The sequence below is a fragment of the Candoia aspera genome, chromosome 2 (genome assembly GCF_035149785.1).
Source record: "Candoia aspera isolate rCanAsp1 chromosome 2, rCanAsp1.hap2, whole genome shotgun sequence".
NCBI lineage: Eukaryota > Metazoa > Chordata > Lepidosauria > Squamata > Boidae > Candoia > Candoia aspera.
In genome coordinates this window covers 127,702,385-127,774,473 of record NC_086154.1, presented here as the reverse complement: position 1 = coordinate 127,774,473, position 72,089 = coordinate 127,702,385, and positions in this window count along the sequence as shown.

Genomic DNA, 72,089 nt, shown 5'->3' with positions numbered 1-72,089 from the left:
ATCCTTCCTATACAGGTCTTCTGTATATTCTTGCCACCTTTTCTTGATCTCTTCTTCTTCTGTTAGGTCCTTGCCATCTTTGTTTTTGATCATACCCATTTTGGCCTGGAATTTACCTCCAATGTTTCTAATTTTCTGGAAGAGGTCTCTTGTCCTTCCTATTCTATTGTCTTCTTCCACTTCCGCGCATTGCTTGTTTAAAAATAATTCCTTATCTCTTCTGGCTAACCTCTGGAATTTTGCATTTAATTGGGCATATCTCCCCCTATCACTGTTGCCTTTTGCTTTCCTTCTTTCTTGGGCTACTTCTAGTGTCTCAGCAGACAGCCATTTTGCCTTCTTGGTTTTCTCTTTCTTTGGGATGTATTCTGTTGCTGCCTCCTGAACAATGCTGCCAACTTCTGTCCAGAGTTCTTCCGGGACCCTATCTACTAAGTCCAGTCCCTTAAATCGATTCTTCACCTCCACTGCATATTCCTTAGGAATATTAGTGAGCTCATATCTAGCTGATCTGTGGGTCTTCCCTAATCTCTTTAGTCTGATCCTAAATTGTGCAAGAAGAAGTTCGTGATCTGAACTACAGTCAGCTCCAGGCCTTGTTTTTACCGACTGTACAGATGTCCGCCACCTTTGGCTGCAAAGGATGTAATCAATCTGATTTCGGTGTTGTCCATCTGGTGAAGTCCATGTATAAAGCCGTCTCTTAGGTTGTTGGAAGAGAGTGTTTGTTATGCAGAGTGAATTGTCTTGGCAAAATTCTATCAGCCTGTGTCCTGCTTCGTTTTGTTCTCCCAGGCCATACTTACCTGTAATTCGAGGTGTCATTTGACTGCCCACCTTAGCATTCCAGTCTCCTGTGATGAAAATAACATCTCTTTTAGGCGTGTTGTCCAGTAGTTTCAGTGTTGTCCATCTGGTGAAGTCCACGTATAAAGCCATCTCTTAGGTTGTTGGAAGAGAGTGTTTGCTATGCAGAATGAATTGTCTTAGCAAAATTCTATCAGCCTATGTCCTGCTTTGTTTTGTTCTCCCAGGCCATGCTTACCTGTAATTCCAGGTGTCATTTGACTGCCCACCTTAGCGTTCCAGTCTCCTGTGAGAATAGGACAGTAGTCCCTTTTTATTTTTTATTGATCATTTCACACCTTTCATCTGTGAATTCAAGGCATGCGAGGTTCTACCAGCAACCTGTGAGCTAGTCTACATTAAGCTAGGATGAGAGATTGGCTTAAAATTACTCAATAAACTCTTTAGTTGAGAATGGGCTCAAACCTGGATCTCCAACTAAGTCAGTATCTATGAAAAGAAGTCTGGTTTCTTGAGACCCTAATGATTGATTATGTGCCATCAAACTGTTGTTGACTCTTAGCGACCATATAGATGGATTTTCTCCATGGTGATCTATCCCCAACCTGGTCCTTCAGGTCTTCCAAAAGTGTACCCATCACCATGGTAATTGAGTCCATTCAGTATGCTGCAGGTCCTTCTCTTCGATATACTGATAATTTGTTCTGTATGAACCTTTCTGAGAATTTGAATGGTTTTATATAAATTGGTATTATATAAATCCTGTGGTGGTGGTGGTGGTGGTGGTGAGAATAAGGATGTCTTGCTGAGCTTCACCAAGATTGGCAACCGTGAAGCTGTTTTTCCTATCAGTGAGATTTCACCAGAAAGGCCCACTGTCCACAAGTGTAGAGAAGCACAGAAATGAACTTGGGGAAGATACGCAGAAACCACTAGCAGAACATGAGCTCAATCCAGGAAAAAAGGAAGGTGTGAGAAAAAAGTCAAGATTACTCCACCTGGACTCTCTTTGGTATAAGGGGGTGGCGAGGAGGAGAAATGCTGTCAGGCTGTCAAGGTTTTCTTATTATATCAAATCAAATCAAATCAAATCTTAATTAAGGTCATGGGTGGGGGCCTTTGAGTCAGTCTTGACTCTTGGCAACTACCTGGACTAGTCCCTGCCATTTTCTTGGAAAGATTTTTGGAAGTGGTTTGCCATTGCCTCCTTCCTAGGGCTGAGAGAATGATCAACCCAAGGCCACCCAGCTGGCTTTGTGCCTAAGGCAGGACTAGAACTCACAGTCTCCTGGTTTCTAGCCTGGTGCCTTAATCACTACACCAAACTGGCTCTGTTGCAATCATAGACCAGCATATTTGTTATTATAGCCTATACCAATAAAATACAGTAGATTTCTAGTATTTCTTATGGTGTCTGTTTCCTGACCTGGCCTTTCTCAAAGGGCTGACATGAAGGATAACATTGTAATGGCTGAACATTAGAATCCATAAGCTTCCAAATTTCTAGCAGTAGTTCTGTAGTTGTGAGGAAACTGACTGCAGACAACCATTTGCATTTTTATAAAGGCCTTCAAAATTTTTCTCTTTCATTCGTTTTTAAGCTTATCAGTTGAAGTAATTAAATAAGTGGAATAGAGGGACAATAAAATGATCTTGATCCTCAAAGTTGCAGTTGGTTTATATGATGTGGTCTTTGACTAGCGTGGCTCCCTTTTGGAGATAAGTTTATCTGTTCATTAATTTTGCTCTCAAAGGCTCATTGTTTTTAAAGGTGTTCATGGTCATTTGAATCATATACCAATGACTTGAAAACTAGGAAAACAGAAATGGGTATTATATACATTGCAAAAACTCTGAAAGTGTGAGGATGGAAAGACTCCTACTTTCTACTGATTATAACAGCCCAAACAGCTTACCTCTCTCTCTCTATTTGAACATGAAATTTATGGTGGGAATCCTAATTGGAGGATCCTTTAGAAATCTGGACTGCATATATCAAGTGAATGAGATACAATTTGTGCAGAGGGGAAAAGAGATTCCTTTTTCTTTCATTGATCAGAGCTATAAGTGATTCATACATCTGCTCATTATGAGCTACAGTTACCCTGTTTCCTCCAAAAAGAATCTACTTCTCTTTTTCTTGACCTAAAAGAGGTTTGAAAGAAGCATGACAAATATATCAATTTCAGACAATAATGGCACATTGCCTTTTAAAAGCTGCTCTCACTATACAAGTTATTTTCTCAACAACAACAACAACAAAAGGTAAGAGATTGTGCATTTTACATGGTGGGTGGGCAGCATGGGGTAGGCTGTAATATGCTGTTGCCACCTAGTGCTCACTGAGTCTAAAAATCTGAGAAAATCAATTTAGGTACTGAAAGAAAGATAACTATGAATTTAAATGAAACATGTGTTGTTCTCCACCACTGGCGCCTGGCCCAGTATCAAGCAGGGGGAAAAACCCTCATCTATCTCCTTCTTCTCAGCAAATCTAATCTCCCATTTTAAAACTTTAATTATTTGGAGAAAAGGTTTTCAAGAAAATATACTGAATCAGTTGGCACCATTGGTAACCTTTCCCAGCTTGTCGTTCCCCAAGGGTGCTGAGACTTTCTCCTGCACCGGGGTATGTTTTTTTATATCCACACAAAAATTAATCAAATGCGTTTAATTAGAAGAAAAATTAGCTACCCAGGTAAAAAAGATATCCTCTTGAATGGCCTCAAGTAGATTTTAAAAGGTAGGGGAGCCCTGCAGGACACCCTGCAGAAGGGCTGCTGCCATGCTGACCTCTCCTCCCTGCGCCCCCTTATCCTCTCACAGGTTGCCAGGCAAGGGTCTTTCCCAAGATGCACCCCCGTTTTCAGGCCATGATGGGGTGACTCCTCTCAGCTAAATACAAGGGTCCCCCATTGGGGGAGATGGGCGGTGATATAAATCAAATAAATAAATAAATAAATAAAACGGGTCCCGTGTACATAAGGTTTTTAGAGCCTTTCCTGCTGCATTTGGCCCATCTTCCCTTGACTTGAAGGAGCCTGAGTAAGGGAGAGGGTTTTCTACTTTCCCTTCTGCCATTAGCTATGATGGGCAGCGGGGAAGGAGGATTCAGTGGGCTCTCGGGGCAGAGCTGCATTATCTGCTTGGACCACTGCCAACATGGTCCACTCAGAAGACACTGGGCACCTCCCATTCCCAGCCTGCAAATGGACCCATGCCTGTGTTTTTCAGCTTTGATTCAAAACTGCTCTTTCCCCACCCAAACTGTCTTACGCCTTTCAGAGAGGGTGGTCTCCGTCACATTGTTCCATTTAGTAACGGCCCAACTCTGGTTGGCTGAAATGGCAAATACGCCCCCTCCCCTCCCTTGGCTGATCCTGCCCTGGACAGCTGTTTTCCCCTGAGCTGCTGGGCAGCTACCCTACGTGCTCTGCTAGTATTTGTAATTTCTTTAATAATCTTGCAGTTGATCCAGTAATGGGCTGCTATTGTCCTCAACACTGGAAGCCCACGTTCGTTTCAACTCTTACGTCTCCCAGCGGACACCTTTCGGTTCCTGCCAAAGCTGGGGGCAGCGTGCTCCCCTTGCTTCCCCAGCCCCCCTCCGCACAGCACTGCAAAACTTCCTTTCCGTTTGTCTTTTTAACATCTTTAACTGGCAAGGTAGGAACTGCTTTGTTTCTGTGAAGCTGAACTATCAGTTTTTCCTTGCTACAAAGTATTCATGGCCCTGCAGAGGAAGGTAGGAATGAAAGAACAAAATGTTCCCTTGACTTTAGTTGCTGAAGCATCAAAGCAACGACGGAACCAGAAAGGGGGAAAAGAAGATCCGCATTAGTGTCAGAGGAGATAACTGTGGGATTAATGAGGGAATAATCCTTAAAAGGAAAAGGCAGGGGCTGGTACAGAGGTCAGCCCAAGAGCCAGCCAGCAAGGTTTGCCTTCCCTGCAGGGGTGGAGGGGACAAGCTCATCAGGTGGTAGTGGCTGCAGTCCGGACAAAGCACCTTCCGGGCCCCATGGTCAGCCCTCCGTAGTCCAGCATAGAATTCCTGAAGCTGGCTTAAACAGCCAGGAACAGCCTGGGAGGGAAGCAGCTCAGGCTGCAGTGCAGAATGGCCCCCTGAATCTGTTTCCATCACTGGATCTGATCAATAAACATACACAGGTTTGCATTGCTCAGACATTTATTGCCAAGAACATCAGCAACGTTGATCCTTTTTCATGGCAAGCTGCTTTTTCCCCCTTTCCGTTGTTCTTTCTAACAGGAAAAAGATGCCCTCTCGGCACCTTTTGGTTGAGGTATCAAGGCTGCTGAAGGGAGGGCTTTTTTTAAAGGGCGTCATATGCCATCACAGCAGGATGGACACCCTTCGTAGCAGGACTCCCTCCTCGCACCCAGAGCCAACCCTGATCTGGTGGATGATGGAGCTTTTTAAGTATTAAGTATCGTGCCTTTTTAAAATACAGCCTGGAAGTTGAAAGATGAAGGGAGGTAACGATTTTAGGTCTTACATTTTTAGCTTCTTTTGTTTGTGCTTGCTTACAGTACCGGTACATCTTGTGGATGGAGAGGCAAGGAAGCAGGCTTCTGGAAACATCCTTTAATGCCGCTTCCCTTGGAAACAAGCACCAGAGAGATCAAGTGGAGCATCCTCATTCAGCAGTGTCGGGGGGCGGGGGTGTGTGTGTCACTTTTTTTTTTTTTAAAGGCAGTTGTAGCAGCACAATCACAGTCTCCACCTTGTTGTACATGCATTCAATATTGACCAAAAGGGTAAGGCTTCAATTGCACAGCTATAGTCACCATTTTTTGACCCAGCCACACAAACATCACTGAACTGAGGGCATTTCTGGGTGCAAGGTGCTTATGGTTACAGCTTCCCTTCTTTAATAGATCTGTTTTTGATCAGGAAAAAAACTGAAGAAATTGTGACTACAGATAGTTCTCACTTAATGACCACAATTGGGACTGGAATTTTGGTTGCTAAGTGAAATGGTCATCAAGTGAATCTGACCCAATTTTATGACCTTTTTTGTGGCAGTCATTAGGCAAATCACTGTGGGCATTAAGCAAACCATGTGGTTGTTGAGTGAATCACGCGGTTCACACAGCTGGCCAGGAAGGTCAAAAATGGCGATCACAGGATGCTGCGACAGTCATAAATGCGAACTGGTTGCCAACTGCCCAAATTGTGATCATGTAACCACAGGGATGCTGTGATGGTTGTACATGTGAGGTCATAAGCCAGCATTTTCAGCACCATTGTAAGTCTGAACCATCACTAAACAAATGGTTGTTAAGTGAGGACTACCTGTAAATGCTAGAAGGTTACAAGAGGTGGATGGTGTTGTCTGGAATCCCATTCCTCCCCATAATTGTGGTCAAGGAGGCAAGGTGACTACTTGATCGGGGATTCCAAGAGGAAGTACCTAGTGGTGCCGACTAGCCCTCAAGGCCACAAGAGAGCACTTAGAAAGGGAATTAACTTTTTCACTCTGCTTTTCCAGTTTCCTGGCTTTTAAGGGAACACAGATGGCCAGTCTGTGCTGCCCAGCATTTTATCCAACTTACTTAGATCTAAATCTAGATCTGAAATAAATCTCATAGAACTTAGAGTCACTCTGTGATTGAGGTGGCATACTAGTTAAAACAATCAAACAAACAAATATGGAGCCTTGAGGAGGAACAGAACATCCGCAAAGTGTCCAAGACATTTTAATATTAGAGGAAAAGAATAAAAAGATGCAGCCCCCAATCCTCTTGCAAGAACAGGCAGCATTGGCAGCCGGCTTGCTTTCTTCGGCCCTGGTGATGGCAGAGAATTCTCCACTCTGCTCAAAGGTGACCTGGTGGCTAGCCAGTGATATGCACTGGCAGCAAGGCCCACCGCTCTCTTCCCCAGCATCGTGCTGCCTCCCTGCAAGATAGCAGGTCTAGATGCGTATGGAGCCAGAGCAGTTCTACTCTGGTAGTGGTTAGCCCTGCAGTGTTTCATCCTCATGCAAGCCTCTGGCTACGCTCTGCATTCAAGAGAAGGATTTTACTGTGTCACGTGTTGGAGGCCATGTGTTTGGGAACCCAGTGGGGGAGCCAGAGAATCATCCTATGCACATCAGTAGATAACCTAATGGTAGCAAGGCTATAGTCAGAACAAGTAGCTATTGCTGGCTCTGCCATAGATAAATACAACTTGTTGCAGTCTCTTCAAAACTCCTTAAATATTTAGAGATTTTCTTGAGTTAGTCTTGTAAAGAACCCCCTGAGTAGGTGATGGCTTTGTAAGTAACTGTAAGCCAGCAAAGGTGCTTTTATGCTCAGTACGTCTTCTCGTCCTATTTGCTTCCACATCCATCTCATCTGTCCCTTGTGCCCTCTGTCTCAGATTTTGGATTGTAAACTCCTCAGAGTGATGCCTTGCGCTCTTACCTGACAGTTCCAAGTTCACTTTTAAAGGTAACGAGTTTTATGGTGACAGTACATGCAGAGACACATGAGTTTACCTAGTCACAGTCCAATGATGGTGTGATATATTTCTGTTTCAATGATTAGGTTTATTTCTAAATAGGCACATGAAGATTTTTGAAGGGAATGATGTATTTCCTCCTTTTTTGGTAATGTTTAAGTTGCTTTATTGGTCTGTTAAATATGCTGTGATGACTGGAGATCTTTCTCTACTGATACCTACATTCATATTAAACAAACAAAAAGCCACCGTATTTTGCAATATGTTTCTTGTTCATTTGGTCTCCAATCCATAGTCCATGGTTCTCCTGGCATTAACAGTACCTCTGGAAATGTTTTGTTAGCTGATTGTGTCAATGTAATGCTTTTAAAAAGAACATAGAAACAGGAATTGAAGCTTCCTTGGAAAGCTGACACACTTCTAACCCACACTTCTAAATTACTAATCACTAATAAGGTTTAGAAATGTGTCAGCTTTAATTAGTTATTGGTAAACTAACCTTATTAGTTATTCTAATAAAAGAGATAAGTCTAGTCTTAAATGTGTTTCACTGAAGTCCATTGTCCAGATGTCCTCAGGTTCAGGATGCTTTTACTAGATGGATCATGTCACAGCAATTACTTTCTAACAGAGTAAGGGGGGACAAAATATATTAAAACATTTTTCCCATAAATATTATCGACACCAGAGGGCAGTACAATAATATTTCTAAAGCTGGATTCTTTAGATTTGTATAAAGTAGAATATTTATGAGGCTGCAAAACAATTTTTTCATCAGAGCTGGTGAAAATGAAACTTGGGATGGAGAGGAGAAATGTATGTCAGAAGAAAAATCTTTTAGGAGCCTTCTTCAGCATATTTTTGTTTAACGTAAAAGGTGTGGCAGTAGAAAAAATAGGGCTTTAATTTTTTTAATCTACAAATGCCTCTTCTTCCTCCTCCTCCAATTTTTGTCACCACCCATCTCCCCCCACAAGAAGGACTCATTTGACCTCCTGTTTGGCAAAACAGATGAGAGAGGAAAAGGCAATAATTTCTTATCCTTTCCAAATAAGGGTTAGGGTTAGGGTTATTACCCTGACCCTAACACTTTCCAAATAAGGGCACTTCCACACCAGCACTGTTTCCCCAACCAATAGTCCCTAAAGCAGTCTGAAGTCTGAACACTCTGCGTTCGTCTTCATTTCGGCTGACCTCAAAACACAGAGTGCGAGAACATCTACCATAAGCTGGTAGAGTGGCTAGAGTCAGTGGGGTGAACAAGGCATGAAAAAGCTGAATCGGGGCAGGTTGAGGCAAATATTCCCAGCCTAGGAAAATGAACCATCCAGAGGTTTTGCAGACCTGCAGCATTGCAAAAGAGAAAAAAAGCGTTGTTTCCGTTTCAAATAAGCCTGCATTGAACCAGCGGGAAAAAAGTGCTCCATTTTCTAATATCAATAATGTCATGGGTAGGTGGATTTAGAGCTGATTCTGAACAGGCCGAAAAAGCCCACGTGGAAGTGCCCTACTTTTATTTGTGATAAAAATGCTCTTTTGCTGAAGACACAGCAAGCGTTGAACATTCTGGAGTCAATCCTAGTATTTCTTCTGATTCTAGATAAGGCAGCTTGAGTTTCCTAACGTTTTCTGCTACACTGAGAGCAGAAATGTTATAACTGGACAACGGGACTTCCGCTTCAATCCGCAGTTAGTGGGTTGGGGTGCTGTAGTTTATAGAGGGTTATAGGGTTTCTTTTCCTTTTTCTCTTTTTCAGAGGGTGCGGGGTTCTTGACAGGTCTGTGAGGGCACCTCGTCAACAAACAGATGGAGCCCTCTCTGACACTTTGAGCATATCAGTTGTCCTGGAATGTGCTCTTTGTTTGCACAGCTGATAGTGAGGATGATGATTTGCCCTTATATCCGGCTCTCCTGAGAGTTCAAGGCGGCTTACATGGGGGTCTTCCTTTATTTTATCCCCACAACCACCATCCTGTTGTTGTTGGCCAAGAAGGCCCGTGACTTGGCACGAGTTGTCACCCAATAAACCACACCAAGGCAGGAAGGTCCTTTGTTCTCCCTTATTTCTGTGCACAGCAACAAGAGGAGTCTCCTGCCCAACTGCAAGAGCCCCAAACACCTCACCTGGCTTCCTTTTTATACATTTTCTAGCAAGGAAATAGAGACAGCAAAATCTCTTTATTGGCTGATTCTTTTAGCACTTGTGCAGTCATCTTACATACTACATACTATCCCATCATATCCCTTGGCATGTTCAATGTTTTCTAAAAACCCCACCTTAGGGGTGTGCATTCTCCTATGCTAATTAGCCTTTGGGTTACAGCCAAGCCAGCTGTCATGAGCACTGATGGCAAGCAGGAGGGGGCCTCTATCCAGGGGGGAAAACGCATGCGTAGTACTGAGGAGTTAAGCAGCCATTCAAAGAGACACAGATCAGACCCGCCTTAACGTTTGGGGTTTATCTGTCTGGGTTTTCTCACGCTTCTTCAGTTTGTTAGGATTTTCGGTCTTATGTAGCAGCAATAAACACCAGAGACCTCGTCTCAGCGTGATTCCTGACTGTTAGGACACCAGCAGTGGTCCCATAACAAGGTCACTCTGTGGGTTTTGAATACCCTGCAACCAGTCTTCTTCCCCTTTTTCCCAAGTACAGCAGACTTTCCTCCTACCGTCAGATACTTGCTGTTTAACCCACATCCTCTTGAAACTTAACCTCAAGCGTCTAATATTATCTGCTAGCAGGCAAGCATTAAACAATAGTTTTTCTTATGACTACCTGGGCCCTCACTGTGAGGTAGGCCTAGCTGAGAGAAACTTCCTAAACCAAAGGCACAGAGTGGATTTTCATGATTGAGTACATATCTGTACAGATATTCCTGTGTGTTTTACAGCCTCTCCTCAAATCTTCAGCCTCCTGCAGAGTATCTGCAGCAGTTGCGCAGACACTCTTTAAGGGGCGCGTTGCTGTGGCAAGAAAAACTTTCTTTAAGACAGGAAGCCTGAAAACCAAGCCAAGAATGGGAAGAGCCAAGATTAGAAAGATTATGGCTCTCAAGGGAAAAGTGGGGGAAAGCAGGGGTGCCCTCATTGCATGCCAAAGGAGGGGGTAGAAATTAATGTTCTGCTTTTGTGCAGGAGTGTTGCTTGGGAATGGCAGAAACTCTGGACAACTCATCAGTATTTTGTGCAAATCAGACATTAAATAGAGAAAGGCTAATGGGCAGAAGATTGTTTGGAACTGTTAACACAAAATAGGAGGTAGAGCTAACACAGCACATTTTCACCCATCAGACTGTTCCAAATAGATTTCTATAGCCATATGTTACTTAACAGAGTCCTAAAAACATCTATTCCAGCCTGTGAAATAAAAGAAAAACTTTAAAATAATGAAGCAACACACAGCCTGTTATATGAACCATTTGCTCTGCTTTTTCTTTTAGAAAAGAAGTCTGTAACTATGGAAAGAGAGGAGATGTCGGCTCCCCCTATATTTCTCTACTCCAGAAACATTTTAAATTATCTTAAAGAGAGGCCAATAAGGTTCTCCTCCTTATTTTAGAGTGCCTGCTCCTGAAGGTTTGGGTTTGTTACAGGGTTGGTTTGCGCGCATCTCCCCAGGACTAATAAAGTAGTTGGTGCAACTTAATGAAACTTCCGATGCCCTGTGAGATTTCTTCTTTCAAGCCTAGAGGGATTATCCTTCCTTCCTCTTTTTTTTCCTTCTTCAGTGTGAGAAAAATACTTGCTCACAGGATTTTACCTTAGAAGCAGCCACCATTTTTGAAGACTGAATGTCTTCATAAATAACCTTTTGGGGGCCACAAGGTGAGAAGCTCTGAAGTAGGAGCATCAGGGTGGAGGGTAATCAAGATGGTGGCCACAAACCATGCGATTGAAGCCCCACCACTTTTTTTACAAGCATCACGGGCACGGCACATGTAAAAAAGGGTAGAGCTTCGATCATGTACTTTTTTCTCCGATCTGTAAAGTGCAGCAGGCTCCAAGCTTCTCTGTTTTTCAGGTGAAAGACTTAGCTTTCCCTTGTCTCTTATTATGATGATGGGCTAATCTGATTACAAGCTGTTACTTCCAACCTTGTTCTAGGACTAGTTCTCATATTAAGCAGGGCTGATCTCAGATCAATGTGCCCCTTGCATTTTAACATCCGGCTTGGGGGAGAAAGGTATACTATCTATTTATTCTGTTTGATGGATATTTTTTCCTTCCACCCTTTCTATTTACACTGCCCTTAATAATGCCTGAAGTTTCTTAATGTTTATATCTTATACTAAGGGTTGCTTATTGTTCTGTGATCAATCATGACACAGTGCAGTCTAAAGGCAACTTTTGTTCTCTTCGATTGGTACATCTAGTGAATATCAGAAAATAAAAGCACTGCCATTCCAACTTTACAGACATGGATATAGGAATAGACACTTGGAGATGGAATAATAACTCAAGATAAGTAGCCCTGGGAGCAGAGCCCAAGTATTTTGAATTCTAATCCAGTGTTTTCACCACAATTATTTTACTGGAAGAAGTGGAACTTGAAACTCACCACCAGGCAGGGAATTAAAACATTCTCTTCCCAGCCCACTCCTCATGCCAACTTCAAAAGTATTATTCCTATTTTAAAAATGTACAGTTTATATTCTGCTTAGGCTGTTCCAATTACTGGATGCCAGAAACATTTGTCCCAAGTATTTGTTGTGAAAATATAGCCAGCAGCAAATCAGAGGTGACTGATAAAGAGATCAGAAAAATTGCTTAGCTAGACAGATTTCACCTGCCCCCTTATATTGGTCCCTGGAACCCAGCAATGAGCACGATGCGTGATTATGGAGGCCACAGTAGGGGTCTTGTGTGCAGATGAATTGAGGAGAAGGCAGTATGATCATAATGGAAGAAATTAATGAAATGCACATTGCCAGCCGTTGCAAGTTTGACGGCAGAGGGCCATGCATTTTCTTCAAGACGTCAGAAACTTCCCTAAGATTTCAGAAGCAAACAGAAAGAGTCTTGCTACACATGCTGACCTAATTTGCTGGAGTTTAATTACTTGAAGCAGAGAGAAGGATATTGAAGGAGGACCAATGTATAAGCCCTGTGTCATATGGGTGACACCTGAACTGGCCTTTTTTCAAGGATCTCACACTAGTTTGGGATTGTTATACTTATTTGAACTGCTAAAATTCCACTGAGCCGTATTATTATTTGGAGGAATGAATTGGACTACATCTGGCATTGCACCCCACCAAAGGAAGGGGCTTGTTCCTAATTCGCTGTATCTGGTTTGGGGGATTTAGTTTAATACCATTAATGAGTGTCACCAAATACAAGTTTTAGAAGAGGAACTTGTTGTCTGCTTTTCTGTGCTATTCAAGCTGAATTGCTGAATTCCAGCAACAGATATACAGATATGCAGATATACAGGGATACAGGTATAGATAACTCCTAGGAAGGAAGATTAGGGCCTTCAGCTAAATTCTATTTTTATTTTTATTTTTATTGAGATAGATAGATAGATAGATAGATAGATAGATAGATAGATAGATAGATAGATAGATAGATATAAAGAATTTAGCTCAAGGCCCTGATCTTCCTTCCTAGGAGTTTCTTTAATGCACAGATACATTCTTTGCTTGTTATGTTCTTCCCTCTGTGCATCAGGAGCTCATATCTTTCAATAGTATCTCTACTATTCAACTCTCTGTACAGAGAGTTATATCAGTTAGCTGATAGATTTGGTCCAGATCAGAGACAAGAAGCTTGTCGTGGGATCAGCTCTCCCAGAGCAATTCATAGCCCATTAGCTTTATCCACAAATGCTTAATTACAACTCCCTGTCCCAACCAACCCAGCCAAGGGCCATGTTGGCTGCTGGAGATTGGGGCTGGAGTCTAGGGTAGGGAGCATCAGATTGGGGCTGTGATCTAGTTTGGTCACATAATATTCCTTTTACATTCTTGTACCTCTAGGGCAGTCTTCTCCAAGTAGAACCTTCCCTCCTTATACAGTATAACAGGGAAAGAATGCTCTGGGTATGTAAAGGAATGTAGAGCTTATTTTGGGGAAGTTATGAGAGAGCCATTAAGGGGACATTCCCAGAACAGATTACAGTCCTGAGATAGAGGGAAGAGCGAGAAAGAAACCCAAATTAACCCACCCTTGGTTTTGTTTAGTATAAGATGGGACAAAGAGGAACCTGGACAAGCTTTTAAGATTCTGTTATTCTACCTTACTACAATAAAGAACATCCCTAGAATCCCTGCCCTGCCTGTTTCTTGACCTGGCCTGCCTGAAAGGGCTGACAGGGTACCCACTCTGAGATACATTGATTGTGGGTTTGGGACTTAGAGAAAAAATATTCTCAGGGCAGTCCCCTTTCCCTGGAAGAACATGACCCCTGAACCCCCTGAGGTTAGGTGTGCCCTTTATATCCTTCAGACCTCCTGTGGATGGCATTTGGGCAAGAAGGTCTTACTGGCAGCAACAGTTTTTATTTAATAGTTCTATTTCTAGTGAATTGTTTATATGGATATTTTAGCTTTAAATATTGCAGGCCACCTAGAGTTACCTGAGTAGGCACAATGCAAAGGTAAATAAATACATCCGTCTTGAACTTCCAACTTCGATGTTGCATCTTTTTGCGGCTCTCATTCATGAGATTAGCATTTTTTAAATGAAAAGTTGACAGCCGTAGAATACTGTACCTGTTTTCATCATATTATTACAATTAATCTACATAGGTAGAACTTGCCAAGTGTTTTATTTAGCCAATTACTGGCTGGTGGCTCAAAATGGGTAGGACAGTATCTCTTCATGGAAACTAATCACTAGGAAAGTTGGAGATTTCTCTTGAATACGCTGAACAGACAGAAAGATTGGTTTGGAAAAGATGACATGACACTCCTTCCTTCAGATGAAGGGAGGTGGAAGGTACATGTGTATGCAACTCAAGTAATTGCCAATGCACCTTTGAAACAGAGAGCTGGAAGGGAAGATGATAGGGCAACCCAAGGCATTTTGCTACCATAAACAGAACAGCAAATGATCCAACCCCTTCCCCTAAAACACCAGTGGCATTATATCTATGGCTGGTCAAATTCTAGCACCTAAGAAGGAAATCCCATAAATACAGTAAATTACAAATACAGTAAATTACATGTTTGTTAGGGGGCACAAAATTGAATAAAATAAATAAATAAATGAGGCGACTGCTTTTATCTTCCTAATGGTGGAGTTAAGCTGTTGCTAGAAGATTAAGAGAGTCTTTTGGGGTCGCCAAGACAATTATGCTGAATGATCTTTGCAGAGACTCCTGGGGTGGGTCCTTAGCTCTGCTCCAAGGCTCTGCCTGTTAAGCCAGGAAAGAGTCTACAGTTTGATTTAAAGGCCAATATTCTCTGCTGCTACTAGTTCCCTCAGGAAAACAGACTAACGTTTATCTTTTCAAATTGCATAATAGTAGCCTTATCAGAGAAAATTTTAAAAACTCAGTAAAATAAAAATTGATTTGAAACAAAATAAAACACTGAAAGACATCAAATCACATTCTTGCTTAGTTACAAAAACTATACCTGGATCAATAGAACTGGGCTATTTGGTAGAGTGCCACTCCATAACTAAAGCATAGAACCAAATTTCCCTTTTCTGTGGAATTTTCACCAAATTTTTCCCTAAAGGTATGTAAATTGTTGCCTTCTAATCTATTTTCCTTTCCTTCCCCACTATACTTTCCAACTGCAGGTGAGGAGCATCCATGCAACCTCTGGTAGAACAGGGGTAGGAGGCATGCCATGTCTCTTCCTAGGATCTCCCCTCCCCACTTGAATTTCAGGTGTCTGGGGTCACTGTTTCCCAGATGAAAGATTTCCATGGGGCGGCAGGTAATTTAGGGGATATCACCTGTTCTTGAATTAGGATGCTATTTCATGGTCATCTGAACATTGTAGCCCAGATACGATTGACCCACAGCAGGTACAAGATGATGGATGCAAGAGATTTAGCCCACAAGAGTCCGCTGTGTTATCTCCTAGAGCTTTGAACCCTTTGCTATGATAGGACCTGACTTTTCCTCAAATTGCACTGATTCCCACATCCACAGTTAAGCTGCTTTCCGCCCTCTACTCCACCCCCTATTTTTTTTTTCCTCTGGAGTCAGTGGATTCCCCCTCTTTCTTCTTCTGCTGCTCTTTTTGTAGGACTCGTCCTCATGTTCCCTTAACTGTCACACATATGTGCCTCACCAACCACCAACTCATGATCTTGTTTTTGTTTCATCCCCAGCCCTAGCTGAGGTAGCTAAAATCACTATTGTTTTACAGTAGTGTTTCTCCTTTCCTTCCGAAATAGTATTTTCTGTGGGTACAATCTAGTATGCTTCATTTATGGTGTAGGATGAGAGAGCACCCCAATGCACCTCATAATCCCTTACCCATGCTTGGGTCCTGTCAAGCTTTTTCTAAACATGGGCTTATCACTCTTTCAAAAGACTACTAGACCCATGTTTAGAAATGAACATAAAGGAATGTGACCTTGGGGTAGGTATGAGAGAGCCATTAAGGAGACACTATAGAAGAGATTACAGAGTCCAGAGACAGAGACAGAGACAAGCATGAGAAATTAAAAAAAAAAAAAAACCCTGTGTCAGGAAACATACTATAAGAAATACCAGAACTCTACTTTATTGATATAGTTTATAATAACAGAATCTTGAAAGCCTGACAGTGTTTCTCCATCACTCCTTTTATGCCAAAGAGAGTCAAGGTGGTGCAGTATTCAGTTTCTTTCTCATGCTTTCCTGTTTTCCTAGGCTAAGCTTGTGTTTTACGAAATGTTGCTGCATATTTTCTTCAAGGCTATCTTCATACTCCTCTATACCCTGCCTTGATTTCAATTTGTAAACACCAGGACAAAGACAAGTTTGGACAGGCTTTCAGGACTCTGCTTTTCTACCTTACCACAATAAAAAGTATTTCTGGAATCCCTGCTATACCTGTTCCTTGATCTGGCCCACAACTAAGGTCTGAAATAGCCCAACTGGCAGTCAGAGGCATGGAGTACCTTTTCCCCTGACCTGGGTAACTTGACAGGTGGCTGAACCTGCCATTTGCAGACCTAACCACGACATACACCATCTTACCCCACCACAAGTTAAGGTAAGTGATTGATGGAGCAGTTTGCCACCAGCAAGTGACACTCATTGAGAGGGGAAACAAAGCCAGAGGAATCTATCTTTTGCTTTCCTTAACTTGTCCTCTATGAAAACTGTAAGCACAGCACCACTTGCAGGCCTTGCTACTGAAACAGAATAGGGCCTGGCCACCAAGGCAGCAAATTTAACACCAGCACACTTGTCTGCTGACTCAAGGGCTGACAGATTACAACTGAATGCAGCCATCTGGCTGGGTTCTTATATGTTACTCTCCATCCAAACCCTAAGCTGAACGTTGGGACTTTTGTAATAAGCAGTTGTTACCTATAAACCAGCCCTTTCACTGGCTTGTTATATTCATGAAGATTCCAGTGCCCATTCAGACATTACTTTTTTGGAACATTGTTTCATTGGATAAAATATTTTTGGATTCTATACAATTAGAAATGTTTGCCAAAGACAACAGCTAGCACATTCTGCCTAGAGCATCATCTCTTCCTCAGATGGTTAACACTTGGATAATTGTCAACAGAAGCTGTACCTCTCCTACAGCTTGAGTTCAAAAAACCATTGATCTTACAAATGCTGGTCAAAACAAAATACCCCTAGCTTTCATGTTCTATCTTATAATGCACAAAGTCCTCATTTATTTTCCTTTCAAAAGTAAGGTAAACTGAGATTAGTTCTATCCCTCATCACTTGAAACATAATGGTATCCTGGTGCTGGTTTCTATGTTCACAGTTTACAGTGAGACATACTCTGCCAGATTATTTTATGACACAACTCTGCACAGTCGCCTGTCCTGTTCCAAAGCTACCACAGTCAGGATGTGAGAAATTTCACCTCCATTCTGCTCAGTTGAAATATGGCATTCAGTGTCCAAAAGCTCAAGGAAATTTTCAAAGCCAGGAATTCAATGTGCTGAAATAACAGAGTTGAGCTGAAGCCCAAGAATGTAGCCAGACTCAGACCAGTGTTCCAAAAGCCAAAACAAATCAGGATTTCAGGAGACAAACATATGTAGATATTCTGAACTGTGAGGGTTTATAATTCCAAAACTTTCAGAGTCACTCCCATGCTTCATCTGTTCATCCTTAATGCCTGACCTCTTACAGTACTTCTAAGTACACCTTGTTTGAATCTGAAGATTGTGGTGCTGGACTCGTGCCCATACCAATCGAAGCGAATATTTGTAGCTCAGGGTTGAACTGTTGAACCGGCAAACAGCACAATACACCCTAATCAAGGAACTATCAACTCAGGCAATCAACGGAGCAGCAAACAACAGCCCAATCAAAGAACTCCCAGGGAGAGAACAACACCTCCACCAACACAAGCAGGGCAAGCCACTGTATATAAACAGAGAGCAAGGCCCACTCCATCTTCTCAGTGAAGATGTTGCCTAGTCTGGCAATGAAACCTCTGCAAGAAAACAAGAAGGCTCAGAGAGCACCAAGGGCTCCACTTGTGCCCATAATCAATTACATTTCTAGGGCTGTGATGGCTCAGGCACAGTACACAGCAGGACCCCCATTTCTTGACTATATAGTTCTAAGTTCCTGTTTCATCCTCCAACTCTGATGAGGGTTTCCAGATAAATCATGACATTTTTTACTTTGATCTTCAAGGGCTAGCATAGAATTGCTCTTGGAAAGACGCTTCTTAGAGCTTCCCTTGCAATGACACAATTTCTAGAAAGGCACTGGATTTTCACTTCAGTGGAAAATCTTAATAGTTCAGAAGCTCGGAGCCACATTTTTGGTAATAACGGATATAAATTTGATTGTAAAAGAGTAATTAAAATCAGGCATTTTGCAATTATACTGAACAATGGAGTTTTTTATTCCAAGCTGTAGAGCAAAAATGGCTTACTTAGAAAAAAGTGGGGGTGGGAAGAAGAGAAAGAGGCAGGCAGCTGGGTCTGTACAACTTGGCTGCTCCTCCTAGCGCTTTGGGAATCTGCAGGCTCACCTCCAGACTCATCATCACAAAGCATCCCTGCAGAGTTCCTCTGGTATGAATTGCCAGGCATTTCCCTACGGGGGCTGTGCACGTTGCACAGACAAGTTCTGCACAAGGTTGACAATACTTTGATCAGCCAAAATTATGAACAGTGTTGTGAGGATCTCATATGAAGACATTGATTTAGAGGGATGACATGCACCTGTGATGGCTTCTCAGTCATAAACTCAGAGGAGGCATTCTATACGCCTCTGGCAGATACAGCACAGCGCATACCACAGCACAGAGGCTGTGAGGAGGGAATTAATTATGTGTGTTACTTGAAGCAATGAATTTGCTCATATGCAAGATTCTGAAATGCCCTTCTTTCGGGGAGACATCTGGGCATTAGAAATCCTCTCTTAACTTGCTTGTAGGAAAATAAAAGCAAGTCTGTCACACATCTCCTTCTGATGCTACTTGGATGGTATGAACTTACCCTCCAAAGCAGCTGTGAGAAACTGATGCTGTTTTTTTAAAAAATTCTTGTTCTTAGCAGAATGCAGCTAAACCAGAATTCAAGGACAAATTCACATGCTGCTTATTTTTTCATACGACAACTGTAGATCTAGTTGGACCATCTGACTGAACACGAGAGCTATCCAAAGCCTCGTTAGTCCTGCATTCCGTAGCTTGTCAGATGTTTGTAGCCAACAAGAGAATGCAAGTGCTTCAGTATTATGTATGTATATATCTATTTATAATGTTTATATCCCGCCTTTCATTTAGCAGTTCAAAGTGGCATCTATAATGCTCCCTGCTCCTATTTTCCTCACAATAACACACTGTGAGGTAGGCTGGGCTGAGAGAATGTGAGTGGCTCAAAGTCATCTTTTGGCTTCAGTGGCTGAGGGTGGACTAGAACCTGTGGCCAGTACCTCAGCTACTGCACCACACTGACTCATGAGTAGATATTCTTAGTCAAGCTCATCTCTTGAGCTCATGGACATATTTATTTAGTTTTCTTGAAAACAACAGTGGTTCGCCACTGCTTTCTTTGATTTCTCAGTTTAGCCCTGGAATTCCTTGGTCTTCCATCGAAGTACCACTCAGGTCCAATCTTGCCCAAATTCTGAGGCCATGAAAGAACAGAGGAGACTGAAGTACCTCCTCCTCCTCATTTTGCACCAGCAACTGGCATCAAGATGCCTGTTATTGGGGATGCTGGCCATAAGCATCTGGCCATAAGCATCTGGAAGAAGGTATGATGTGAATCATGGCATCATATTGTAAATGAGGTGATTTATGTAATCTGCATCCCTCATGTGAAACAAATGGCATGTCTGGCGTCATGTGTGGCATCATGTGTGCTGGTATCATGACACATGTGTCAGCACTTGCCCCCTTTTTCCCCTGCCTATACCCTGGAAACACCTTGTCACCCTGATTAGTAGCCATTAATAGTCTTATTATTATTCTTATTTGTCAAATTCTTATTATTATGAATTTGTCTACTCCATGGTAAGTGATCATTAGTACATCTTGTGTTGAGACAGCCCACAATTACCACTGCTTTGTGTGAATTTCCCACTCTCAGCTTCACGAGGTTAATCTGGTTGTGGTACTGTGTGAGAGACAAATCATGGGAAATTTTATATACTCGTATCATACCTCTCCTTCCTCACCTTTCTTTTCTTTAGCAACCCCTGCCTCATACATGGCAGTTTTTCCTTACCTGAAAAATTCATCAGACTCTTTATCATGCTAGTTGCCTTTTAACAAAATTAAAATGGTGAAAAACAAATACTATCATTGGCCATTATATAATAAGCTATCATAGATCACTACATTCACTTTTGATCTCATTCCCGCATTCCACAAAGCATCTTTGGAGAGCAGCTAAGCTGTAAATTCTGTGACAATTCCAGCAGTGGATGTGTTGTAATTAAGTGTAGTTCACACAACTGAGAGTATACAGCAAACCAGTGACTGGATTTGTTTCTAACCTGGAAACTGCTTTTGGACGATTTGCTTGTAACTGAAAGAAAATGAGCTTTTGATTTGGGGATTTGATGATTAATTGGCTTGTTTTATAGAAATAATGTTAATTAAAATTTAATTAAGAGGAAAGATAATTTAATAAGTACTTATATGTGTTGGAGAAGCCCCAAAGTCTTCTTCTTAATTTTCTTGCTATTCTTGCAGTTTATGTCTTTTTTCTTTAATTCTGTATTCTAACTTTTCTGTATTTTGTATTTTAACTTTTCTTTGAAACTTTAATAAAGTTCTTATAAAAAAAACAGAGAGTATACAGCAAACAAGTTAACAGCATGCCATATTCAATGTCTCCAGCTCCCAAGAGAGAATTTAATTGCTGTTTGCAGGGTATGCATGGCAAATTATATTGTTATTTTTCTCTTTCACTAGACCTGAAGTAGCATTCTACTGACTTGTACTGAGTATGGATTCCTCAGTCTATCTGCTATCCTTTCTGTGCTGGTGGAACCTGACAGGCATCTTGAAAGGAAGGTCATTGTGTGAATGGCACAGTTACAGATCGCTGCTAGAGGATACTTTACTTGCTGTTTTGATATCTGTGTCTCTCCTTGACAATTACTTAATCCTTTCAGGAAAATATCAACAGAAAACAATTGCTTATGTTGCTGCAGTTCAAATCACACCTCCATGAGTGAAAGTTATTTCTGGTTCAATGTGCAATCGTTCCTTCCCCAAGTAAATATATACTTAAATAAACAGCAAGGCCAAAATTAGAGATAGCCAACCCTCCAGGTCAAATTAATGTTTCTAAGAAAATGGGAAAGCAGCTAATTAAATTCAAACATAGTTCAGCTAAATTGGAATTAAACTGGGGAGAATGAAGTTTCCAAATAGCTGCAGAATACATGGCTGAGCTGTGTTTGCCTTGGTAGGTCATAAGTGGCAAAGATGCTACTAGCCTCTTGGCAAAACTCCCATTCATTTGAGTAGGAAGGTAGATCAGCCCAAGGATTGCTAGCAGATTTATGGTCAATGCTGGAGTGAAGGTCAATTCTGACCAAGTGGGGCATTTCAGATTAGACTTTCACTCATCCAGGTCAGGGCAAATGGTCCTGTTTCAAAAACCTGTGCAAAACGTCAGGCACAGTTGATTGTTCTAGAGATCTGCTGTGTGGCACTCCCATTTTTTCTAGTTGTGATTAACATTGGACTTGGGAGCACAAGCAGAGTTTCTGCTATGTTCAACTCTTCATGTCCCCAGTCAGCTGATCATTGGAGTAAGCCCTCTGCCTTGAAACCATAAGCAAACTGGACAGGATCCTGTCTAAAGGACAGCCTCCGCAGGAAGAGATCAAGCCACATGGCATCCCAATGGAAGAGAATATCTGTAGCTCAGGGTTGAACTGTGGAGTCGTTGGTGCTCTCTGAGCCTGGTTGTTTGCTTGCAGACACTTCATTACCTGACTAGGCTGGGCACTGATGATGTTACCTAGTCAGGTAGTGAAATGTCTGCAAGCAAACAACCAAGCTCAGAGAGCACCAAGGACTCTGCACAACATTGCTGATACTGTAATGAAGGTAACTTGTGCAATCCACCAGCTTGTACTGAAGGAACAAAGTCAAATACTATAGGGAAGTACAAAGATTTTCCTATAAGAACACATTTCTCAATAGCTGAATGGATAGATCAAATTTTTTATATTGTTAGATCAATTTAAAAAAAAGGATCTCTGCTCTACTTGTCTGGCCCCTCCCTTACTTACTGATGTTGCATCTATCATGGCCTATTTCTTTTGCACAGCCCAGTAACCACAGAGTTCCTTCCACACAGAATTCACAGTGCCATCGATGTTGGACAAACCTTATTGTTATTGGGCCTTACAAGGATCGGAGTCTTTTCAGGAACCAGCCTTTCCCTGTAAGACCCAATGACCATAAAGCCGACTCAGTAGGTGTTATGGTCTGATACTCTGGCTTCTGCACCAAGAGGACTCATTTGCTAGGTGTTGCAGAAACAGGGCCCTGTATAAAAACAGCAGTGGTTGCAGCTTCTGTAAGTCACATGGAGAGAGGCAGGAGTGAAGGAGAAAGGGGAAGTTAATTCACTTTTCAGGGCTGCCCTCTTGCCCATGACTTCGGGCAGCACACAAGGAATAAAACAGAGAAACAATACCTTACTTCCTCCGCAGTTCAACAGTTTGAAGGTAGAGGGGTGGGGGAAGAAGCGTTGGGTCTATGGAGAGCAATCGCCCCTAAAGAGCTGAGGCAGACTGTTTTGTGAGTGCGCTTGCACATGCAGAAGGCCAGTGAAGACCAGAGATTCAACATAGCCCAGCAGCTCTGATGTGGTTCTTACAAGCCTTGATCAAAGCAAGGGTCCCTTCCAGGTTTCTCAGAGCCTGGGGCATGAGAGTCAAAGACCAAGTGCTCCCTCGTATTTTACAACCAGTTACCAGATTCTTTGCATCTGTTGCGTAAATAATACCAATGTCAACCTTGCCCTGGCAACATTCAGAGCTATGCATCTGTTCTTCTTGTGCAGAATTGTCAGCTCAGAAGTGAATTTTCCAGCAGGTTTTAGACTGAGAGCTGGAAAAACAAAAGTTCCATAATGTAATTGGCCACAGAATGTCTCTTGCCTTTGCAATCCGAGGACCAGGTTGCATTCACTGCGATGTGTCACTCTTAAATGGGTGAGCTCCAGGGGGTTTTGTGATCACAAAGGATGATTCAGATGGCATCCTTATGCAGCAGTGTGTGATCGGAAGGCCTGAAATATTGGAACTGATGAAAACTGGCTCCCTGCTCATTATAGCAAAGTATTTTTTTCAAAGTGGTGTATACGCAGCTTGCAGAAGCTTGGTATTTGACCTCCCTTTTAAATGAAGCAATTAATTAATCAATCCAGAAGACATTTATAGTCCATTTAATAGGTTGATCTAATATCCACCCAGATCCTCCAGAATATTCTGCAGTTTAGTTACAGGTTGTATTCAACTTTTCTTTTTAATTTGGCAGTCATACATTCCATAGCATATCATCAGCTGCTAATCCTTTTTTAATAAGAAGTGCATATTCTCAGAGATCTTCTGAACCTTTCCTTGAAATGCATCTTTCCAAGATGTTTGAGTCTAACTGAGGTTAGTTGGGTGTGAATTTAACAACGGGTAAAATTGAAAGAGGACCATTAAATATTTCAGTGAAATAAAATATCAGCTATTCCAGATATATACTTCACAAGCAAAATTGGAGTGAAAATTGGAAGAGAGGCAAATGATTTCAATAAATAAAACAAAACAAAATAAAATAAAAACCTTGTGTCTCTATGAATAATTTAGTCAATCTCTCTTGTAGAAATTATTTTTGCATTTAACTGAAAGCGATGACCATGAGATCAACTGCTGCTTTATTATTTTTTTTCCCTTGGCATACTTCTTTGTTCAAGGAATTTTTACTTTTAAAAAGGCAATAAAACGAGAGGTGTTGGTGGACCAGACTAAACGTCTTGTGTTTCAGTGCCCTTGTTTTACATGGCAAGTCAATAGCGCTTAATTGCTTTGGCATGGAATGTCTGTTATTTCCCAATCTTAAAAACAGATCCATTATCCAGAACAGCATTAATTTCACAGTGGCTGAAGAGTCAGCTGCAGACAGCCAGTTTTGGATTATGACAGGTTCCTGTGATGCAGCAGATCCTTATTTGTTTCAGCTCCTCAATTAACAGCCATTTACAGCAGGTCCCAAGACAACATTTAAGCAACAGAATTGTTCATTTGCACTGTGGAAAGTGAAGTTGAAAGTGCCCATGGGGAAAAATAAATGACTACTGAAAGAGCCATTGTGAAGCCTGCTAGTTGGCAGCCATAGGCCTGTAAGAGTTAATTCCAATAAATGAAATCCTCAGTCAGCATAGGTGTATATGTTAGGAATATATATGTCCTCTTATAAGAGAGCCAGTTTAGGGTAGCAGTTAAAGGCACCAGGCTAGAAACCGGGAGACCAGGAGTTCTAGTCCCACCTTAGGAACAAAGCCAGCTGGGGGACCTTGGGCCAGTCACCCTCTCTCAGCCCTAGGAAGGAGGCAATGGCAAAGCACTTCTGAAAAACCTTGCCCAGAAAACTGCAGGGACTTGTTGCCAGGAGTCAACACTGACTCGAAGGCACAGATATTTATGTTTGTGTGCAAACATGCATGCATGCTACAGATGGCAACTTAGTGCATAGATTATGGCTTTAAAATCTCCTCTCCTTTCTCCTTCCTTTCTTGTTGTGCTCAGGAGATACATTATTTCTGCAGCAATTATCTCCTACAATAGATACTAAAGCTACTTTCATTACAGGGTTACAGTAACAGAATTTCGCAACTCTTGAATGTGCCTCTCCCCTCCCCGCCTTTATGCTAAAGAGAACTAGGGAGGGTCCAGCCTGAGTGGCTTTCTCCAATTCCATTCCTGCTTTGGACTGAGATTTCTCCTATCTGACCCTTGCCTTGGCTGCGGTTCTTCCTCCTCTGCCTCAAGGGTATTCTCATGGCTCATTATACTCTGAGGAGCAACCGCAACATGTTGTGCCATCCCAGTTTGTAAGAATGCCCCTTACTATTAGAAAGGAAGAGTCTGAGGTCAACTAACTCATCTGCCAGAGCACAACCAAGTCTTTATTCCACCTTTTTCAGCTCAGCTATTTGCTATGTATGTTAATTATGGTTGTAAAGTATATGTGAGTTTTATTAGTGGTTTCCAAACTCTCCATTTATATGCATTATGATATCGTCTCTGAATGCTTTTTGAGACCCCACCTCTAGGGATTGGCATTGAGTTGACTGGCATCACATGAGATGTAATTCCTTTAGCTTTAGCACTTTTAAGTAAGGGCCTTGGATGATCAATTTGATGCCATTCTTGAAGACCTCGTGAGCCTCTGGTAGGGAATAATTTAGATAGGATCCTCATTTTTTGCAGTTAATAGAGCCATAAGTTTTGTTCCCTTAAGCAGTGTTGGTGTTCCTTTTTTATAAGCTTTGCTCCTGCTACAAGCCTGCCTTCAAATCGCATACTTAGCTTCACCTTGATTCTGTAATGGGTGCATAGACAGATTTTCATAAGCCTTGAATTGGGATTGGATGGCACACACAGTTGTTCTGGGGGGTTTTGACATAGTCTTTTGCCCAGACAAATCCTATAAAATGCCATTAAAGTGTATTAATATAATGGATTAGGATGTTGTTAAAATAAACCCAAGCTCTCCCGGAAATCCATTTTCCTACCTCCTTTGTAACTCATGACATATCATGACAACGAAAGCAATCATCAAAAGCAATTTGGTGAAATCATATGACATCATCAAATTTCATCATCTTAAAAAATCATAGGTACGAGTGCCACATCTTGTGAAATTTGGTGATATGATAAGGTTTTGACAAATTTTAAAAAGTTATTTTACACTGGCACTTGCACCAAGGACTACTGCTCTACTTCGACAGAGAATCACTAATTAGCAGACCACAGATTGAAAACATTATTTAGTTTATTATCTTTGATTAAAGGGTGATGAATTTCAGGTTGCAATGCTGTCTATCTGGCTTTTCTCTGGCATTGTTCTCTTTTAGGGTTTAGACCTTTAGACCTTTTATGGTTTAGACTTTAGATATTGCTCTGAGCATCATGAATGAGAAATCAGTAAGTAAAATGTATAATTAATCTATGTATTCAAATGAAAGCAGGAGATTAATCTGTAGATAGATGGTTGGATTCATAGGCTTACTTGCCAGTAATACCTTTGATGTTGGTGGAGAGTTATTTGTTGCTTCTATATAATTTTTAATCCTTTGCAATTCCTTATCCTTAGGCTTTTCCAGTCTTTGAAAGTTATGAAAGGCATTAGCTCTGGATCTCACTTCAGATTCAGCTTTATAGCTGAAGAAGACAGTCTTTGATTTAGTCCAGGGTTTCTCAACTAGGGTCCCGTGGAGCCCTAGGGTTCCGTGAGAGGTCACTAGGGGTTCCCTGGGAGATCATGATTTATTTAAAACATATTTCAAGTTTGGGCAACTTGACATTAAAGAGATCAGTTTCATTCTTTATTTTTAGTTTAAGAACACTGTTAATGCATATATACAGGACTCCACAGGAAACAAATACAAAAATTTTGTAATTTCTGGCCTATGTTTGAGCCCAAATGTGCAGGGGTTCCCCGAGGCCTGAAAAATATTTCAAGGGTTCCTCCAGGATCAAAAGGCTGAGAAAGGCTGTAGCCTGAATCCAACTGGTATTCTTTTCACAATCACCAAACTGAGGAGCCGATGACCTCTTTTTAGCCCCATCTCTCAACTGTGCTCTGAATTAAGTGATCATACAGCACTTCATAGTGCTTTCTAACACAGTCCATCTTCTGATCTGGGTGTACTGAATCTTTTGTAAAAACTGTTGTAATTTGCTAGAATATTTTAATGAAGTACCATGGTGCCAAAACTAACACAAAAGAAACCAGAGCCTGCTGAATTCTGCAGTACAGTATAGTACTCTTTCTGAAGTACCTGTTGATTATAAGATTTAGTGAACTGATTTCCACAGCATTCCTGAATGTGTATTTGTGTCCAATTGCTATGTTGATATGGGATCTATGTGGACTTTTCTATTAAATTCCTCTGAGGAGGACAACATATTTATAGGCCCCAGTTTGCATGGTACATGAAGACAGATGTAGTCCAAAACATCTGGGGACAGCAGGTTATCTACCCATCGTCTAACTAGAGTCAGATTATAACCCATTTCTGAATTCACTATGTTCAGCAAATCTAAATAGAGATTACACATTCTTCAAGGTTTTTGTTTTTTTTAAAACTGGCCTAGAAATGAAAATGTATTGCCTTGGGTTTTCCAGTTTATATTTAAATAAAAATCAGTAGTCAAATATAAATACATATTAATGTCCAGTGGATTCAGGTGAAACTTAACTCCTGTTCAGTTTGCCTCCTGGAGATAAGATTTTATTGTATAGATGAAAAACAGTATATTTGTTCTTAGGCTTTTCCAAACATTTTGTGTCTCCTTTAAAGACTTTTTCCCCACTTAAATCTGAAGCTAGATGATCAAAACCCAAGAGCTATTCTGAACCTACTGTATGTGATGAGTTTCTCTTTGTGTTACTGCGTTAGAACTAACAACATGGTTTAACCCATCCAGAAAGGTAATTTTAACAACAACAACTGACAACTCACATGCCAAGCTTCAGCCCAAATCCTAATTCAGTTTAACAACAGCTGTGTAATAGATCAGCAGGGGGGGAAAGGGTTGCCTAGAAATAACAGATCTTATTTAGGATTACTGCAGTGGTAGAGTGGTGTAGTATCTGTCTGCATCGCGTCTGGCTTGACTTTCTTGCCACAAAAAGACTCTTTTTGGGTTTGTGTGCTTGGCAGACTGCTCATCTGGTTCTCTGTGAATTAGAATTGAGACGAACTGCTATTTGGAATGTATCTACTCTAATGTTGGCTTGAGGCTTGGGAGGCCATGTTTTATTATCTGTATACATATTTAAGAGAGCCAGCTTGGTGTAGTGGTTAAGGCACCAGGCTAGAAACCAGGAGCTCTAGTCCTGCCTTCGGCACGAAGCCAGCTGGGTGACCGTGGGCCAGTCCCTCTCTCAGCCCTAGGAAGCAGGCAAGGGCAAACCACCTCTGAAAAACCTTGCCAAGAGAACTGCAGGGACTTCTCCAAGCAGTCACAAAGAGTCAACACTGACTTGAAGGCACCAAAAAACAAACAAAAAAACAAAAAAACACCACACCCTATTTAATGCCCAGAGCTAATAATGATCACCATAATCAGCCAAGGTCTCAGACTTTGGGGGAAACACCTTCTGCAGGACTGAAAAAAGGACCTCCATTAACTGTTGTTCCCATAATTTCTTTTGGTGATTTTGCCATACAGACAAATCTGACTGGCTATATAGGGTAATAATGGCTTCCTGCCCAGCATATGAGTAATGCAGCAAAAAAGAGAGAAGCAGTTGCCATGCAATTAGCAGAGATAATGATACTGGGCATGATTTTTTTAATGGCATGTTCAAGTTAACAAAATAACCTTAACCCTGTCTTGAAAACCTGAGAATATTTGACACAATCCTAATATGTATATTATATTCTACTTTTCTTTTGATAGATACTCCTAGGGTTATTCACCTCATTCTATTGTGCAGCATTTCTGCACTGATTCTTCTTTCATTTACTTTATACCATTTCTAATAAGATCAGAAGCCCCCACATAATTGGTTAAACCTTCACATTATCTGAAGTTGGATCTCAGATTGTACGGCTATCACAAACTTCTTAGCTACTGAATGGAAAAGCAAGCCATCTCTTATTGGAAGTTAGTGTCTACTTTTTATTTAAGAGACCAAAGTATCATTGTACAGGTAGTCCTCATTTAACAACCACTTGTTCAGCGACTGTTCGAAATTACAACGGCACTAAATGAGTGGTACTTACAACTGGTCCTCGAAGTTCCACCCATCCCAGAACCCCTGTGGTCATGTGATCGTGATCTGGGTGCTTTGCAACTGGCTTGCACATACGATGGTTGCAGTGTCCTATGGTCACATGATCGCAATTTACAATCTTCCTTGCTGGCTTCCCCATTGCCTCATGGGCCACCCGCACACCCTCCGCTGCCTAGCAGCAGTCACTGACCTGTCTGCCAGCCTGCTTGCGAGCTGCCTGGAACTCACTTAACAAATTGCAATCCTCACTTAAGGATGGTAATGGGGGTGCCGGGATTGCTGTCCTTAAGTGATGACATCATGTGATGTTGCACTTTATGACTGCATCACTTAGCGATGGAAATTCCAGTCCCAATTACCATCATTAACTGAGGACTACCTGCATTACCCATGCAAACCGCCCAGAGTTGTTGCGTACAAGATGGGTGGCAGAGACATTAGATAGATAGATAGATAGATAGATAGATAGATAGATAGATAGATAGATAGATAGAACAATGATTTTGCCATTCTCAGTGTTGCAGCTCAGTATAGCTAGACACACCTGAGTAGAAATTTAGAAAGCAACCTATGGGTATCTAATATTGATTTTAATCCTACTGACAGGCTGAAGACTTCTGCCCATCCACACAGCAGACAGGTTGTAATCTTCAGCACTATATGGAGGCAACAGAGAACATAGATAAAATATAATTGGCTTACCACAAACCATAGGAGTACACTGCAGAGACCCCAGATTAGTTGAGACGGTTTATAGCGAGAATGGAACAGGAGAAGGGAAAGATATTATTGGGTGATTTTTTTTTAATGAATGGCTTCGCTGCATATAGTATTTTTTGAGGGGCAAAGGCTGCAGTGGATAAGACCACATTGTGCATGTAGCTTGGGCTGGATTATTTCATTTTCTCTGCTATTTTATGAGGATGTGTGGGTTTGGTCTGCAGTTTTAAATGTAGGACTTACAGTAAAGGGTGGGTGGGTGTGTCTGTGTGTGATTCCTGCCTCAAAATGGTGAGAAACCTCTGTAAATTTGTTCAGTGCAGAAATGTGTTCTGTAACTTTCCAGTAATCATGGTCAAAAGGGGTATCTGGACTGCAAAACCAGAGCTCAGGTCTTCCAGGAGTTTTGAGGCCACAAATCAAACACTCCTGGATATTGAAAAATATTAGGCTGTCTTTCTAGTGCCACCTCCACTTTAGCACTATAAAGCATCTAGCATAAAAAGATGCATTTGCCCTGATTCTGTTTCATAGCTTGATGCCAAGCTGGAATCAGGGTACCCCCCCACTTTTTCCTTTGCCAGTTGAGGCCAGACTATATCTCCATATCTCCTTCACCATGCAGTGCTATTGATGCAAATATTTTTCAATTATGCCATTCTATAGCAAATAAGAGATCAACTGCTTCAGTATGTTCTGCTGAAAGACTTGGGTTTACAACAACAGAACAAAAATGTAGGGGGAAAAATAATTTCACTAAAAAAGAAGTCTGCTGCCTTTTCATTTATTTTGGCAAAGGCACTCTATTCGCATTTTGTATTCCCATAAAATTCTTGCTCAGTGTTGCTATATTCTCTAACATTGAGCCGATCAAGAGAATGAAATAAAATAGCATATGTTTCTTGAGAAGGCTAGTCTTGTACTCCTTATTTACTGCTCTTCTTTTAGGGAAAAACAAAGCCATTCCTTGTTAGGTCCACTCTCTTTTCAATTTCCAAAAAATCCAGCTGCCAAGATTTTGCTGTTGGTACAATGCATACTTACATTGTCTGTGGGTGGGTGTGTTGTGTAAGCCGCCCAGACCTAGCTTTTGCTCACTGTACTATTTAATATAAATTAAATTAGAATTTTAAATTGCCTGAGATTCCCTGTTAAGCAGCATTAACTTAGTTTATTTACCATAGCTACAGACTATGCCTTGCTTATAGCTCTTTGTCTGTTTTTTCTAGTAGAAGCTTCACTCCCAGCTAACTCCTCCTTCTCTTTTTCCTGGGTTTGTTCTGCTATATAAGTTATTGGCTCTTTTTCCCATTCATTGATTAAGATCCTATTTCACTATAGACTTTATTCCAATGAAGGTATGCCATTGTACGGTATCTGCAACCTGAAAGGATTGTGGTACTGTCTTTGACATCAGGACTGCCATAGAAAGCTAGTGGATGTGAGGCGTATGGGTGGATTTAAGGACCTGCGGCAGAGTGTCTGCTAAATCCAGAAGTTTAGTCAAAATGGTAAAACTTGCCTTGTGCCACTGTGATGCAGGCTCCACCTCTTGTGCATGTGCACGTGACATCATTACGTATGTACAAAAGAAGCAGAGCACACTTTTCACAACGCCACCCACTGTGAACAACCACAGCCCGCAGGCTAGCTCATAAGTCCAAATATTGTATAATTCTAAAAGCTGCTGTTTTTTTCTAGCAAGAAGCAACTGGAACTTGTTTTTCACACATCTGAACTGAATGCAGGTCCTGAGAGTGTAAGCTCAGATGGCATGACGCAGTCCCTCCGTCCCAAAGCGCTTTTGAGAACTGGAACAAGTAGGGCACATTTGACAGGAAAATACAGGCAGAAGCAAAAGGCTATTCTATTTCTTTTTCAGGGCTGCTTTGCTCTGTTGTGTAGATTTATCTCTGCTCGCATGTTCTAGTTATTTGCTGGATGGTTTGGTTAAACCCTAACTAACTTTCAGGGCTGAAGTTGCAAGTTATTGCAACAGTATCGTTATAGCAATGCTTCTTTCTTCTTCTGCACTCTGACATCAAAATAAACCCCTCTCTTTGATTCAGATCAGTGGTGTATACTGTGAGTTGCACTGGCCAAGTTTGCAGTGCTGCAACCTGAGCCAACCCAACTTCAATATTAGATCTAGGGATCGTGCTTTTATCAGACAACTCAGAACTCTGCAATTTGAAACAGGACTGTAAACCACATGAAGAAACCAAAGTCATGTAGGCCAATGTTGCTTTTATTATAAAGATATAGTGACAGAATCTTGCAAGTCCCCCTGCTCCGTCCCTTTGTCTACACGAAAACTAGGAAGGTCTTGTCTGAGTCATTTGCTCAGGTTACAGTTTCTTTTATCTGACCATTGACTTGGTAGAGACTCTTCCTCCTGTCCCTCAAGGCCATTCCCTCCACCTATTACAGACTGTGGGCACCATCCCTCTGGCTTCTGTGATTTCAAGAAACCCTAGATTACAGCTGCCAGAATTGTTGTGTGACAGAATGTGTACTATAAAGACTTCCAGCTCAAGTATGTTTGGATTTATTAAACACAAGGTTTACGTAGGTCCGGATTTTCCAGGATGTGTTTGATTTCCATGGTTGGCCATCCAAGAAGAAAAAGGATATAGTAAAATATCTCGGATTGGGGCTGCAAGCAGCAGCAAGCAGCTGCAGGTAGTGATGCCACATGCAACATTCTGAACAAAATGGGGCAGCGTTTCCAGATATTTCTGCAAAAGATGCCTTGCCTAAGCTGCTTCCTGACTGGTGTCTGCAGGAGAGAGCAAGTGACTAGTAAGCATCTAAATAGAAGCCAGAAGGGTGAGGGTGGCTTAAGCTGCTGCCTTTTGGCTAGAGCAGGGGTCCCCAACCCCCAGGCCGCAGACTGGTCCCAGTCCGTGGCCTGTTAGGAACCGGGTCGCACAGCAGGAGGTGAGTGGTGGGCAAGCGAGTGAATTTACAGCCTGAGTATTTACAGCCGCTCCCCATCGCTCACGTTACTGCCTGAGCTCCGCCTCCTGTCAGAGAAAGCAAGCCCATTGACTGCTATCTCCAAACGGCGCGAAGAAAAAAAGAATAAAAGGTCAGGAAAAAGAGGAAGCGCTTGACTCATCCCGAAACCATCCCCCCGCCACCCCCAGTCTGTGGAAAAATTGTCTTCCACGAAACCAGTCCCTGGTGCCAGAAAGGTTGGGAACCGCTGGGCTAGAGAGAAAAAGATTTAAGGGGAAGGGGTGCATAGTTTTGCATAGCAGAGGCTTTCATATAGTGTGTAGTGGTTTAGCTGCCAACAACTGGCAACTTCTTATGACAAACACTGATTTTTGCATTACAGCGAGTTGCAGTTTCATACAAGAGACACTGATGTAGTGGCAGACATTTGTAATTTCATACTGCAATGCTAGGAACAGCTAAGATACTGTGCAGAACCCTCAAATTCCCAGGCCTCTGGTACAGGACCAGAGACTGAGGAAGACACATACCACCCATAAGGGTGAGAAGTGATTTTTTTTTCCTCCTGTGTCAAAACAATTGTCTTCCCCAAAGCTTTTTCTCTTTCAGTCTTTCTGCTTAAACAGATAATTGCATTCTTTTTTCTACAAGGGATTGTATTGCCCATCATGCATGAAGTTGCACATGCAAATGATGAACAACAGGTTTTCCCACACACTGCCATATACTCTTTTATCTTACTCTTTTATCTCTATTTCACCTTACTGTATTTTATCTTACTTTATCTCACTCTAGTCTATTTTATCTTCTCTTACTGTATCTTACCTGCCTTATGCTACTGTATTTTATTGTGGCTGATGCCCAATTTTTTGATATGGTCAACTGACTAATCAATAAAGTTATACTACCAGTAGTACTACTACCACCATACAGTGCCACGTTTGTGCTGCCATTTCATTGGGGTGCAGTTTGCTGGGTGACTCTTCACATTCACTTACCCCATCATTTGTCCAATGGGGTAATTTGAGTTTCTAATTAATACATCAAAGGGATGATCAATCCTAGCCATGTACTCCTCCTTTTACAAACCGGTTAAAGTTGTAAGCTAAATAGCTAGAATGCATGATGTAGAAATAAGCATCTTTTCAGATAGGTAGACAGATAAAGAGAGGCGCAGATTTTTCTGTGAGACATACTGGCACCAGTATCCTTGGACTGGCTCCATCCCTAAAAGTCAGGCAGTGGGAGGGGGGATCGAAGGGGGAAAGGAAACTAGCTGGAAGGAGGCAGGGGAAGAGCTGCCTCAACGCCACATATATGCCTCCAGCTTTGGATGTGGCAAAGGGGAGAGGGAGAGATGAGTGAGGCAGAGAAAGAGGAAAGAAGCAATTCAAAGCAAGGGAGCCCCCCGCTCCTCGGCTGGCAAAGAGACGACCAACGGGCAAGAGGCGAAGGACTGAAGGTGCACCATAGCAAGGATTGGGAGCCGAGTCCTTTTGGGGTGAAGGGTTGGAAGTTTACCTGTGAGGAGAAGATGGAAAGCAGTTTGGGGACCTAAAAGAAGGGGAAAGATGCTAGGAGGAGGAAGGGGGCGGGAAAGCAGACTGAAGATTTGCAACAAGCAACAAATCCAGAGAAATTGACAGTTGGGGGAGCACACTTTGGAAATAGGGGGAGAGTTGCCTGGTTACTGGGCTGCTCCGTCAACAGCTTGATATAAAGTTCCTACCTGCAGCAGTGTGTATGCTATTCACATGCCTGCATATTGTTGCCTAAGGATATAAGTAAACGCTGCAAAAAGTTCACAGGAAGAACTGTCGTGAGTTAATGTTTCTTACTGCATAACCCAGGGAGGAGGGAAGCCACACCTTACAGCTCCCCCTGTTGGTGGAAGGGTTGGCAGCAAGCTGGATGAGGATCTGTGCCAGAGCTTTCCAAACTTCTCATGTTGGTGACACACTTTTTAGAAATGCACCATTTCGTGACACAGTAATCCAGTTTTACTAGCAAACCGGAGGTTAAACTAACCCCTTTATACGGCCACATACATAAATTGTAATAGTGAAATGTATGGGGACACAACACATCTCATGAAAACCTTTCATGAAAACATTTTAAAAAATATATGATTTGTAAGATAATAACATACATTTCCAAGCTTGTTGTCATTTACAAGTAACAATATGTAAATATGTGCAAGAATTAAAAAAAAATTGAATAACACCAATAACTACTTACCATTTTAATGAGATGTATGAGGTTGATGAACAGAGGATGAGTTCAACTAGCCCCAGACGTGATGACGCAGCTAGCTCAAAGCCGAAAGGACGGCTAGCGGCCGACGGTGCTGGTGGTGAACGGCGAATCTGATGTTCTAAGGATCAACACACCACTGGAACCTGGAATGTAAGATCTATGAGCCAGGGCAAATTGGATGTAGTTATTGGTGAGATGTCAAGATTAAAAATAGACATTCTGGGCATCAGTGAACTGAAATGGACTGGAATGGGCCACTTCACATCAAATGACCACCAGATCTACTACTGTGGACAAGAGGACCACAGAAGAAATGGAGTAGCCTTCATAATTAATAGTAAAGTGGCTAAAGCAGTGCTTGGATACAATCCAAAAAACGATAGAATGATCTCAATTCGAATTCAGGGCAAGCCATCTAACATCACAGTGATCCAAATATACGCCCCAACCACAGATGCTGAAGAAGCTGAAGTAGAGCAGTTCTATGAGGATCTGCAGCACCTACTGGACAACACGCCTAAAAGAGATGTTATTTTCATCACGGGAGACTGGAATGCTAAGGTGGGCAGTCAAATGACACCTGGAATTACAGGTAAGCATGGCCTGGGAGAACAAAACGAAGCAGGACATAGGCTGATAGAATTTTGCCAAGACAACTCACTCTGCATAACAAACACTCTCTTCCAACAACCTAAGAGATGGCTTTATACATGGACTTCACCAGATGGACAACACCGAAATCAGACTGACTACATCCTTTGCAGCCAAAGGTGGTGGACATCTATACAGTCAGTAAAAACAAAACCTGGAGCTGACTGTAGTTCAGATCACGAACTTCTTCTTGCACAATTTAGGATCAGACTAAAGAGATTAGGGAAGACCCACAGACCAGCTAGATATGAGCTCACTAATATTCCTAAGGAATATGCAGTGGAGGTGAAGAATCGATTTAAGGGACTGGATTTAGTAGATAGGGTCCCGGAAGAACTCTGGACAGAAGTTGGCAGCATTGTTCAGGAGGTGGCAACAAAATACATCCCAAAGAAAGAGAAAACCAAGAAGGCAAAATGTCTGTCTGCTGAGACACTAGAAGTAGCCCAAGAAAGAAGGAAAGCAAAAGGCAACAGTGATAGGGGGAGATATACCCAATTAAATGCAAAATTCCAGAGGTTAGCCAGAAGAGATAAGGAATTATTTTTAAACAAGCAATGCGCGGAAGTGGAAGAAGACAATAGAATAGGAAGGACAAGAGACCTCTTCCAGAAAATTAGAAACATCGGAGGTAAATTCCAGGCCAAAATGGGTATGATCAAAAACAAAGATGGCAAGGACCTAACAGAAGAAGAAGAGATCAAGAAAAGGTGGCAAGAATATACAGAAGACCTGTATAGGAAGGATAACAATATCGGGGATAGATTTGATGGTGTGGTCAGTGAGCTAGAGCCAGACATCCTGAAGAGTGAGGTTGAATGGGCCTTAAGAAGCATTGCTAATAACAAGGCAGCAGGAGACAACAGCATCCCAGCTGAACTGTTCAAAATCTTGCAAGATGATGCTGTCAAGGTAATGCATGCTATATGCCAGCAAATTTGGAAAACACAAGAATGGCCATCAGACTGGAAAAAATCAACTTATATCCCCATACCAAAAAAGGGGAACACTAAAGAATGTTCAAACTATCGAACAGCGGCACTCATTTCACATGCCAGTAAGGTAATGCTCAAGATCCTGCAAGGTAGACTTCAGCAATTCATGGAGCGAGAATTGCCAGATGTACAAGCTGGGTTTAGAAAAGGCAGAGGAACTAGGGACCAAATTGCCAATATCCACTGGATAATGGAAAAAGCCAGGGAGTTTCAGAAAAACATCTCTTTCTGTTTTATTGACTATTCTAAAGCCTTGGACTGTGTGGACTATAACAAATTGTGGCAAGTTCTTAGTGGTATGGGGATACCAAGTCATCTTGTCTGCCTCCTGAAGAATCTGTATAATGACCAAGTAGCAACAGTAAGAACAGACCACGGAACAACGGACTGGTTTAAGATTGGGAAAGGAGTACGGCAGGGCTGTATACTCTCACCCTACCTATTCAACTTGTACGCAGAACACATCATGCAACATGCTGGGCTTGAGAAATCCAAGGCTGGAGTTAAAATCTCTGGAAGAAACATTAACAATCTCAGATATGCAGATGATACCACTTTGATGGCTGAAAGCGAAGAGGAACTGAGGAGCCTTATGATGAAGGTGAAAGAAGAAAGTGCAAAAGCTGGCTTGCAGCTACACCTCAAAAAAACCAAGATTATGGCAACCAGCTTGATTGATAACTGGCAAATAGGGGGAGAAAATGTAGAAGCAGTGAAAGACTTTGTATTTCTAGGTGTGAAGATTACTGCAGATGCTGACTGCAGTCAGGAAATCAGAAGACGCTTAATCCTAGGGAGAAGAGCAATGACAAATCTCGATAAAATAGTTAAGAGCAGAGACATCACACTGACAACAAAGGTCCGCATAGTTAAAGCAATGGTGTTCCCCGTAGTAACATATGGCTGCGAGAGCTGGACCATAAGGAAGGCTGAGAGAAGGAAGATCGATGCTTTTGAACTGTGGTGTTGGAGGAAAATTCTGAGAGTGCCTTGGACTGCAGGAAGATCAAACCAGTCCATCCTCCAGGAAATAAAGCCAGACTGCTCACTTGAGGGAATGTTATTAAAGGCAAAACTGAAATACTTTGGCCACATAATGAGAAGACAGGACACCCTGGAGAAGATGCTGATGCTGGGGAGAGTGGAAGGCCAAAGGAAGAGGGGCTGACCAAGGGCAAGGTGGATGGGTGATATTCTAGCGGTGACAGACTCGTCCCTGGGGGAGCTGGGGGTGTTGACGACCGACAGGAAGCTCTGGCGTGGTCTGGTCCATGAAGTCACGAAGAGTCGGAAGTGACTAAACGAATAAACAACAAACATGAGGTTGATGGGATGAACACAGTTTTTGAATATTTGGTGGGATATTAGTTAAAGACACTCGCATTTCGTCATCAAGCATTTTTAAGCTTCCACATTTCAGTTTGTCGTCATTGAAAAGGATAGTTCACAAATCTATGTAGTAGAAAACTGCGGAAGAATTTTTAACGTGTTTTTACCTATGTTTGGATGGATTTTTGAAACATGAATCCAAAAGCTGTCTAAGTTACCCTCTTCATACATCATTAACAGACTTCAATCATTTTTTATTTCAGCTAATTCTTCTTCTTCAATAAGTGAAAAGTTCCTTGTTGCAGTTGAAAGTATTGGATTTCTGATCCAATCATAGTCTTGGACTTCAACATTTGGGAAGTAATGAAGTTTCTCTCTGAGCAATATTAAATGGTCAACAATTAGTGACCTGATATCACATTTTAGCTTGCACTCGGCAGTTTTCAAAATTTCAAAATTTCCTTCTTTCACTTTCCTTTTCCAAATTGCTATTTTGTCTCTCATAGTACAAATTTTATCTACCGCTCTTAAGATATTTTCTCCTTTTCCTTGCATACTGGTGTTTATTTTATTCAAATGTTCAAATATGTCAGCAAGATATGCCAATTTTGTGCACCAAAGTTTGTTTTGAATTAGATCACAGAATTCATTTTGCTGATTTTCCTCAAAAAGTTTAAGCATCATTTCCCTCAATTCATATACATGACAAAGCACTCGACCTCTTGAGAACCAATGAATCTCTGTGTGTACTAGAAGCTTTTTAAACCTTGCCCCCATTTCTTCACAAATATAAGCAAATCATCTTGATTTAAGAGGTCTACTTTTAATGTAATTGACCATTTGAACCACTTTGCATAACTTTTCTAAATTCATTTCCAGTGGTTTGCGTGACTAGTACTTCGTGATATAAAAAGCAAAGAGTAAGTATATTTTCATTCTCTTTCTAAAGTTATAAAACCTTTTGTTGAACCAAACATTGAGGGTGCACCATCTGTGCATATTCCTACACAATTTAACCATTGCAAATTATTTTCCTTCATGAAGCAATCTAAAGTTTTAAATATATCTTTACCTCTAGTTCTCATTGGAAGTTCTAGACAACACAAGAATTGCTCAATAATTCTGTCAGTATGAATGAAATGTATAAAAACCAATAATTGTGCTAACCCACTGACATCTGTTGATTCGTCTAATTGCAATGTAAAGATCATATTATCGTCTTGAAAAATATCCTTCATTTGCAGCTTAATGTCATCGGACATGTCTCGAATATGTCTTCCAATCATGTTATCTGCCAAAGGGATTTTATTAACTTCTATCTCAAATTTGGGCCCAAACATTGTTTGAACAATAGCACAGCAAGGTTCCTTTATGGTAGTTTTGGCAATAGTGTGTGGGTCCTTGTTTTTGGCAATTATTTGAGCAACCAAGTAACTTGCCTTTTGAGCTTTCTCTGATGTCTTCATACTCTTTGTGAATGATGCAGACTGCTTCTTTATAGATTTTGAAAGCTCAGTAAAGTACTGTACTGGTTTTCCTGATAAATGACTGTGTTATCAGGTAAAATGATGCTTTAATTTGTTTGGTACCATCCTTTCATTTGCAAGTATATCCCCACAAACTAAACACTCGGGACAAGGATTGTTTTCATTACCAGAAAACGTGAACCCCAGTTTCATATAATCTTTACTGTATAAACAAGGCTTGGAGATTTTTCCTTTACACTTCTTACGCACTAATAGAGATTTCTGGTTTTATTAGAACGGTGTGCGTGCAAAGAGAAAGACGGGAATCCTTATGTGGTGACAGGGTGCCCTGTTTATACTTTGCTGGCGGACGTTGTGCTTCTCTACCCTCGGGCCAGGACCGGATGGGTGCTTGAGACCGCGATGCGTCAGCTGATGGGCGATCCCGGCGATCTCCTTTGTCTCCCTGTCTTCGTCCGGACCGGGTGCATCCCCTGAAGGTGTTTCCCCGATCTTCTGATAGGCGTTAACTACTGTCTGATGGGTGCCCCCATTATGTTGGGCATTACTCTGTGGACATGTGTGCCTGAGTGATTCTTGCATAGTGTCATGTTCCCCGTTGCAAGGCATATGTGCATCACAACGGGGAACATGCACATTAGGTAAGAGGAAGGGATGAGCATAATCCCTAAATCACTCAAGCACCCATATCCAGAAGGGAACCCCCAACACAATAGATAAGCCTTTCAGACCAAACTTAGCACCCATCAAGAGGCAAGGGGAACGCCTTTCCATTCCCCCCAGGGATGCATTCACACCTCCCTCAGGCACACATGTCCACAGAGTAATGCCCAACTTAATGGGGGCACCCATCAGACAGTAGTTAACGCCTATCAGAAGATCGGGGAAACACCTTCAGGGGACGCACCCAGTCCGGACGAAGACAGGGAGACAAAGGAGATCGCCGGGATCGCCCATCAGCTGACGCATCGCGGTCTCAAGCACCCATCCGGTCCTGGCCCGAGGGTAGAGAAGCACAACGTCCGCCAGCAAAGTATAAACAGGGCACCCTGTCACCACATAAGGATTCCCGTCTTTCTCTTTGCACGCACACCGTTCTAATAAAACCAGAAATCCTTAGACCTCCTAAGTGAGTCTGAGTCTTATTCAGAGCGTGGCTGCCCTGACACATAATTTCCTCTGTAGCTGGTACATTTTGTTCATCACAAACGTCATCTTCACCAGCTTTTCTTTTCTTAATTAGAAACTTAACCATTTTAGGGGTAATTCAACTGCAATTTCATGAATAGATCTGTGTGAATTTATTATAAAGCTTTAACCATAACTAAACATGAAAATAACAGCACCAGCACTCTGCTTCCGCAGTGAGAAAGTGAGAGAACAATCCCGTGTTGCACAATCCCACATTGCTCTGTATTTTGGCACCTTTTATCTCCTGCATTTTTTCAGTGTTGGCAGTTAGAAGCCAGTTGGGCCTCCTGTTGTTTGGCCCTCCGTTCTGCTTGTCGATCTATCATGCTGATTGGTAGCAGTGACAGCAACTCACACCCCTGACCAATCAGCTGCTTGTCTTCTTCCCGCATTAGGCTATTCTCAATTTTCGCGCCTTCCCCATTGTTTCCTGCCAATTGATCGAACTGTCCTAACGGACCTTCTTCATCTTCTTCTGACTCAGCCTCCATCCTAACACACTGCAGGTGTGGCCGCATCACCGGAAGTCACGCAGAATCAGCTGTTTTGACCCAATTACGCATAATGCACATGCTCAGTACCTGTATGATCCCTCGACCATGCAACACACCTACACACTGCAGCCGACACACTAACGTGTCATGACACACAGTTTGGAAAGCTCTGATCTATATATTGTACTACTAAAACTCTCACTGTATTTATCTGTTTGTCTGTTTGTACCCTCAGGTTAGCCCAAATGGTGCATTATACCACAATAATTTTTGAATCAAGGTACCTAAAATCTGCTAACTTAGCGAATGAGTAAAAAATCTGGGACCCATTTCTCCTGTGGAATTGAATTTTCCATGATGTTCAGACCAGTTTTATTTGCAAAGTTGTGGCCACTGCAGTCAACGTGATCATGATTTCCGACGCTCTCTGCCAGCTTCCCACAAGCAAAGTCAACAGGGAAGCCATTGGAAGTCGTTCCTGCTCCCACTGCTTTTTTGCCCACCCGTGGTCATTCTGTGTATCTGTTTAGGTAACTAAATATTGACTTATTATTAAATTTCATTCGCCACTAAATAGTTTTCTATTTATAATACATACTCTTCTTAGATGATCGTGGGACTGCCCAGCATTGGGGTAAAAAAATATGGTCAGCCTAAATTTTAATGCTCATTCTGGTCACATCAGCCTGCACTACCTTTCTTTCAAAGTATGACCCAATGGGTCACATGATTGCCTAGTAAATTCTATAGATGATGGAAGAGATTCCCTCCAGGAATATCTTTTCTCTGGAGAAGCAGCTCTCCAACCCAGAACTGGTTCTAGGGTTATAGCTGGGGCTACATTTTTTTTTCTGTAATTTGTTTTATTTTCCTATAACACATGAGCTACTAAAAAGGGAAACATATTATTTCCACAAAAAGAAAAAAAAAAAACCAAAAAAGAAGAAGAAACCAAAAGTTATACATGAGTAAAACAAAACCTACACATATTACAGCAGAGCGATAACCATGACTTAGTTTTTGAACAAATTCAACCTTACCCATATAGATTTGTGGTTTTTTCCCCCCCATTTTGTTGATAAGGAGCCCGTACAAAGGACGAAAGTAAGCAGGATTTTCAATTTGGATGTCTAGTTCTTTCCAGCAAGCAAACCCATCTTACTGGCTTGTTAAATCTGAAGTTCTTAATAAACTGATGAATCCCAAGTGTCTGGTATATAATTCAACATTGCATGAGGATCTTTAAACCTGATTTCTCTTTGCTGTCGTATGGTTTTGAATATCTGCCTAAAATGGAACTACTGTACAGAAAGCCTGAATCATATTTATTAGGCCTTTCAAAGACTTTAGATCTCCAGTCTAAAAAACGTGACACCCCTCCTTTCTTAAGCATCTCTGAGGAAATCAATCAATATGAAAAAGAATCTTTCATGTTCTCATCAACATGAAAAAGGATCTTCATTATGGTTTTTTTTAAAAAAATAGGATATTCTAGCTCTTTATTCTAAATGTTCAATATCTGTCTTAAAAATACTTTTTTAGCGGTGAATAAAAAACCCGGTAGGCTTAGAATCTTCCAAAACATCTTCTAATACGTCAAGGAATTTGGAGATTTCAGAAGCTGCTCATGCATCAGGCCCCAATCAGCCCATTTACTGCTGCACCTTAGTCTATCCAGTAATCTACGAAGGTTGTAGCTTTTCATAATTTTAAATGGGAAGTGTCATCATAGCAAAGTCCTTCCTTTATGTATGCTAAGCTGTCATCTGATTTACTATTGATACCTCCCGGTGGAGGAGATGAAGATTCATCTCCAATAGCACTTACAGGACTTGTTGGGAACAACAATGACAAAGGCACTTGTGGGAGTGTTGGTGCAATTTCCTTTTAATCATCTTGGGAGCTATATGGGTTCATTTTATTGTCTTGTTGTCAGATTGTCTCATTGCTGCTAACCACTTTGGGATAGAAAGAGCAGCGAGAGGTTGTTGTCAAATTGTCTCATTACTGCTAACTGCTTTGGGAATGAAAGAACTAAGAGAGCTGGTAGGGTAAAACCATTCCTTTGGGTTTTCATGGCTTTGATGCTGAAGAAATGGGGTCACGGGCATATAAGTGGGCTTCTAGTTTGCCCATACTGTAATATTTTTAACAGAAATGTTGCTTTTACCTTTGAAAATCAGGAAATAAACAATACTATTAGATGAATGCTATGAGGATACCGTAGATCATTAAGATATTAAATAGGGAAGATTTCCCCTGGTGGAGGTTAAAACTATAACAATGAACTAAGTTCATTGGGAAATATCAGCAACTTTTTCCACCAAACCAACCTCCCTCCCTCCCTTCATTCTGTTCCGGGGAAAAAATGGTGTCAGTCAAGCTTTAAGCAAGGAGAGCTAATAACATGTAGCAATTGCTCATTCACTGCAAAAAAGCACCCAGATCAGAAGAGCTCAAAGGAGCATCCTATCTCAGTTAGAGATAGACGTTTATGTCTTGTGTAAGAAACATGCATTGGTCTCTCTTGCTAGAATGGAATATCCATTCAGCCTTCCCATACTTGGTGCTTTCCACATATCTTGGATTTCCTTAACTCCCAGCAAGCATGGGGCAGATTATCTGAAGGAAATGTGAAGGGTCTTTCTTTCATTAAGAAGCAGAAATAGGGGGACCACGTCTTTCTAGTTCAATGGGGGCAGAGACACCCATATGCATTGCAGGGGAGGCAAGAGGGTGGGGCCAGGGAAGAAACATGTATCACCTACAAACCAGCAGGTTATTGCATTCTGACTCCCCTGTTTGTTTTGACCTATGAACGAGATAGCAAAGGTCTAATGTGGCCACTGTACATATCAAGGCGGTGAACTTGTTTCTCTTGAGAGCTGAATTCCTTTGGGAATCATCTGCAGGGGGCTTCATTCTGATAATGAGGAGGGCTTAAAGAAGGAGTAAGAGATTAAAAAATGGACCAGACCCTATTTTTATCTTTCTTTTACCAATACTTCTTCTTCCCAATACCTATTCTCCTGCTGTGTCTTCTTTTGCTTCCCTGCACAGAGCACATTGTTTTTGACAGAGACCTAAATTACTTGCTTGCAGAGTTTTTGAAGTTAGGTGGAAGGCCATAGAAAATTAGGCCCAGGAGTCTCAATTTGCCCTTCCTGATGTGCATCTGGTACTCTCAGGTTTCAATGTTGATTTTCATCTTACCCATTGTTTGTATCACTGACTTAATTGTTTTATTAAGTTTTGTGATTTCAACTTTATTGTCTACACCATTTGGTGAGATTGCCCTAAAAGTGGCAGGTCTCAAACTTGCAAGTAATATGTCCACATCAGATAAATGCATAACTGAAACTTATCCCAAACATCATGATTAAAGGGGACCCCTGGCAGTCTCAAAGAGCCAGTTTGGTGTAGTGGTTAAGGGACCAGGCTAGAAACTGGGAGACCATGAGTTCTAGTCTTGCCTTAGGCGCAAAGCCAGCTGGGTGACCTTGGGCCAGCCACTCACTTAGCTCTAGGAAGCAGGCAAGGGCAAACCACTTCCAAAATCTTGCCAAGAAAACTTCAGGGACTAGTCCAGGCAGTTGCCAGGAGTCAACACTGACTTGAAGATGTGTGTGCGCACACACATTGGCAGTCTCTACTTCCGACTGTGCGCATTGATAATGCCCAATTCAAGGTAAATGCAGTTAATTTTGTCTGTAATGTGTTTACTGGAAGCTTTCAAAGGTTCCATCCAATCCTGTGATCGCACACACTTTTCACCAGTCTGGGGAGGGTAATGGTGGAATTTGTTGGTTAGCATTATGCAAACTTAGGAATGATGGAGAAAATGTTAATGTCTAGGAGCGTTTCTCACCTGCATTCAGATGTACTTGTTACCTGGTGGGGTGTGTATTGCCAACAGCCGTTTTGTAGCTGTCAGCTGCAGTATTTAGTATACTGAGTCATTGATATTGCTGGGCAGTGAGGTCGAGCAAGAGGGCATTCGGGAGGTAATTCTCAAAATTGTATTTGTTTTTGCCAAATCAATCTTGCCACCATAAGATGATTTTCATGTTAGCAGGGAACACTGTGTAAATACTCTAGGAAACTCTAGTGCTGTGGGGCAAAAGAATCTGTATAATCTGATCAGTCATAGGAAGCTGCACCCACGCAAGTGAATTATAGGGATTAACCTCAGTTCAGGCTTCTATTTGTTTGATCTTATTAGCACATGGTGAGGTACAACCCTTTCACTTAGGCTTCAGTGTTAAACGCGGATGAGTTACTTCCACCACAGCTCATATATTGGCACTCTTTCTCACGTATCCTCACATTTTCTCAGGAGCATTCCCCATTTGTCTTCAGTTTCCTGGAGTCTGACAAACCTTCTGAGCATATTCAGAAACTCATCTGACACATTGAAATTATGCTCTTCCATCCTCTACTTGAGTGTGCAGTGCAAAAGGACATCAATAGCGTAGCAGATGTGCAGATAGGCTCACACGATGTGGCTTTGGCTCTGTATGTTGTATGAATTGAGGCAATGTGGTTCATAATGAGTCACTGTATGAACCAGGCTATTACAGCTGGGTTCACATATTCTGCTCAGCCATGGTTTGTTCAGCAAACCGTTGTGGCCTGGTTCACAAATAACAGTAAACTATAAAACATGGTAAACAAACTACAGTGGTTGGGTTCATGTATCACACTAAGCCAGAATCTAACAAAGCACATTATAGTTTGAGGCCTGCTATTTGAATCCAGTCACTGCGTGAGCCCCCTGAATATCTTGGGCACTTTTCATAATGTCTGAAGCAACCCTAACATTCCAGAGATGGAATAGAAGAGAGAGAAAGTTAAGTTGGTTTGGGGCTGTTTTAGCTGAACTTAAAAAATTACAAGAGACAGTCTCCTGAATTTTGAATCTGTTATTGGTCTTCAGGAATGTGCTATTGTGGAATGAGATTTCCACACACCTAAATGAATGAGTGGAAACTACATCTATTAGCCTAGTAAAAATAGTCTTATATCAATAACACCCATACTTTGTCTCTATTTCTTCCTGTTTGGTTTGAGTGTGGCTTGCCAAATCCGATTGGCATGGATAGATTGCTTTATGGAGTAGTTGGGGGGAGCTGAAAGCTAAGAGGTAGGTCACTGACACCTCAATTGCAGAGCTTATCTAACACAACCTGAAGCCTGGAGCAATTTTCTCCACTGATATGTGCCCATAGGCTGCTGAACAGTGAAGTCTCCATATACTGAAATAGACTCATCTGTCCAGCCATTTAACTGTTGTCTGCTTGGACTAGCAGATATTCTACAGTTTTTCAGACAGGGCTACTTCTCCAGATAACAAGGATAAATCTAGAATGTAGAAGTGCCTGGATATTAATCCCATGTTCCATCATTTTATCACCGCCCCTCCCTGGTGAAATATTTGAAGGATGCTGAGCAGACAACAGAATTATTCTCAGATAAACACTTGACTCTCCATACAGACACAATTTTTCATGCACTGGCAGTATGCCTATTTACTGGCAGATTTCACAAGATGGAAACCATCCCATATATCTGTTCCAGGATAGGTTTCTCCCTCTCCCTGATTTTCCATAACAAAGAAAAGCACTTTTTAATGTTGAAACTACAATGTTATCGGCACTGGTGTTACATTCAGGAAGCTCAGCAGCTTCACAGGAGGATGATCTGTTTTCCATGGAGTAGATTTCGCACCATACCTCTGTCTCCTGGGCTCTGTACTGCAGCATTTCATTTCTGCCTCCATTGGGGCTTTGCGTTATTTCCAGGGAGCTTGCATTGTCTTTGTGCTTGATATGTTGCATTTTTACCACTGATCCTTTGCTCCCCCTCCCCCCAGCCTCAAGAATGGCTTCTCTAATGCAACCTTAAGGTGATGCAATCATGTTTGCAGCCACAGGAAGACTTCTATGTGGTTTCTTACAATGCCATTGATTTGAAGCTACTCAACAGAGCTCCTGCAGATTTACTACTCCATCCGTGATGGACATGGGGCTGCCACACTTAGGGTCATTCTTTTAATGTTTTTGGTGACCAATCTTCTTTTACTACTACCATCATTCTAGAGCAGTCTCTGAGAAGGGGTTGTGTGTGTTTGGGGGATGGGGGTGGGGAGTGTTAGAAACCACCAGACACAAAACACAGGCAAATAACAAGTAAGCATATATAAATTCTGGAGGCAGCAATCGAGTTTATTCATTTTTTCAAGAGGGGGAGGGGAAGCATTGTGTTCATTCTGCAGAAGCTCATGTACAATATAGAGGCATAAAGGCCATCAGCTAAGGACTAACCGAGACAACAGTTAGTAGACAAGAGAAGAGAAAATCTGTATATTGGTACAGCAGAGAGTAAGAGTTATGATAAACGAACACACCAGTAAGAGGAAAGAAGAGAAATCCCAGAAAATCAATGGAAAGATTTAAATAGAATATGACAGCAAAGAAGGTGCCTACATAAGGAATGGAAGGAAGGAGTCATGTCATGCTGACAAAATGATTGCCTCTTTCTAAAATCTCTAAAAGCCTGTCTATTAGGGTTCTTATGGCTCAAGTCTAACGTGGTACGCTGTAGGTTCTGCTGATGAGTTAAGGCCATATTTTTGGTTTCTCTTCAGATTGTATCTTGGGGGACAATCTTCCTCCCCCTCCTTCTGATCCCCAAATTCTCTGCATGGTTTCTTAGGGGGTCAATGTGTGTGGTTTAAGAAAACAATTTGAAGAGGCACAAAGGGACTTAACGTGTATTTTCACTTGTTAAGTGCTTTTGTAGTTTGGTTTCGTTCATCCGGACAAATATTTCAGAATTAAAATAAGATAGCTAAGTAGGTATATGAAAACCCTCCTGTTCACACTGAGAAAAATACAAGAACTTTGTATAGCTTTTCTTCCCCTCAAATATCTAATTAGGTTTCTGGGACAATTTCCATCTTCCATATGAAAATAAGCAGCATAATGACACTTGCTTCACAATGGACTCTTAATAATTCCAAGCCATTACTTATCAGGTTTCTTGGTTAAATGTTTGTTTCACTCTCTTGCTCATTCTTTCAATGTGCCTGATGTTCATACATATTATTTGTGGAGTTGTTTAGTGAGAAATGTATGTTTTCAGCATTTTAATAGGCTTGTATCTCTCCACTCTTGTCTCATCTATAAAAGTATTATCTGTGTAAGAGAAGCTTGTCATCATAGGAAGGCCATTGTTTTCTGCTGGACACTACACTATAAACACTACCAAACTTGGGTTTCAATCCACTCATGGAGGAGACTGAGCCTCCTGGTGATCAGCTGACTTCTTTACTGTCTCCTTTCCATTATATTCTGTCATGTTTTCCTGTTGTTGCAGTCACAAGTTGGTTTTTGCCAGTCTCCATTTATAAGAGCAAATGGTGCTGCAGAAGCAGCTATATTTTAGTCTAGTAGTTTGCACAAGGTATCTGTCTGGCCATTGGAGGGGATCTCTGCCTTGCCTCACCGTCCAGTTCCTGGTCTCCTAGCAATGTAAGGAAGCTTCAGGGTAAGGGAGAGGAGCCAAAACATAGGAAGAAATGGTGGGAAGGCAATAATTTACATCCTTTTATTTTGGGGGAACCCAGCTGAATAGATGGCAACACACCTCTATGCTTGTTCCAAGCCTGGATAAATGGGGAGGGCTGGAGAAAGACCTGTGACCTTATCCAGGATGATTATCAAAACTTTATGGAAAGGTTTTCAAAGATGGTATTGGAAAGTGGGAGCCCCAAGCTGAAGGTATCAGACGTGCTACTGAGGAAGAGCAACAACATGCTATGAGTAGTCTAGGAGATGTTGCAGAAGGGGAACCTCCCCCCCTTGGGGAACTAGGATGCTAATGAAGCCTATGACAAAAGAAGAAAATGAACTGGAAGAAAATGAAGAAGATTGGCATGTGGACTGTACGAAGCATGAGCCGTGGGAAGCTGGATATCATCAAGAAAGAAATGACAAGGGGTAAAACAGGCATTCTTGGCATTAGTGGGATCAATTGGACTGGAGACAGCTACTTTCAATCAGATGAGTTTACAGTATACTATTTCCGAAATGACAACATCAGAAGGAATGGAGTGGCATCTGTAACCAACGAGAAAATCACAGAATCATTTGAAAGCTTCTCAGCAGTAAATTACAGAATATTGTTTGAGCTAAACTTCTGAATGTCGCAATTTTCCAATTTTATGCACCAACAGATGATCTGAAGAAACAGAACAGTTCTATGCTGACATTCAAGAAGCGCTACAACAAATGCTGAAAAAAGATGTAGTATACATCGTGGGAAATTTCAACGAAGGAGAAGTTGTTAGCAGATGTGGTTTAGGAGAAAGAAACAAAACAGGTGTCCTGACCAACTTGACTAGACACAGAAGAGGTGCAATAAAGTTCTTTATTTGCAAATTGTTAAACACAATAACTAAAAGGCAATAAGGAATAAACTGGTTTCCAAGTCAGTAAGGGGGCCGGCAAGGCAAAGCAGGACTGGACTGGGAAGCTGGAATTCACACAGCAGCAGGGCAAGGCAAACCAGGTAGAACTAGAAAGCTGGAATCAGAGAGTAGCAAGGCAAGGCGAAGCAAGGCAGGACCAGAAGGCTGGAATCAGAGAGTGGCAACCAGGGCTCTGAGGCAAGGCTGGACTCGGAAGCAAGGCAAGACTCTGGGGCAGGGTGGAGCTCGGTAGCCAGGTAGCAAAGCAAAGCTGGCTGGGAAATTCTGGGAGTTGACATCCACACATCTTGAAGTCACCAAGGTTGAGAAACACTGCTATATAGTATAGGTCTAATGATAAGGGTTAAGTTGGAAGTTATGAAATAAGTAAGTTTAAGCCTCACTACATGGCTAGTAGTGAGAACTGCTGTGAATTGTGGTTCATGTATATCTGAAGGACCAGAGGTTGCCCATCTCTGCCCCATGTCTTCAAACACTGAAAGGCATTGAAAATAACAATGGAGAAATGTGGCAAGGAAGCCCTATATTAGTTGATTACAGTAATCATAAAACTTGCAAGAGGAATAGTTACTGTATATCTGCAATGGAATTTCTTAATTCCAAGTTGTTGCTGCAGCTTTCTTTGTATTAGGTATGCAAAGCTAGCATATGAGAGAGGGGAAAAAGTAACACCAGAACTCTCCTTTGTTGGATCTAATTTTATTTGGCTGATCTTCAAAATTTCCAGGAAGAGAAATCCCTTGGGAGAATATGGGTTTCTTTTCCCCTACAAGAGTCTTTTCCACTTGGGCCTCTTTCACATGTGTTGCAGGCTAGAATTCCCATGAACCTGTTCCTGTACCTACCTCAGGCATATTGGCTGGGAGTCGTGACAGTTGTGTCCACCCAATGACTCTGAAGACTTCCAACTTGATGCCCTAAAATGCTCAGAATAGATTACAGTGCTTTATTTCTTGTATTCTTGAATCAGATCTCATCTCTACCACCTCTTGCTTCCAAAGGGAATGTTCTGCTGCTTGAGTTAATTTTCCTTCTCTTAGCTGACCTCGACCCAGTTCCACTTGAGAAGGATGGCTTCTGATGTCGAAAGCCCAAACAAAGATGGGTGCTCTATTCTCCAGTCAGTCAGAAGTGGTTCCATTGCCTTTTATATGAGAAACAAGCGCTCCTGTAATTTGCAGGTGAGAACCATCAGGCAGGGAACCTTGGACGACATTTCTCCCTTTTGTCCTGCGTAACCAGAAATAGCATGGTGAATGGTGAAAGATTCAGAGAGAGGTAAGTCCTGTGTTTGATTGCAAAGATTCCAAACCATTAGTATATAATTAAAAAGAACATGGGCATCTATAAAATTAACGAGTCCTCCAGAACAAAATTAATACGTGAAATAACTTTTGTCCAAAAGGGAGCTGCTGGAGCACAAAATTGCATTATAGGAACTAAATGTTACATTTTAAGCACCATATCTCCAGCCCATCCCTTCCTGTTGGAAGACCTGAAAGACCAGATTAGGGACAGATTGTCATGGAGAAAATCTATCTAGGTGGTTGCTAAGAGTCAACTTGATGGCACATAATCAATCGATCAATTTCTTTCAGAAAAAAAGAGGCACAGATGTCCAGCAGGCATAAAATATTTTTCTTGAATTAATTGTAATTTTAAAGCAGTGCAAATGTGATATATAGGTGCCAGAATGATCTACACTTCAATTCCTTATTCTGTACCTTTTCATTATTTTTTTTAACAAGGCCCTCCATCCACCAAAAAGCAGGTGAGAAATTTTGGTCTTACTACCAATGACGTCATCATGACAGTAGACAGGCACTATAATACTTCAGAAGCCTTTTCTGAAAATGAAAGTACAGCTTTGGGGCTTAAAAAGGCTGCCATCCCCTGTCATAGATGAGACCATGAGGAAGAAAGGCTCGTTTCCTTACCAATAGCCCATAAAGTATTTTATTTGTTGTGGCTTATCAGACTACAGGTAGTCCTCGACTTACAACCATTCATTTAGCAACCATTCAAAGTTACTACAGCACTGGAAAAAGTGACTTGCAACCAGTCCTCACATTTACAACTGTCACAGCATTGCTGCAGTCACATGATCAAAATTCAGGTGCTTGGCAACCAGCTCACACTTATGATGGTTGCAGCGTTCCAGGGTCACATGATCACCATTTGCAACCTTCCCAGCTGACTTCTGACAAGCAAAGTCAATGGAGAAGCCAGATTCACTTAATGACTGCAGTGATTCGCTTAACAACCATGGCAAAACAGATCGTAAAATCAGGCATGACTCACTTAACAATCACCTTGCTTAGCAATGGAAGTTCCAATCCCAGTTGTGGTCATAAGTCGAGGGCAGCCTGTATCAGATACCAAACAGCTATATTGACTACATCAGCTCCTGAGTTCAATTCCCAGACAAGCCTGTGCTTAAGGGAAAAAGAGGCTCTTGCTTTTAGATGCTGATGCTGAAGACAACTCCTTTTCCCATGCAAGACTCAGTTCAATCAGGCAGAGGTCTGTAGGTGCTGATTTCTTCACACTTGCTTAAACCAAGTACTTGGCCAAAAGAAATGAAACAAGGGAGAACCCCTCTCTCCTGCACAGTGAGCATTTTGCTGCTTGATCTAATTCACTTTCTAATGGACTCTGCATGAGAGGACCTAAATCCAACAGTCAAAGAAAAGGCAGTTGTTAGTCATACTTTTAACAATTGCCAGGAAGGTTGGGAGCATTGATCCCACAACCACTTGCAGACAGTGTGAGCCCTTCTACACAGTAACTGCAGAGGCCAACAGATGGGGGCTCTTGGGGAGAAAGACATGTGGGGTGACACTCATTCCTTGATCTCTGCAGCAACATATAATGTGTGGTTAGATGATCTAAAGATACAATTTTTACTTCAGGTGAAAAGGTCCGCTCTCCGAACAAAAGGATCATGGATTTATGAAATAATAACATGGACATGGAAATAATAACATGAAAATAACATGGACATGTTAAATAGCATGGAAATAATGTGGAATAACATGGACACAGAAATAATAACAATAACAACGATGCATGCTGAAGTTAAAAAGAAAGCCAGTATAGAGTATTTAAAATCAATGCAAAAAATTCTAAATTCAAAGTTAAATGTGGAAATACAATCATAAACACATGAGTGATGCCTGTGATCAGCTGTACTGCTGGTATAAGTAAACTGGACACAGCTTGAATTAGGCAATTTAGATTGGAGAACCCAAAAAACAGGTAAGAATGCATCATTCATGGTGACATTGATTTATTGCACTTACCATGAAAAATAGGAGGTCATGGTTTACTGCAAGTAAAACACACCTGAAGAAGAAAAACGATTAAATGATTACATCAAGGCAAGAAAATGAACATGTTCATTGTAGTTTGTGAAGAAAACATCCCAAAAGTAGCTTTTATATGACTACAAAAGTGAATTGCTGGAAAAAGATTGAGAAAATTGGAGAAATAAACCATTACATAGCCAATACATAAAAGAAATTGAAAATAGACCAGGAACTGGCAATATTTATGAGCTGGCACTATCCAGAAACAGAAGGATTGATTTTTGCAGCTCAAGACCAAGCATTAGAAGCACAAATGATATAATCAAGAATTCAACATGTATCAAACAGCAGCAAAGGCAGATTTTGTAAAGGAAAGAAGAAACTATGGATCATGTAATTACTGAATGCAACAAAATTTCCCTGATTATAAACAACAACATGACAGACAGAGTAGCCTCCATGATCCATTGGCGTCTGTGCAGAAATTGTAATTTCTGAGTTTTCTGAAGGTCCAAAGTTGGTATAGTCACAAAATTGAAAACGTTTTTAAAATGATGATTTTATGGGATTTTTGTGTACAAACATATGCATCCATACACCCATGTGCATGGGTGTGAATATACCCATACACAGATTTTTAAGCACGAACCTTTATAAACTAAGCCTTCAGCTGTATTGTGATCAAAAGGAAGGAGAGATTTAGCTTCTTGCTCCCCACTTGTTAGTGCTGCTCCCACTAATTTGCTACAAGGCCCATCTCTTTCTGCAAAGGCCAGCAAGCCACTTCAGTGAGGAAGTCTAGCAGTAAATAGTCTGACTTCTGTCCTGAGAGGCTCTGTGATCAGTCCAGAGTGACATGCAGGGATGGGAATTACCAGTTACAAGAGTTGGTGCAAGGCTCATCTTTTGCAGCCAGGGACATTAGGGAGACTCTGTAAGCACCAGCTTTGCAGAAATAGGTGCGACTTACAGCAGATTAGTGGCAATTTTACTGCAGACAAGCAGGGGCAGGATGACTTGCAGGGTTGAGGGCTGCTGTCGCTCTTGGCCATTTATCAGTGCTGTGCCTTCCCATTCTCCCTTTATCTGTTCCCTTCTATTTGCAGATGTATTCTCCGTTGATTTTGTGAGAACCCCTATTTTTGCAAGACTTATTGACCATACAGCTCTTTCTTGGTAAAACCCAGTACATCTGATAACCCCGACTTCTGCCCTATGAAGAAGCAGGGGATGCTTGGCCTTGGGGAAGATCTGGGCCAGCAGCAACTTCAGTAAAGAGAGGGTAGGCAAGTGGGAATGGAGCAGGGAGCCTCTTACTGACCTTCCTTAGTAATTTCAACAGCATGAAGATCACTGGAATGGGAGGGACGAGGCGTTGGGTGCACACATGGAAGTGTAGGCATGCTCTGCATATATGCAGCTCTAGGTTTTACATACATATATGGTCCTTGAGAGAAAAAAGCTTGCTCACCTCTGTTCTAGGGGTATGATTCTTACCGTGGGCGTGACAGATCCTGCACTGAGCTTCCACAGAAGCCTGTGCTTTGGAGGAAAAAGGGTGTCCTGCTTTGAGAACATCTTTCAAAACAATTGTTCTCCTGCCCTTTCCTAACACAACCTCATGAACCAAACCCCAGAGAATGGGCTGCGGCTTCCTTTGTTCTGCCTGTCTTCTTTCTTGGCAGGCAACTTGGAGAGAGGGAAGGAAATAACGTCAGCTCTGCATTAAAAGGTCGTTGCTTGTGCAGTGACTGATGCATGGTTCATGGGGGAGCCATCTCATCCTCAATTAGTACTGTGATTGTTGGGTATCTCTGTTGTTGTTAAGGACTCTGAGGGGGTGGGGGGGCTGTGGCTATTGCTGTGTTGCTGCTTCTGGTAATCTTATTTATGTGCTGTTAATTTGCTGGGGAGGAGGATTGGACCAGTTTGGCTTGCGCCCACTCACCTCTCCTAATCTCATTGTTTCTTCACAGAGGCAGGGGAAAGGCTTGCTTTCTGGCAGAGCTTCTCCCTTTTCAATTCTGCAAGCGGCTCCAAATTTTTTCTCCTCGACCAAGCTATGCAGAGAAGCCTCCTTGAGCAGGGAGCAGGCAAAGATCTGGCTTGTCATGCACCTGGGAAGCTGGTTGGGATCGATTTAGTGGTACCAAATTTTCCATCACTGCCATTTTTTACCTCAGCAGAGTTCTTGAACATAGATGGTGGAGTTAATGCCTATTAAAGTTCAGTGTTGTAGAATGAACAGGCAGTTCAGGTGATAGGTCATTACTATCTTTTCAAAAATCTCTTGGAAATCAACTTTGGATAAAAACATATTGGACTGGGCTAAAACCTGCTTTCAGAGGACTTGACTATCCAACTCCACAGTTCAAAAAGAGGAGAGTTTCCTTTTGATCTCTCACTCCCTCTGCCCACCTCCCTCACACACACACACGTACATTTTTCTGCTCACTTGTATGGATAGCACAAAATCCAAAGGATTGATCTGCCTTTGAAACATGGTACATTAAATGCTATTATTTTTAAATTAAGCACTTCAGAATGGCTACAGTTTTGCTTGATGCATAGAACAGACAGTCCATAAATAATGAAAAATCATAATGCCTTAAGCTTTCAGCTGCTTAATGAGAATGTGCATTAATACTTCAGATTCCTGTAGGGTCTCACAGCAGATTCGTGGAACTCCATATGGTACTTGTTGCTTAAAAACTTTGACAGTCCTAGGCTGTGGTGAAATGGGGATCTGTTGATAGACAGATATACCACCTTAGTCCTCATTCAGTGACCTTTAATAAAATCCAGGTCTGTTAAATGAGAAATAATGTTGTATATGAGTGTCTTTGTATGTGTCACATGCATATAAAAGGGCATTTCTTGAAAAATCTCAGTTATAAAGATGACTAAAGTTAGAACAAAATTAACCATGGCATTCTTATGGAAAGGCTGTCTAAACTGGATGTTGGAGGTATTTCATGGTCATGCTCCATGGTCAGTTAAAAAAGATGGTATGGGAGATTACTGTTTTACGTTGTGGCATTTATGGATGGGATTCCACTGAGTTCTATATGAAATCATTAATCTCTCCTTTTTTAAACATCCAGATGAGGCACTGGCTATTCCAAAGGAGGACCAGGACACAAGGACAAACTGAATGAGGGCCAATAAAGTAAGACTCAATCTGGGCAAGTTATGTCTCACTGAGTGATGTCCTGTTCCAGGTGAAGTTGCGAGCCCCATAAAGAATCAGGATCACAGTTAGGGAGTTTTCTTGGAATCAGCACTGTGGCTGAAGGCTTGCCTTGGTGACTTGGAATGCCTTTTATCGGCATAGGCTGTTATCTGACATCTTTATTCAGCGTAAGGCAAAAGAGATGCTGTTAGATCAGCTCGGTAGCTGTTGAAATCACAGCTTAAATCATCCTAATCAAAGAAGAGAACGATCAGTTCACTGACATGCTTAACGTACAAATCTGCTATTCCTAGCATGTCCTCTAGAGCTTTGGTATTATTTCAGGTTGTAAAATGAATGGAATATTTTCTGAATGAAATACTGCAAAAAGAAGTTGGAATTAAAATGAGACGGAGCACAGATATTCAAATGTTCTGCACATTCAATTTCACATGTTCTTATTCACGAAGTTAACACCTCTCATAAGAATAACCAAGTTATCTCTGTGAAGTTGAAGAAGGAAATTGCTCAAGCGGTGGCAAGGGGGTGATGGTACTGCACAGTAGAAGCCACAGTGCTGCTACGTGTATCGTGATGTCATCATGCAAATGACGTCATCTATGTAATTTGCATCAATTATGTCATGGCATAATTTGCATCGTTTGCACAAATGGTATCATGCAATGCATGACATCATTTCCCTTTTCCTGCCTGCAGATGCCCCTGGAATAGAGCCAGACCTCCTGCAGCTAATCTGTTTCCCAGCATCATATCCTGTTTGGACCTATGGTAGCACTGATCCTCTTTCAAATGCTGCCCCATGTGTTGTTCCTGGAACAACTGTACCAAATTGTTAGGCAGGGCTACTACACCAACTTTCTCTAGCCAGTAATATTCAACCTACTCAACAAGTGTGCTGTACAGATCTCAACAGAAGTTGTAACGGTTTTCTAGTCAGGGGCAGACACCATGATATGGATACCAGAGCACCCAGCCAGATCCCCTGGCCCTCTGGCTCTCATTTTGTTTAAGACACTTTTCGTTACAGTTATATAAACGTATAGGCTATCTTGGGGCTAAACAGGATAGTGAAGATAAACTCAACAGTTTGTCTTCTGGTAAATGAATATTGTGGCACTGGCTGTAATCGTTCAAGCAGCCATTTTCTGAGAATGAATATAACATGCTGTCGAAATCAGGGCTTCTGAATCTGGGCTGCCAAACTTTGAGGTGGTAGTGGAGAGATGCAGAAAACACTAACTTTTTGCTTTCAATTAGTAGTCATCTGCAGCCGAGATATAGTGGCTCTACTCAGAACGTTCCCAGTGGCAACAGTTTTATGACCTATCCCTGCTCTAGGGCCTTTGACTTGACAGATTTCTCACGACGGTTGTGTGGATACTGTTAGAAAGTCAGAATTCTTCCAACTGTAGTGAAGAAGGAATGGGATGCATTTCAGATGCTAGAGAGAGGAGAGGGGTATAACCCAGGGAAGGAAGGAAGTAAAAGGAACAGCCTTGTGCATCTTCACATGTTAAACCTGTAACTTCCATTCACTTGTGTCTTTGTGTGCAATTCACCCACATCCTGTAGCTAAACCCTTGTGTAAATCCATCATAGCTCTTCGTAGCTTTATTCATGCAGCCGTTCATAAATAATTGCTTGTTGGCATCCCAGGGTTCAAAATGCCAATAGGAGGCAGATGCTCCATCTGACCACATTACTGCAACTGAGAATCTTCATCTCAGGGTGCAGCCTCCAGAGTATTCTGAGGGTATCTGTTGCCTTTCTTATTTTGCATTAATCCTCAGTGAGCGACATTGTCAAGCCTTTGCAGGTTCTGTGGAAGCAGAGCAATAGATGAAGGGCTCCCAGGTGGGCATCCATGAGTCATGGAGCACTGGGGAAATCTCAGAATAAAGCAGGATCCCTCCAGGACAGGAAAAGAAGGGATGCTTTCCATAAGGGGGCAGGGGAGCTATTGCATTTGTAGAGAGAAAAGAAGCAGAACCCGAAGGTACTGAATAGCTTAAAGAAATAAAGACAAGCAGAGGCCGTTCCACCTGTAAGTAACTGTGCATGATTTTTAAAACACAGGGGGTTTTTTTCTATGTTTTTTTCACATAGGTAACTGAAAACAGGAAAACATTGCTATGTGTTTGCCTAGCCATTCAGTATGATGTTGGTTAACATATTGTTTCAAAACAAAAACATCCATGATGCTGTTGTTAAGGAATGGAATCCGGGCATCGTCTATGCTGACCAATCCCCAAGAGGTCTTGGCTGCATTTATCTGTTTGAAACAAGGGTATTTGCAAAGCAAGTTGTGTTTAATTAGGATGCTCTCTGTTTGAAAACAAACAAGCACAGATTTCAAGATAACCATTTGATTATTTTTAGATGCTGGCTTAATTGTTCTTCAATATTCTATAAAGGGAGGGCCTAGGACCAAAATCTATGAGAAGAGGAGCATCTAACATATAGGTGGTCCTTGCTTAATGACCACAATTGAGATTGGAATTTCAGTTGCTAAGCAAAGTGGTCATTAAGCAAATCCGATCCAATTTTATGACCTTTTTGTGGCAGTCCTTAAGCAAATCACCGTGGCTGTTAAGCAATCCATGTAGTCATTAAGTGAATCACGTGGTTCCCCATTGATTTTGCTTGCCAGAAGCCAGCCTGGAAGGTTGAAAATGGGGATCTTGTGACCACAGGACACTGTGATGGTCAGAAACGCGAACTGGTTGCCAAGCACCCAAATCATGATCACGTGACTATGGGGATGCTGTGATGGTTGTAAGTGTGAGGACTGGTCGTAAGTCATTACTACCTGTAATCCTTTTTGCTTAAGAGTAACTGTTTGGAGACAGTTTGAAGGGAGCCATAAAGTAAGCCAAGTGAGTTAATCTTCCTTCCACTTTTCTCTTTTTCCCTTGAAAAAGTGTTATGAAGGGAAAACATTATGAGCATTAGCACTGTGCCTGTTTCTCTTCTCTGTGGCTTAAAGCAGCTGCAACGGCAGTTTAAAAAGCAGGATGGAGAAAGAGAATTTCAATTTCTTCCACAGTGCCCTGACCTGAATCCATATCAGTCCAGCTACATTTACATTTAATCCACAAAAAAATGTTGGAAGTTCATGGATGCCATCTAATTTAGCACCTGCTGCAGTGCTAAAAAAATCCTAGGGTCAAATTAAGCTTGACGTTATTCATACATTGTTGTTTTCTTGCAGACATTTCATTGCCAGACTAGGCAACATCTTCAGTGCAAAAAGCGAGTGGGACTTGCTCTCTTTTTATATACCTTGAAGATGTTGCCTAGTCTGGCAATGAAATGTTTGCAAGAAAAAAACCAAGCTCAAAGAGCACCAAGGACTCCCCAGTTCAAACCTGAGCTACAAATATTCTCTTCGATTGTTATTCATACAGTTGATGTAGTGGATAAAAAGGAACAGTAACAAATGAACGTGACTCAGTCCCATGGCTTGGAGGAAGTGACTAACCCTCCAGAGCCCCAGGCTGCATTATCTTCCCACTGCAAACAATATTTAGTAGGGCTGGAGAAACAGCATTGATACTTGTGCAAGCATAGTGCCTTCTTGCTATTTATTAAAGAAGCTTCACTTCTTTCAGGCTTCCATGTGAGCCTGAAAAAAGTGGCTGCTCTAAGAATTGTGCAACCTTCAAGTCCTTCAAGTAACAGTTTTTTTTCAGGCTGGCGTAGACGCCTTAAAATGCTGAATGGCTGTCAGCAGACATGCTGTGCCAGCATCAGCGGGACATCTGAAGTACTTCCTCCAAATCATTCTGAACAGTGCACAACCCTATTATTTACCCCGATTTGCCAATTTGGATTGGGACCACTGTAGGGCAAAGGGTTCAAGCATTCATCTACCCGTGCGAGGGTCTGAATCAAGATCAGCTCCTGCTGCAACTCCTGTCAATTTTAAACGAATCAGGCAAGTAGCAACATACAGTTTGGCCGTGCTGTAGTGTGTGAGACAAAGAACTCAGAAGGCAACTAAAGCCAAGCATAAGCAAACGTAAGCACATGCAAACTTTATCTTGCATATAAAGAAAGCAGAATATTAAGAACTTAGAGCACTGATAATTTGGATCATCATAAAAGCTGATGGGAAACAGCAAAAAAAAGCAGAAGGCAGCAGTGAGTGTGTGTGTGCATGTGCACATGCGTGTGCACAAGCAACTCATTTAAAGCAGCCACATTTTTTTTGCAGGCCTGCATGGAAGCCTGAAAATGATGTGACTACTTTAATGAATAGCAGAGAGGTGTTGCATTTGCAAGAGGCTTGATGCACATCTGCAGAACAGTTTTCTAGCACCATCCCTGACACATGTCTGTCTCCTTACATTGGTGTTGATATAAAAACTTGTAGTCATTGTCAAAATGGTAGCGATTTAACTTTTTTAAAATGGCCCAAATAGCATTGACATGTCTGGAAGAAAAGCCAATGCTTTAGTATAGCCCCCTTTTTTTCACAAAAAAAGATCCTACAGTGTTAAGTCTAAAACGTTACCTTTTTATTTATTGTGAATTTTTTGATCCAGTTAATGGAAAGTTATATTTAAATACAGTTTTCTAGTTTATCTACTAATGTGATGGGAGAAGCAAAGAGAATGTGTCAACAAACCGCTTGTGAACATAACAGCTTAAAAAGCCAGGGCTATGTGAATAAACCCTTTGTGACTTTTCTCCATCACAGATTTTGAAAAGGTCATCAGGCCCACCCCCTTGCTTAGTGAAGAAGCCCAAATTAAAACATCTCTAGCAGATGGGTATGTAGCCTTGCTTGTTCTCAACCAGTGAAGATCATACCACCCCCTCTCTAACTGGTTCTACTGCTAAAAATTCTCCTAACCTTGAACCAGAATCTGCTCTCTGGTAACCTAAGACCAGTTTTCCATCTCCTGCACTCTAGGACAATAGAATACAGGTCATGTCTATGTGACAACTATTCAGGTACCCAAAGAGTGCTTATCATGTGCTTCCTCAGTCTTCGCAAGGTTAACCATGCATAATCCTCCAGACTCTCCGACTTTTCCTATCAGTGGTGTATCAACTGTCAACTTAGAGGGAAATATAGTTAGAGAGCCCCCCTATGGATGGTTTTTTTTACTTTTGAAAACAATGGAGCTGTTTTTCATAGTATGTGTCATGAGTAAGGATGGCGAGCAGGGGGCTCCCATCCAGGCTGTAAAGCGCATGCGTAGTACTGAGGAATTAGGTAGCCATTCAAAGAGACACAGATCGGGCCCACCTTAGCCTTTGGGGTTTATATGTCTGGGTTTTTCCCACGCTTCTTCAGTTTGTTAGGATTTTCTCTTATGTAGCAGTAATAAAACACTAGAGACCTATTCCTTGTCTCAGCGTGGTTCCTGGCTGTTAGGACAGTATGCTGCATATTCAGCAACAGTGTTCATTACATTCTTAAACCAATTAACCTATTGGTTGGATGGAAAAGAATTGGGAAATGGCTAACTATACTGGCTAATTAAAAACCAATACACTTCAAGTCATAGAACTATATTTTGTAGTTATCAAACTGGAACACGTTGAACACCATTGTTTATAATCAGATGAGAGACAATGAATAATGAAAAAAACTGTTTTTACATCCATGGAATCCTAATTTTCATATTAGAGCTGAAATACCCAGGAAAATAAACCATGATAGAATCCAAATTTATTTTCCTTGCTTATTAACTGACAATAAGCCCAAGTTCCTCAGTTAAAATGGGGATTTTTTGTTTAGATGATGTTTTTGCCATGTGTTGTTCATTGTATACTATGGCTTCATAACTTGCTCAATTCAGAGAGATGCCATTAGTAAAAAAAAAAATCCTGCAAGATAAATTCAGTTTGAAGGTAAGGTGTTGCTGATTGAAGCCCTTTTAAGTGGATTGGAGAGAAAGTAATGGAATGAGGACATCCTGGGTGTTGGGCAACCTTTGACAGTAAGGAAGAAGAAAGAAAAAAACATTCATAAAGAATAATATTGAAGCACTGGGGAACTGATGTCTGGTTCCATTTCATTTTTAAAATAGGCATTCTTGTTAAGTCTGACGAGGTATTTTTGCAAGTTTTCCCATCACAGTTTCATTCCTGACATTTGAAGAGGTTATGATAGACATTCATAATTTTTAATATAACGTTGTAGTGTGTTTTGAGTTTGCATATTTTATTTGAGTTCTCATCAGTTGACTCCTATCATCTACTGAAAGATGAATCTGAATTAAATAAATTTTATTAAGACCGCCCAGGCTTTTGTTTGACTGTAAAATCCTTGCTAACCAGAGTTTAATGGATCATGACTTTTGTATTTTCCATTGTGGTTTCATTTGAATATGGAGTGAGTGATATATTTCATCATTTCCCTAGAACATGTTGTCCTTTTTGGATTGATTCCATCCATTTATCAGAGTTTTGGGGAGATGGCATGCCCCTTTTTTCCCCCAATTCAGGCACGCAACTTCTTGCTGTATGTCCCTGGAGTTTTCCTTTTCTCTATTAGAAGCACAAACCGTTTTGTCTATGGAAGGGGTCGAAGGAATTGCCAGAGTTCATGTCTGTGAAACTATGCATGAGGGAAGGTGTGTATTCAAGCTTCCTGGCATTTAGACAGGCAGGAGGGCTGAAGCCGTGTGAGTGCTAGCTCATGACAAGAGGCTAAAGACAATTTTGCAGTAGTAGAATAAAACTTAACTTGGCTAAAGCTTTTGCTTCTGCATGTTAGAATATAAAGGCATATGTCCTAGTGCCCCTGCCCCAGCCTCTCCTTAGCTTGGTGCTTCTACATTGTTGCCAACGGCTGCTGCTGGAATTCCTTTGGAATGCCTGGCAGGTGGGCAGGGGGTATAGCCTGCTCTTCTTCTTCAGGAATAGGTATGCAGCCATTCCTTCGCCCACAACTTTTATTATGTCAAAACTTTACAATCTACACAACGTAATCTTCATCTGTGATTTCATATGGGCTACCTACAGACGTAAGACATAATGCATGCCAAAGAAGTGTAAGCAGCATTGTCATTTATCAACATAGCCAGATCTTATTTCAGGAGTGGGCAAGCTGGACACAGAGCTGAAACAGATACTAAGGTGAACACCAAACTTCATTATTTGTGGAGGGTAGATTATCCACTTTTTAAATATCCGATTTTGATTGGTTTAGATAAGAAAAAACTATGGGACAAGTTACTGTATATAATCCTTTTTTTGTGACCCTGAAGCCCCTCCAACCATTGCCACCAAATTTTGAAAGTACAATTGCCCAAAATGTATGGAGTGGTTTTCCATCATTCTGATGTAAAAACAAGATATAATATACAGGTGGTCCTCACTTAGCAACTACTTGTTCAGCAACCATTCAAACTTACAACGGGGCTGAACAAGTGGTACTTACAAGAGGTCCTCGAAGTTCCAGCCATCGCAGTGTCCCCACAGTCAAATGATCACCATTTGTGTTCTTCTTTGCCGGCTTCCTACAACCAAAGTCAATGGGGAAGCTGGCAGGAGGTTGCAAATGGTGACCACATGATATCCCCAGTTAATGACCCATGGAGATTCACTTAACAATGGCAACTGAAAGTGCTGGAATTTCTGTCACTAAGCAGCATGGTCACATGACATCGCACTTTACAACCACGTTGCTTAGCGATGGAAATTCTAGGCCTGATTGCTGTCGTTAACCAAGGATTACCTGTATAAATCCTAATGCAGAAACCTTCTCATCCCAGTTCCAGTCTATCTTTTTCCTTCTTCCTATTTTGGGTCACCTCTGTTGGATATACCATGTCATCCACCAAATTTCTCCCTTCATGGTATAGAATAGAGGAGGGATCACCCAGGGTCCTCCTTTCCATTTCTATTCAGCTACCATTATGAACATAAAAGATTAAAGTTGGAATAATCAAAAGCCACTTCCTTTGGGACTGTCCAGTGTGTTCACATAACACACTGGACTAAGATAATGTCCTAGTGGCTATATGCTGATAGCATACTAAGCTTGTGATCCCTCCCTCCTTCCCTTCCTTCCTTCCTGTGTTGGGTGAACCCAGCCCTTTTGGTAGGTTTATGGTTCAGCATTGTGCAAACCCAGAAATGGGTCATCTCATTAGCCAAGTTCAAGGTGCTGGGCAAACACAGCCAATCGATCACCCCCAATCCTTTCTACTCCCCGAATCCCCTTCCCCTTTAAAGCCGCATCATCCTTCATTTGGGGGGAGGGAGAAGTTAGACTATTGGACCCAGCAGCCCTTGCTTCCTCAGCCTTTTCTGGGCAGGTGATAGTTCCCCCTCTGGAAAGAGTGGTGCTATATCTGTAGAGGCATGTAAAAGAACAGCAGGAAATATAATGAGGAGGAAAGAAGACTGAAAGAGAAGCTGTGGACTGACTGATCTGAGAATTTGAGCTGGGAAGCACCAGCGACTGACTGCAGAGTCTTGTCAAACTTCACTCCTGGGCAACTTTTCAGAACTGATCATGGCAGGAGGAGGCCAAAGACTCTCATCACACAAAGCTCTGTTTGCTCTAAGGCTAGCCTCAGGCGTTGACCCTGTTAGACCCTGTTTGTTCTCTCTGACCATTGTTTTGTCACTATTTTCTGCTCAATCTGTCCCTGCTAAATTAATTAACCCTACCCAACTGCTGTCTCTCTACTGTTTTTGCAGATGCTTTTAACAGAGTGGCTAGATCTGTGCATTTCTGAGATTCAGCTACCTGTCCTGTTCAGACTATGCAACCAGGCAGAGTAATATCAAAAATACTCTCTATTAAATAGCTATTTACAATAATTAAGTCCTTGATATATGAAAACTTGGTTCAGTGACACCAACTGGAACACAACAAGGCAGCAGACAGGACTTCTGGCTGGAACTAGAATGTCAGCACCTGCTCATTCAAGCATTCACACACATACAGTCAAGAAACTGGATTTCTTTGAACTGTTTTAATGAAGCGTAATGAACGGTACAGAAGACAAGCTGCGAATAAAGAATCCCTGCCAAAACCTAATTTAAACTACATTCCCTTAGCTAGTCCCCTTTCCCACGAAGCGTGTCACTCCCCCTCCCATCCAGGTGGTATTCCTGCCGTATCTCAACCCCGCGTCCTTGATGTGCTTATAGCCAAAACAACTCCTTACATTCCAACTTACACACCCCCTTCCATCCTGCAACGTGTGAGAACGACCTGATGGGAGATGCCCTGATAAGGGTTTCTGTGAAACCCTTGATCAGGGAATCTGACATAGAAGCTGAATGAGACTGGAACGCAAGGTCCTGAAGACAACAGTTCTCGAAGTGGAACAATACTGGAACTGCTCTGGCACTGGAGCGCTGGGCAGCTGCAGGCTTGCACTGGACTGGAAGCAGCAACTGGAACCTCGAAAAGGACTAGGAATTGGGAACAAGGCAGGACTTGACTAGAGACTCTGAACTGGGTCAAAGACTTGAAGCAAGACTGGAACTCTAAGCAAGGCTAGACTCGATTGGGAGCCCTGAATTAGGCTGAATTTTCTGGACTGGAGGCCTGGAATGCAACTGGAAACTAGGAGCAAGACTGGACTCAGCTGGAAGCCCCGGACTAGGCTGGATTCTCTGGACTGGAGACTTGGAGCAAGGCTGGGAACTTGAATTGCAACTGGACTCGGCTGGAAGCCCTGGACTGGGCTGGATTCCAGATCCAGAACAAGGTAGGTGTGAAACGCCTGGACACGACTGAGCACACAAAGCACGGCTGGCTGGGACTGAAGGCACGCAGCGGCACTGGAGTTTCAAGGCACAACGAAGCCACTTGGAAGATCGCGGAGTTTCAGGACTGGAAGCAAAACTGAGACTGCTGGGCTTGGAGATCAAAGGATCCTCGATGGCAGCAGTGGGATTCATGTCCTCTTCAGAGCGGAGCAAAGGCGCTGATTTCTCTTCAGCCACAGATGCTGTCTCTGACACAGGTAAGGACCCTTCCAAAAACACTGGAGGCTTGGTTGTCTCTGGCAGCTCCCTCTTCACGCGGCTGCCTTTTATCCTAATCCTTGGCATGCTTGGACCCTCCTGCAGCCAATCAGGCTGCCTTTTTCTTCATGCACTTTTCAGCCCATCGTTAGCATGCGCTGATTGGAGGATTTGAATCCTCCCCCAAGTCTTGGCCAATCAGCGCCTGGGATTCTTCCTGCACTGCTGACTCATCCTGGAGTTTTGTTTTATTTATTTATTTAATTTATATCACCGCCCATCTCCCCCAGTGGGGGACTCTGGGTGGTTTACAATAAAATGACACTAAAAACATAACCACCTAAGTTTTCCCGGTTTTAGCCTGGTAAGTTTCCAATTCCTCCTCTGGCTCTGAAAGACTTTCACTTTCCGAATCAGAGGCAGGCTTGACTCTGACACTACCTCTTCTTGATCTTCCAAATGGTTGAGTGGGAACAGGTCTCTGCCTGAACTGGCTGTGGCTTTGATTCCCATCCCAGGGTGGAGATGGTGGTCACCAGCATTCCCACGTTCGCTTCTGCCGTTCTCCCCACACTTTTCTCTGCATTGCCTTAGCTGGACTGAGTTGTTGAGCACCATTACCTTCTTGGCTGCCCCTTCTGCGCTCATTGTGGCCCTGACTGCTACAGAGGCTAAGATATATTTTGAAGGCTTGATGTTCAGAAAGCTGTTTTTCCCATTCATCTTTAACTACCAGAACAATCCTTTGGTTGAAATGACTGGAGGAGAGTTTTTACAGTGGAAATAAATAGAGCATCATCCTTCTTAATGTCCTGCCAACATCTGAAGGTTTGTGGATGGAACACAAGAAGGGGTCTTCCCCATGACGGTATCCAAACTCTGGAGTTTACTTCTCACAATGGCCATTCCAGGTAACACAAGTAGGTCTTTCTTTGTTGTCCCCTGTCAGTATTATGTGTTTTTCCCCGCTCAGTTGCCTGCTCTTTTTATTTGTTCTTGTGCATGGGTTCTTTCAGATTTTTTTTTAACATGGTCATATACATCACTGGTTTCATTTTACCTTGGGAATTGTAAGTGGTTGGAAGAAGAGAATAAATTTAAATAATTAATAGAAGCCGAAGAAGAGCCTCTGGCAATGTGTAATAGAAGGCAAAATTGAAGCAATGAGCCTTATATGAAAATGTAGGTGTTTTCCATATGAAAAGTCGGTGGATATGTGAGTCAGAATTTTGCCAAGGCCATCTCTAAAAGGTAGCAAGGTTGGGCATTTGCCAGGACTCCAAGAGGAGCAGAGGGCATGGCACTGTTTTGATGTGGGGTTTAGACAGAATATCCAGGAAGTTCGGATGCAACTAGAGGGGATTTTCCATCTACCTGCATCATCTCTGTGACACTGGGGGGAGAGGCACTGCTACGGGGAATGGGGTTCCAGGGCATTCAGATCTCTGGGGCTAGAATTGCCTATGTCAGCATTTTTCCAACTGTGTTCCACAGAGCCAGCCCTCAGGTTCCACAAAAACCTGATAGGTTTGTGAGAAACTAAGGGGGGGGGGGGAAGGTTACGGAAACACAGCTAGTTTTCTATCACTAGAGCAGTGTTTCTCAACCTCAGCAACTTTAAGATGTGTAGACTTCAATTCCTATGCATGCTGGCTGGGGAATTCTGGGAGTCGCAGTCCATACATCTTAAAGTTGCTGAGGTTGAGAAACACTGCACTAGAGCTTTGCCTCTTGATCAGACATTCTGGGATTTTTTTTTTTTTAAACAGACAGGTTCTGGCCTGTGTGATGGTGCTGGCTGACTCCTGTTGCTTCATTTTGAAAGACCTAGAACAAGAGATTCCACTGAAGTACGGTACTAATGGGGCAGAAATGCTCCTGCTTTATGGTTATCCTAAAAATATTCACGTGCTGCCTTTTGTATTCTCATCGTCTGATTTATAAAGCATATATAGCTGTGATAAGTCCTTGAGAGTGGTCTGGCCTACAGTGCAGTAAACCCCAGGGGAGCATTGTGATAAAATAACAGCACTTATTCCCTTTTGATTGTATCTTATGTAATTTATTTACAACTACCGAATCCATTTTGTAGGCCCAGATGCAAGCTGGCTTATTAACTTCAGTTTTAGCTAAAGCACAGTGGTAACTCCCTAGTGGCTTAAACTGTTAGGACTCTGCAATCTACAGCTATCTTTTGTGTGTTCTTGTTATTGGAACTACATATTGGAAGAAAGAGCTCACTTTTTAAGCAGCTAGGTTGGGTTGGGAGGAATTTGCAAGGTTTAATTGCACAGTAACTCCATTATGAGTATGAATATTATTCCTAGGGGAATATTTAAAAAGAAAATTATGTGACATCTTTTAACCAAATTTGATGAAATTCATACATCTCGAATCACCATTAAACCTGTCTCTTTTTAGATTACTGTGTGACTTTTGTGGCTTTTAATTGCTCTAAAGAGCCACTACCTGGGGAGTTGTAATGGGAAATTACACTAGAAGGGATCTTAGGCCTGTGCAGGATCAGCTTAAAAAAAAAAGTTTTGAAAAACACATAATTTGCCCTCCCTAAGCTCCAACTCCTATTACAGAAACTCTTCTTGTTATTAGAAAAAGATGGCTGAATGTATGTTATGATGCAAACATATTTATAAATTTGATTCATCTGTCTAAATCAGGAGTAACCAACCTTACTGGCCAATGGACACATTTGGAACCTTGGAAGCATGTTGTGGGCACTTGCACAAAGTAGTTTACTTCAGGGTGCATGTACATGTATACATTGCTGTTGCAGATAGATTTTTTTTTTACCCATTCAATTGTGTCTGATTCTCAGAGACTGCCTGGACAAGTCCCTGCAGTTTTCTTGGCAAGGTTTTTTCAGAAGTGGTTGCCCTTGCTTGCTTCCTAGGGCTGAGAGAGAGGGACTGGCCCCAGGTTACCCAGCTGGCTTTGTGCCCAAGGCGGAACTAGAATCACGGTCTCCCGGTTTCTAGCCTGGTGCGTTAACTACCGCGTATACATTTATACATTGCTGTGGCAAGATAGAATAGCCAGTCACAAAACACTCATTTACTAAGAGGCAAACTGGTAGGGTTACTTACTAGCTCAGCTTACTTTTATTTCTTTTCTGGTCAGGTGGTCACATTTCCAAATAAAGTACTGGTTGAATTATTCAACTTATTTATTTTCCAAGAATGTCTATGGGGACCATATAGGGTCTAGAGCAATGTTTCTCAACCTCAGCAATTTTAAGATGTGTGGACTTCATGGCTGGTGGGGAATTCTGGGAGTTGAAGTCCACACATCTTAAAATTGCTGAGGTTGAGAAACACTGGTCTAGAGGAATCCTTGAACATAAAGATGAGGCAAGAGATTGGCACTTGGCAGGCTACTAGTTTCCCATGTAATCATTTTTAAGTAAAGATATCTAAATGTTTGGTAGGACAAGGAGTCTGCTAAGAGAAGTATGAACCGGTACCAAATTATCTACTCATGAGCTGTTGTTTTTTATTTTTTTAATGCCTTTAGTTTATAGAATAGAAAAGGACAAAAAGAATGCAACAAAAAAGAAAAAACAATAGCAACAAAATTATATACATACATATATATATATATAAGAGTTTCTTATGGTTAGATAGCTAGATCTGTTTTATACAACAGTTCCAGTAAAGGGTGGCTCTATTTCATTGTAATCATCCAGTCATAACCTAAATCTTTAAACAGCTCATTCATAAGTTGCAAGTAACATCAGTCCTTCAATCCATACAGTAATTGGGGCCATACATTTACCTTTCCAATGTTGAAGGACTAGTCTCCTAGTAGTAAGAAGAGTGTGGAGAATCCATTTCTGTTGTCCAGACAATTGCCATTTAATAGCACTAGCAAACAGTTGGATTAATGGTCAGGGAAATAGTACAATAAACTTTAATTTAAGAGACCATTTAGGGGAGGGTTTACCTGTTAAGGACAAATCCAGACTGAACAGATAACCAGACCCCTTGCGTCAACCGAGATCTTTTGGTTAGGTCCATTTGACCTAGAGAGTCAAAAAACCAAGCCAAATTGGGTACAGCAAAGTTTATTCTCTCTAGTGGAAAAAAATGTGTTCTTTAAAATAGAAAGACAGGGAAAGAAGGGAAGTACATAGTGTATATATGGTACAGTAATCTAAAGTAACCCATCAAAAGTTAACATGTTACATATGCTGACCCCAGTCACCTGCCAACCTTTTGACCAAATATGGTACATTCCTTAGACTTTTTTATCTCCTCCTTAGCCTCCTTCATATCCCATTCTGCCTGGTACATCCTTTCCCAAAACCATCTCCCTGTCCTTCTCAACTTACTTTGCTCATAAACAAAGCCACATCTGCTGCCTACAAGGTTAAGCATAGTAGCAACATGGAAATTGTCTTGTTCCTTTCCCGTTCACTCATCCCTTATAGCCTGTTCTTACTGAATGTCTGTTAAATAGAAAATTACATCATCATGGTGATTTATGTCATTTACAGAATGGCATAACTATGCAAATGACATAAATCACCATGAATACAATATATTTAAGGTGAAGTGCCTCACCCAGACTACCTCAGATATGAATTTATCATTATTTCAGGGGATATCCTGAAAGAAATTTTGACTGATGCATTTGAGGTCTGTTAAATGGGAGTCCATCAAATCAAGGTTTCACTGTATGCATGTTTTGCACACTATGGATTTTCATCATTTTGGAAAAGATGAGCGCGTGCGTTCCACAAGGGTTAAACTCAGGCATATTGGGATTTTTTTCTTCAGGGCTTTGATTTTGGATTCCAGTAACTGGAATTCTTCAGTATTTGTAGTTAAGGATGAGGGTACACATTCTGAAGTTTTAGGATGGGAGCCTAAACCCATCTGCCTCTTAATTCTGTTTTTGCTAATTAACTTTGTCTCCTTAATTCATCGGTAATAATTAAGATAAAGAGTTTGAAAGTGATTCTAGTAGTCTGATGCCAAGGAGGAATTCAAGAAACTTGATATCTGGACATTCTAATTCTAAAATTCTATTCTGAATTCTTTTGCTGAATTCTCAAAAACATTCTTTTTCTATTTAGAAAACATAGGTAAAGGTAAAGGTAAAGGTTTCCCTTGACGTAAAGTCCAGTCGTGTCCGACTCTAGGGGGCGGTGCTCATCTCCGTTTCTAAGCCTTGGAGCCGGCGTTGTCATAGACACTTCCGGGTCATGTGGCCAGCATGACAACTCGGAACGCCGTTACCTTCCCGCCGAAGCGGTACCTATTGATTTACTCACATTTGCATATTTTCGAACTGCTAGGTGAGCAGGAGCTGGGACAAGCAACGGGAGCTCACCCCGCCGCGCGGTTTCGAACCGCCGACCTTCCGATCGACAGCTCAGCGGTTTAACCCGCAGCGCCACCACGTCCCTTAGAAAACATAGCTGTTTCAAATAATTCAAATCTTTGTATTTATAAATGTAGCTTCTAACCTTTCTATAATTATATAGAATTCTATATATAATTAAGGGCATGGATTGGATTGTGCCAAGGCCTGGATCATCAGGCACAGGCAAAGTAATTAGGCACAGATTTTGTCTATTGGAACCATTCCATTCTGATTCTGACCCTCTATAAAATTCAATTCCCAGTCAGTTTCTCTGGAGTCCTGATTTGTGGTGGTGCAGCTGCCACACCCACACAACAAGAAAACAAAACAAAACCCAATTGTTGTACTATCATGGAAAGAGGAGTATCTTCACATATACAATATAGGAATCCAATTGTCTATTTAACAGAAAACAGAAGATGGAGAAGAGAAATCCAGTAAGCCAAGACACTTCTAGGTTCAGCTTGTGAAAGAGATGATGGGTAATTGCTGTCAAACATAAAGGTTAAACCTGAAACATAAAAGAGAGTAAATGTGCCAGCAAGATTTGGCCTGAAGGACATACAGCGAGAATCAATACAAGAAAGAGTTGCAGTACACTTAGCATGCCAAACAGAACCTCTGGAATTGTGGCAAGAAATAAGAGGTGTTATAGAAACTAAGTGGGAAAAAATTCCCCAAATTTCACAAGAAGCTTTCAAAACAAGCTGCCCTAGTACACAAAGAAAGAGAGAAGACTAAAGCCTCAGGCCACAGGGATGTATGGCTGGATGCAAACTTTCAACATCAAGAAAGGATAAGGAAAGG